This window comes from Alligator mississippiensis, chromosome 11 (assembly GCF_030867095.1).
Source record: "Alligator mississippiensis isolate rAllMis1 chromosome 11, rAllMis1, whole genome shotgun sequence".
NCBI classification, from domain to species: Eukaryota; Metazoa; Chordata; order Crocodylia; family Alligatoridae; genus Alligator; species Alligator mississippiensis.
Window position 1 is genome coordinate 14,697,572 of NC_081834.1, and position 71,400 is coordinate 14,768,971.

General features: G+C 51.2%; 1 long non-coding RNA gene across 1 annotated transcript; it reads left to right on the forward strand.

Moving 5' to 3' along the window:
• The first annotated feature begins 700 nt into the window (after window positions 1-700).
• On the forward strand, window positions 701-46,366 carry LOC109280712 (uncharacterized). The gene is made up of 4 exons (XR_002087130.2): window positions 701-820; window positions 11,288-11,357; window positions 17,963-18,292; window positions 45,597-46,366. It is a non-coding gene; the product is annotated as an uncharacterized LOC109280712 (long non-coding RNA).
• Window positions 46,367-71,400: the final 25,034 nt, after the last annotated feature.

A 71,400-nucleotide genomic window follows, 5' to 3' on the forward strand; every position in this document is an offset into this window, starting at 1 on the left:
GGGCGGAGGCTTAGACGCCGGGCGTCCGCGGGCAGCCGTCGGGCACCCGCTTTAAAGCCCCGCGGTCCGGGCGGGTCCGGGCGGGGCGGGGCGGGGCGGGTGGGGGCAGCGCTCCCCCCTCCCTTTTTTTTTTTTTTTTTTTTTTAGGTCTGGGAGCCAAAAAAAAAAAAAAGAGCGGGAAAGTGCTGTGATTTGAATGCGCGGGCGGGGATTGGCTCTGCCCGTGGTGATGTCACTTCCCAAAGGGGGTGATTAACATCAGAAAGGAGTCGAAGTTGGTCAGTAGGGAGGCACCGGGACCCGGCGCCCGAGCCCTCCGGCCTGCCCCGTCTGCGCGGCGGCCGCCCCCGACGGCGGCCCGGGCTGCGCTGCGCTGCGCTGCGGCCGGACCTCGACCCGCAGCCCCAGGCCGGCGCCAGCCCACAGAGCAGAGCAGAGCAGAGCCTGCCCCTACCTCTGCATCACACCACACGCACTCACGGGTCTCTCTCTCTCTCTCTTTTTGTTTGTTCTTTGCTTCCTCGGTGGCAGACAGACGAGCCCCGCGGCCCCGGCCGTCCACCGCCCACGGCCCGGGGCAGCCCTGGAGGGAGAGCCCGGGAGAAGGAGGGCTGTTTCTGTCTTTGGTTATCTAGCTGTATGAGTGTTCTCGAGCCGTCATAAAGCTAGATAACCGAAAGTAGAAATGACTTCCCCACCGGCGTCCTTCGGGGGAGCGACGGGCCCGGCGGAGACGCGGCCGCCCCTTCGGAGGAGACCGGCACCCAGCGCCGCTCGGCTGCGACCTGCGCCCGGCACCGCGGGCACCTTCCCGCTCCAGGTACCTCCCTGCTGCCTCCGGCTTTGCTCGCTCGCCTCCAGCTGCTCGCCCATGTGTTTGCGCGGTCTCTGCAGGGTGGGGACTGCCGGGGCCGGGGGGAGGGAAGGGGAAACTCCTCATCCATCTCATGGCTTGGTTTTTTCCTCCCTGCCAACTGCCTGGCGTGTTCCCCCGCGGGACGCGGAGTGGGGCTGCGCCCCCCGGCTCTGTGGCCGCCACCGCGCCCGGGGTCCGGCTAACAAAGCCCGAAGCGAGCGGGAGCTCCCAGGGGTCAGGTTCCCCAGCATTTGATCGCTTGTCACGAGCCCCGGCAGCCGCCCGTGCGTGTGGTCGGGGGTCTGCGCGCAGATCCGCGGGGAGGGGCCGGCTCCGAGGGCAGAGCCGCGCCGGGACCCGCGACGTGCGGCTCGCACCGGGCACTCTCCGCGCTCCCGGCGGCACAGGGCTCCGATCGCCCCGCCGCAGGCCCGAGCGATGAAACATAATCTGTATGACAGCGTCTAGCAAATAAAAAAGCAATTGGGAAATCTGCATTCCGTCCCCATGGCAACCCGAAGCGCTCTGCTTAGTCTCTCCTGGCACATTTTAGCAGCCGATTGGAGGCAAACGAGTCTCCCGGCCCTGGCTGCGGCGAGCCCCGAAGCTGGAGCAGCGGGTCCACCCGCCCTGCTCCCCGCGGGGCTGCACTTCATTAGCAGCGCGTGGCGCAGCAGGTGGGCTTGGAGCCTCCTGAGCCGGGCCGGGAGCGGAGTCAGCGCTGCATGTGCTGAGCCCCGGCCCGGCCCCTGCGGGCAGCCCCAGCCCCGCTGCCCTGCGGGACCTCCCTGCCTGCCCCCTCCCTGTGCTGCTCCTGCTGCGGCTCTTCCCTGCCCCTTCTGGGTCACCCTTGTCCTGACAGCACAAGTGTCCGGGCTGGGGGTGATCTCTCGTGTCCACCAGAGCATGCTCTGCCTGCCTGGGCACCGGCGGCTTTTGGAGCAGTTCAGCAGGGAGGAGGCTGAGTTTAAGTCTAGGCAGTGCCTTGGTTGGTCTAAGTCTGGCTTGGCTAGAAACCTGCCACTGAGTCTCAAACTTTTGTCCTGTAAATGAAGCAGGTCAATCTGGGCCGAGGAGCTCTTGGGTATTCCCCAGCCTCCTTCATCTTGCATCTTCTTTCCAGCTCCCTGGTGGGTAAAAAGTCATGCCATGCCAAAGGGGGTAGTCCCTGAGAGAAGGGCTTTGCTTGGATTGAGTTTTCCACTGACACTCTCATGAGGAAAAGGAGTGAGAGCCAGGAGTCCTTTTCTTGTGGTCTTTGCAAACTCCCATTCCACCTTGTATGCGTCCAAATCCACAAGTCCCACAAAGCAAGGGCAAAGCGCTCTTCAGCCTCGCAGCCAAGGGGTGAACAAACAACCACCCAAATAATAATAAATAAAGAGGCTCCAGATTAAAGTCTGACTGTATACATCAAGAAAGAAACTTCAGAGGAGCTCTTGTTATTATATATTCTAATGAGAAGTCTTTGGAGAAATTAAAAAGGGCAGAGGAAGAAGACGACGCCTGCACTAATTCCACAGGAGGCCTCCCAGGGAAAAGGCTGTGTGAGTTTGAACGCTGAAAAGCATGAAGGCCTGGAATTAGACTATCATTTAGAAAGCGTTACTAATCCGAAGTTACAGCAGTAATTCCATGATTTGCCGGGTCCCACACGCAGCGCCAGAATTAAAGATACGGATTTTCTAGAAATGGAACTCAACTGTGGCACAAAGTCTCGGCAAGATCAGAATGAATCATTCATTCCGAACGCAGCAAAAAACGTGTCATTAAGAATCCAACTTTGTTCTCTCCAAACCATCTGGAATATGTATTCTTGGTGTAATCCCAGAAAACTTGGAAGCGAGTGGAGGTGAGAAGGATGGAATGTAGCATTGTCCCTCCTTCCTATTTATTTTATTTTTATTTTGCCTCTGTGTTATAATGGATGGCACTCTCATATATTTCTTTGAAAAATAACATCGATCCAGATGGAAACTACTTAATCTGAGCTCTTTTAAAACTAGAATGAACAAAGCAAGGGAGAACTGAGCTGGGTGGTTAATGAATACATTTATTCATAAGTAATGATTTGATGGAAAATAATGCCAAAATTCACAACGAATATTATTCACAATGAATTATTCGACCAGCTGTGCTGGAGAATATATATTCTTTTGGGAATATTTCTGCACAGGCAGGGAGATTAGCTAGCTAAGCCCATAGGTCTCTTCCATTTCTAACTTCTGTAATTTGATGGAGATGAGAGTACAAAGAGATGACTTGAAAAATATAGAAGAAATCTAGTTGTTAAATATGACTTTATGAAATTAAACAGGGTGTAGAAACAATGTTTTCACATGCACCAGTTAGAAAGAATCTGACGCAAGTAAAGTATTTCCTAGGCTCATAAAGTTTTAATCTAATACTCTGAGCCAATGCACATTGGATTTGTGCACCCAGCTCAGCACAACGGCTTGAAACTTGAACCCCTTCACACATTCAGTAGGTGCATGCTCTTTGGCCTGATTTTTTGCATTCAAGAATGTGTTTGTTTGCCCTGTGTCAGCACGCACCCAGTGGGTTAGGTGCAGTGCAGTAAGTTTCACCTGCAAAATTGGAGGTGGAAATTTAGGGAAGGGGCTGGCCCATTCATGCCTCAGCTCTCAGGTTTTGTGTCTTGTGGGTCAGACTTAACAAACCCTACCAAGCTTTTGTTCTTTTTGGATCTGTCTGTTTTCCCCAAAGAAAATAACTTGGCAGAGAAGTTGGCCTTCTGCTTTTATGTGTTAAAAACCTGTCCTCAGGGCATGTAGTGTTCTGAATGGAGAAACGGCGCTCCAAGTCTTGTAGTGCTTCAGCCTTGCTACTTGCTGTGACTATTGTTGATTCATTCATCTGACCACCCCCTCCATCCAGGAGAGGCAATTCCATTTTGCTCAGCTCTCCTTTAAAATACCACAATTACATCAATATCATGAAAGTCTGTCCTTTGGCAGTAGCTAGGGCTTGGCAAGATGCAACCTGAGTGTGACGAGCCATGGGCCCACAAAAGGTTGAATCCTTTAGACCTAATTTGGCTCCAGTGGGATTGCTTCCATGCAACGCGGTGGGGCTGAAGCAAGGACACATCCTGATCTTCTAAGGTTCGTGACTGCCTGTAACCCGTACAAGTAAGAGGCAGCCCCGGTGATCGGATACCCTAGCGATGGATGTGGTAATGGAATCTAAGAAAGAATAGAACAGAACAAAATAATAGGCTGAACGTTTAGTGGATATTCTCTTTGCTTTCTCTTCTCTGTGGGATACTTAAGTTCCTTTCCACGCATGGTGGAGCTTCAATATTCAGCGTAGGCAATTTGGGAATGAGATTTTTCCATAAAGCTGCAGCTAAGCCATCTCTGTCTTTGTCTTTCAGGCAGTGCTCGAATGGGGCAGGTTAAGGTGGTTAGGTGCTAGCTGAAAGCGTGAGGCAAAGATGTCCTGAAAATGGTGTGTTTAGGGGAGCATGGAAGTAGACTGTCACTCACACCTCTGTCCCTGTGCAAAGCACCGCTGTGGGACTCTGTGGTCCCAACCCCCTTTCATTCTTGTTCACTTCCTAGCTGTTTAGTCTTCCAGTCAGTTCAGATCAAGGCTGAAAGGGGAGTGATTTGCACGTGACGGTAGGAGTAGCCAAAAAACCGCAGACACCTACGGTGCATCTGAGGCTGTTCATTCCCTGCATGTTTGAGAATCTATCTGTGCTCAGAGAAGCTGTCTGAGACCTAACATCCTGTTACACATCAATCACTTCCTACCACCGGGGTTTTCTCTGAGATCATTTGAAGCCTCGGTCCAAATGCTGATTGGATAGCTGTGCCTGTCATTTCTTCTAACTTCGTCTGTCTCTTCCTTGGGACCTTGAAGCCCGTCTGCTCTCCATACAACTACTGTCTTTATGTAGCTTCACCCATAAAATCACAGAAGGTGGAGGTAAAAGATGCCTTTTGGTTTCATCCAGCCGAAGTATTGGTGGTCAGTGTGGGGCTGTCCTCTTTTGTACATTTACTGGAATTTAATCCAATCTTCATATAAATGTTCAGGGAATGGGGCTCTGGTGTAAAGGGTGAATGCTCAATGTCTGGCCTCTGCACATGCAAACACAAGTGTGTGCTTATATGTCAGGATTTGTATGCCTGTCTCCCAAAGGGACAAATGATTCTGTGAGGCCTGTGCAGGTGCAGGCGTTGGAGCTGTTCAAGGGTGAGCAGAGTTATTCGTGTGCCAAAATGGCAGCTGAGTAGACACAGGACCCCAACGTCCTAATTTTATCACGCACAGCTTTGTAAAATGCCTATTTCTATTGCACAGGGTCTCCATGAGGTTTCTCAATGGACCTGCGAGTGTACCGTTGCTGTGTGTGTAAGATGGCTGTGTTTGCTGGCCTTGCTGACTCTCTGCATCACGTGACTCGGTGAAGTCACTCTTTTCAGGCTTGTTTGTGGCTTGTTTCTTGCCCCTGTCTCCTCTCCTCCACTTTGCTGAGCCCAGCTACCTTGTGATGGCTTGCTGCCCAAGGATGCAGGCAGCAGAACTGTCTTTTCCAACTGTTTAACAGAGCTTTGGTTCAAGTCAATTCCTCTCCAAACTCTCCCTATCCCCCTGTTTGAATACTAGGGGCCAGGTCTGGTGCCTGTGGAAATCTGCTTAGCAACCTTGACTTCATTGCGGCAGTATCAGTTTACAGTAGCTGAGGATCTGGCTCCAGGTCTCTTCAGCAGGAGTCCCCATTCCAGGTGTCATTGGCTATGTTTATTCACTGGATCAGGTTCAGTTTAGGGACATTTGTCTCAAAAGCGCAGGGGCGAAAAATCCATTGAACTCGGTCTCCGTCAGTCAGCCGTCTCTTGGAAACTCAGATTGCTGTTCCTATAGAGATTTTCTCTTTCCCTTCACCCTGGTCCTGGCTTAAGTATCACTTAAAGTGGGCCCTGCTCATTCATAGACAGGCTCCTTAAAGCAATTGAGACTGAAAGGGTTTGAAAAGAGGGGACAGTCCTTCAATGGCAGGACCTTGGGCCAGGCTAATTGGTTTTGGTTCAAGGGGATACTGGATTTGTGAAAAGCCCAGGGACGCCTTTCCCACGCCAGATCCCAGCTCTGCAGGGGAGAGGTGAGGGGCGCAGGGTGGGGAAGAAGGAGAACACGATGGCTTAGTAGGTGAACGCAAGTAATGACCCCAAAACTCACCTGGTTTGGGGTGTGTCGGAGTGCCTGGCTCTAGGCCTAAAAAGCTTCCTGACTCCCGGATGTACTGTCCACACAGGCCTTGAGCAAACACAGTTGAACGACTGTCACAGCTTTGTTGCTCTGCACATTTAAGATGCAGGGAGTGAGAACAGGGAAGAAGTAGAATTATCCTGTGCAGCTCAAGTGAGAGCAGATTTTAGTCCCAATAACTTGGTAATATTTTTTCTTTGTATGTTCATGTGTCTCTTATTTTTTTTATTATTAACACTGAATCATGGTCAAACTGTGTTACCTAGTCTTATGTCCTTTCCCTAAAAGTCACTTCATTACAGGGCTTAAAACCCAAACATGGAAGCAGAAATAACTTATAGGCACATCATTTCTTGGTGCATTTTCTGTTAGGTCACATTTTGGGGCAGCTTGATCTCAGTGAACACAGTTTCTTGGATGTGAAAAATAATGACATGAGTTTTTTAGGGTCTCTTCACACTCCCTCATTTCTGTTATAATTAACATAAGAAAAAATGTAGTCTGCTCCAAATACGGTAGAGAAGTCTGGTTATCACAGAGCTTAGATTCCACATGAAAATGGCTAAGGCAGATAATGCAATGTATTCTTACCCTGTATTCCAGGAGGAGCTGGCAATGACTTCCATATACCAGTTGCCTAATACTTTCTATTACACAAGATTCTTGTAGCCTTTTTTTGAGAAACTCTGACACCTCTATTGTTTGCTGCAGACCCTTGAAATTCAGCAGGGGGAGGCTCTTGGGCTTGGAGGACTGCCTTTTCTTTGTCCTGTGAGATTCCATTCAGGTTTAGCTGAGTTATAAACTGTTATAAATTATGTGCCCCCACCCCGTTCCCCCCTCAGGGAAATGTTGGCCTCCTCCCCAAATAATAACTGAATGTGAACATTTTAGAGAGTTATGCACATGCCCCTGCCCACATTGCAAAAGGAGCAGGCACAGCTCTGGCAGGTGGGCATGGAAGGGGGAAACGCTAGGGAAAGCTCCCACTATAAACCTCTCAGGGGCCCCAGCTCCTGGCTCTGGGGGTCCATCTCAAATTCGGAGGCAGCACAGGGGCTACCAGTTCTTGGCACGGGGAGATGTGAAGCAGGAGAGAGAGAGAGAGAGGGAGACTGTCTCACTAGACTCACTGGTCCAGTTCTCCCCCCTCACCCCACTCTGGGAGAACAGCTTTCTTCTGTTTCCAGGTAATGTTAGTCTTGTATTTCAAGAAGTCTGTGCTGAGGTTTCAGGCTTCCTGCTCACAATGCAGGAATGTTACAGCTGGACACAATGATTTTTTTTTTCACTCCAGGACTTTATCTGTATATTTAAAATGAACATTATTTAGGTTGCAAAGTCAAGTGTTTGGAAGTTCGGAGGTGCCAGATTTAAGATTGCCCATGCAACCCTAGTGCAACCCCCATGCATGCCTGTGCTGTGATAGTGTCTTTAATTACATGATCACATACTATTTTTAGCACAATATCTCTGCCTTTTTCCACATCCTTTCTAGGGCTGAATGGGCAGCTGTGATTTTTGGCATTTCAGTTCTTTCAACTGCTGGATTTTGCAAGCTAAAGGTTTTTTCTTTTTTTATTCTTATTTTTAAAATTAATTGTGATGTTTCTGTTTGCAATCAGATCTGCACTGTCAGGGAGTTGCACATATGGTAACGTCGGAGCTCTAGAGGGGAAAAAAGACTTACTAGATGATTGGCTGCATTCCTTTGGATAGATGGGGAGAGAAAACTGATCCTACACTTGATCTTAGCCAAATGGTCAAGAAGACATAGGCATGCTGAAGGGGAAATTTTCTTTGTTCCCTGAGAAATGGCCTTGATGTTTCCTTTGCCTTCAGTTCTGCCTAGGTTTGTTTCTTAGGGCATTTTGGCTGTATCTTGAAGAATCTTCAGCTTGTTTATTGGATTTATATAATCAGGGAGAAATAGATGCCTACAGGAACATATGTACACACGAACAACCCCCCCCCCCCAACGTAATCACTCCACACAGATGTACATTGCAAGCTCACAAATATTTGCTGCCATTGCATTCTCTCCTTGATTTGCATACTTGTTCTCTCCACTGTCGTTAATGGGAGCTGTTCCATGTGTCGAGAGGAGAAGGGAGGCCTTTGTATATTAAACAGGAGATCTAATCTTTTTTAACTGCTGGAAGAATTGTCCATATTTTACTTTGGAAGTGATTAGACGCAATGCAGATTTATCTTTGCTTGGAATGGCCTATTTCTTTGTTGGGAAGTTCCATACTTTGGATTCTGTTATCTGCGAACAGACAATAGATTATCCCCCCTTTTTGCAGCAAACTGGACTTGGGTCCAGCAGTGTATTTAGTTTTTATTTATTTAAAGGAAAGCGGATGGTATTTCTTTTGTTTTATTTTTCCAGTGAATAAGATAGCTCTGGCTCCTTCTTGCATGTGCTTTGCTGATCCAAAAGCTTTTTTTTTTTCTGGTCAACAGTGTATTTTCCATTGGTAAAAATGTCTGTGGTCTGTCAGACCCAAGGGTTTTTAAATCCTGACATCTGTATCTGATGGGTGTGTCTGTGTGGCCGCATTCATGGCTATATAAGTGTGTTTGTGTTTGCACTCTGTATGTGTAAGCATATGTTTTTGTGGGTGTCTTTCAAATATCTTCACCTTCCTCCCTACCTGTACAAAAGTCAGTTCATTAATTAGACTGAGTAAAAGGGCCCCGTCTCTATCTGTGATGCAGGCAATAAATGTCTATTCTCACCCTGCCTCCCGTTAATGAGATAGAGACAGGTAAGCATCACACATACCAACTTCCCTGCCTTCAGCAACATCAAGGAAACAGTGACAAGCTATTAATGGAAGGCAGTGGTCCTCGTGCTAATTAGTGCTTCCTTTTCAACTTTTACCTACCTGTGTGCTGAGATCTCCAGCCCAGTCTTTCCCCTTAGCTGATATCCCTTTGTTTTCAGTATGTTTCTCTTTCCACAGATAAATCCATTGGTGAATTAAGCAAAAGTATCTCTCAATTCCCCAGTAAGTTTTTTTTTTTTTTTTTTTTTTTTTTTCTCTCCAGGCAGAGACAGAATGCTTTATGTACCCTTTCACTCCTCTCTCCCACCTGCACTCAGTAATTTCTGTCCTGCTTCTACGTTCTTTGAGGCTGTTCATAGCAAAGGTCCTCTGCTGAGGAAGTGGGCTTGGTACCATAGCAGGGTCAGACAGCAGGGTGACGGGTCCTTTATTAGGACACAGCTAATCTCCACACTTGGTGTGTGATGCTGTTGGGTCAACAGTGCACATGTTGGTGGAATGGTTCTGGAGACATAAACCAACCCAGTCACATCCCTGTTAGCTCTTCCCATATCTGTATGGTTCTGACACATGTGTGGCTCCCAGCATCATGAGAGCTGAGGGCTTCACAGTCGGAGGTTCCCCTTGCAGGAAAGATGTTTGAGACTCGGGTGCTCCTTACTGTCATGTGGCCAGCATGGCTTTGCAAAGGGGAGAGTATGAGTCTCTTACGTTGAGTGTTGCAGCCTCCTGTAGGAATGATCCTTAAACTGCTGTGCCACTGGTGCTCTGTTACTCTGCTGGAAAGGGTGCATGGGAAGCAGGGGCTCAGCGTGTCATCACTAGCCAAGTGCACAGTGCTGACCTGAGGCGGCTACCCGGCCAGATCGCAGATCACACTTATGGGACGTATTTGGCCATGTATATTCTGGGCACACTTGGCGCCAGCTTGAGTTGGCTCCCATTGACTTGCAGAGCATGCAGTCTAAATGAACACAGCATTTACCAGAAGCTGATCAAGCCATGCTGGGCCCATGTCTGGGCTCGCAATAATATAAGCCCCTGCCCAAAACCCATCCATACAGTCTCTTCCCAGCTCTGTCGTCTTCCTCCCAGACCCACCTCCTTAATCTTCCCCTCTCATCTGTTTTAAAAAGGCCCTTGGTTTCTCACTGCTGTGTTGGGCCCCCACATACTGCCAGGCCTGAATCCCAAGGAACCTGCTTTAATCTGCCCCTGCCATTCGCAGTCACAGACTGTGCAGACCCTGCAGCCTTGTGGGGATGCTTGGGCGGAGGGTGGGGGTGGGTGGGGGGGCAGCAGGAAGAGTCAGCCAGGGCTTGCACATTAGCTAATTAATTTTCATGACTGAACTACGTCTGGTCTCTTTTCAGCACCCCTCACCCACCGGGATCATTCTCTCGCACTCATAGACAGACGCGCACACACGAGACACATTCTGTTTTGGCTTCAGACTCCTTCCAAAGCCTTGAAATGCAAACAGTTATTTTGTTTATTTTCCAATGGGGGTTTCCCTGCTTCATGATACACAGGGGCCCCTGTTTCACATTAGCCGAGCCTTATTAAAGGCAGTGCGTGAAGGCCAGTTACTCCCAGCCAAGCCATATGCTGCCTCCCATCTATAAATCCAACCTTTGAACAAAGCCTTCTGTACCTTGGCCCATATTTCTACCCAGCCTGCCCGCTTCTTTTCTCCCCCTCTCTCTTATGCTGAAGGTTTCTTAGTGCCAGGGAGATATGATAATTCTTGTGGAGAGAGCATGAAATGCCTCTGCTCTTTGTGTCTGTTTAATTCAATGAGAACCCCAGCCCCGGATGTCATGAATGGTGGCTTTGTGCTGGCCCTTCCTAAGCTCCAACTGCCAGCCCTGATCTCTGTCTCTGTTGTTTCCCACCATTGGATACTGATTAACAAACTAAATTATTTTTTCTCCCTAATGATGTTTTCCCACTTTGCCCACCAGGCTGGAAGAAGCCATGGGGAGGAAAGGGTTCATGCAAAGGATGAGATAGCCAGAGAGAAAATTAAAGAGACAGTGTTGCTCTCTGGGATCTGGCCACACAGATCCATTCTGCTTTATTTCCTTATTAGAGAAAACGATAGTGTCTTGCTGTATTTTACAGGGCTGCCTATGTTGCCGCTAGGGAATGGGGTTAAAAAACATTTGCATAAACAAAGCATTCCTGGATCTATAACATACAACTGTGTTTGTGTGTGCGTGCGCGTGTGTAATACAAACCGTGTGCACACAGGGGGGCGGTATCTTGTGGGTAGTCCCAAATTTTGACATATTTTACAGCTGTTGCTCAGGGAGCCATGTTCAATAATAATATGACATCCACCCATACATGTGGCAGCCTCTTGCTAATTGAGATGAATTTTCTATTCCTTAATCAGACCTGACTGGAAGTTCACAGACTGGGATATAGAGGGAAGACGCAGGACATCTCTGTGCAAGCAAGGAGAGGTGAGTCAATGGACAGAGTTGTCAAAGGCGTGACTTGAACTTATGCTCTGGAGTCTCGATCTGCAGCCTCAGTTCCAGGTCAACCCTTGCTCTCCCCATACCCCTAGCTCACTTTTCCAATCTGGGCCAGCAGATATTTGCTGTTGCTCTGTAAGTCCCCCAGCAATAATTCCTCTCTCTGTATATAGAGTAGGAGGTAGGAATCAAAGCCAGGTCAGGGTGCAGCCATCTGCTTTCTGAAGCAGTGGTATATCCTTGACTTGCTCATGAACTGGGAAGAAAAGCAGCTTATAGAATTAAAAAAAAAAAGAAATTAGAAAGAAAACCCATTGTTATTTGCACAGAAAGAAAATGAATTGGGGAAGGCAAAGCCTCCTTTAACACTGGTTTTAAAAACATAAGATAGGAAATGCTGTTTGTATTGAACTGTCCTATGGTCGAGAGGTCAGACTCCTGAACTTCTCGGCAGAGAAGCTGAAAGACCTGCTGAGTGCTAGCATTGTGATCTGAGAACTTGTCTGCTAAGAAGTGGGAAGAGATCATGGACTTGTTTTTGGCAAGCTGCTGGACAGGTGGTGGGTGGCAAGTCTTGCAGAGAGCAGAGCCCTGTCTCTGCTGTCAAGAGAAGGGCCTGTAATTTGCCACAGGTATATCTGGTGTAGCTCCATCCACGGAAGCAGCACTGTGAGCTGGACAGGACTTGGATCCAGAGAGCAGGGCTGAGAGACATTGGTAGCTTAAAAAAATAGCAAGCCCCAAACCTAGATTACTGCCTGTGGAGCTACACTAGCTACTAAGAATGACTGGCCTTACTTTTAACAGTTTAAGCAAAGCTGGAGAAAAGAAATAGACTGGAACAAGGGCGCCCTTTGTCTAGAGCCAACTGGAGCTCCCAGCAAATGGCGATCGGTCTGCCATCTAATAGCAACCCAGGAGAGTCACCCTCTGCATAACCCTTCCTTCCCACCGCAGTTCTAATCACCCTTATTACTTCTGCAAGGTAGAACAGGGCAGCAAAATGGCTGTGCGATGGGCTTTTTCATATACCAGGATTTATTAAGAACAATAGGGGAAATCAATCCATCTATGTAGAATACATCGCAGGCTGCGATGGGATAAAGCATTTATTCCGCTCTTGAAGGGTAGAGCTATAACTCACAGGAGGCAAAACCTTGAGTGCATTGGAGTCACTTCCCCTCATGTGTGCAAACAAATACTTCAGCCCCTGGCAACCCGCTAGGCATTTCATTTGTGTGCAGTATTTTCTCCCTCCTTTTTTGGAAGAGATTTCACTCAATGAAATGCTCTTTTGGACCAATTAAGGGGTTGTCAGTTGAAATACATCATGGAATTCAGCGGGGAGGGGAGCGTTTGTGTTTTTTATAAAGCGGCTTTTACAAAACCTATGAAAAATTGAAGTGCCTCCATGATCTGAAAAAATTCTATTGGAAAGAGTGTTCGTCAAAGTTTGCTGCAGCCTTTGCTACTTAACTCAAGAGCCAAAGGCTGAAATTTAGCTAGGTACAAAAATAACTTGTGGATGTTGAGCAGGGAAGAGAAATGCAAAGAGTAAAGGAACAGCCGGTGTAGGGAGAAATGCATCCACTGTTTAAACTCTTTCAGTTTTAAGAATATGCAGAGCCAGGGAAAATATCTATTACTTATCTAATGATGTCTTTCTCCATGGGAGGTTTGGAATGGGACCAAGTTAGCAGGGGGTAAGGGTGATCTTTCAAGGTATGTGGGAAGTCATAGGCATGTGTGTGTGTGCATGCATGCACGTGCACACACACACAAACATGATATACTCTCATTTCAATACACAAAGCAACACTTTTCCCTTAATCCATTTTCATTTGGTCTCATCATGTTTGTGGGTGGATGGATGGGAGGTGGATCTTGCTCATCAACCAGGCAGAAACTGGGGAGATTCAGGGAGGTTGAAAGAATGCCAGGAGCAGCTAGAAAAGGTGTTAGAGAGCTGATCAACACAGCCAAGAGATGTGCAGCAATTGGGCAGTGACGGCTGAAATTATTTTCTTCAGAAGAGATGGCTTTGTGGGTTACATGGCGTTGTGAATATGGGGTTAACCCTGTCATCAAAATCAAAGGGAGAGAGCGGGTGAGAGCAGGCAAGAGCAGGAATGTTTTATTAATGAAACCAGTCCCTCATAGGCATTCATCATGAGGCCAATCCTCCCCACCCTCGGCATCCTCCTTTGGCTACTGCCTGGGCTGGGGTCTCACTTGGTACCTGTTCATTTAGCAGGCAGCACCCACTCCTATGTGCTATCAATACATGCTGTGATAAGTGTCACCGTGTGAGCTGGCTAGACAGGGCAAGAGACAGTTTCATCCGAAGGACAGGAACATACTTAGTAGTCTAGATGGCCTGAGATGGGGGAACACAACTTCAGACACAGCAGAGCAGCGAATGTGGGGTCACACCTGTGACCTGAGAGGCTCATCAGATTTCTGGTAGAGACTTTATCTGTAGCTCTTCATCTCTATCTATTTGGGGCATTTAGCAGTAAGAGAGGCCCTGTTTTGTGTGGCAGGAGGCAAAATTTCAGTCCAGAAAGAGTCCTGCCCTGCAACAAAAGGCAGGTGGGAGATGCGATGCCCAGCTGCCCGTGCCCCCCTCCACCAGGGTCTTGGGCAGCTGGCAGCCTCCTGGGTGTCTGTGGTCAGGATTGACGACATGCTGGAGCTCCTTCTCAGCCAGCATCCGGCCCTTTCCCCCACATTGTCTGAGGCAGGTTGTGATTAATAAAGGACGGAGCTGCGGGAAGGGGGAAGGGCTGTGGAGACTTTGACAGTTGCTTTGTTAAATCAACAGTCACAAAAATATATGTCTTGTTTATAGACTAGGAAAGAGACTGAGCTCAGTCCCACAAGCAGCCTTTTAAGAGGTTGCTAGCATGGAGGGGTGTGTGTGTGCCTGTGCCTGTGTGCCTTCCACGGGTGGAAACGCCAAGCCCAGGAGAGGCTGGGCCGGGAGAAAGCCTGGATGGAAGAGGGGAAGGGGACCCATCGCAGCACTGCTCCTTCCCTGAGGGGGCCCCCTCGGGCTGATGTTTGATCTGAGGTTCAGTTGTTCTGCTCAGACACCTCAGGATGTCGAGGGCTGGGCTACAGCCTGACAAGGAATAGGATTAGATCTGCATTTACATATGAATGTGCGTTTGCATAAATCTTGGGTATATGCCACACATATGTGCGCACACACACGCTTGCCAGCTTACATACGCACACCTCAATTGATGAGAAATACCCGGGCGCTGATGCTGTCTCAGCTCGATGGCAAACTCGTCTGTGTGTGTGGCTTGAAATGTTGACTTCCTTGGGGAGCGGGGGGACAGCTCCTCTTCCCCCCTAACCTAGACATCAGGACAGTGCTAGGAATGCCACGGCTCTTCACCTCTGCACACAGCTTTTCATTCTGAAATATGGGGGCTCCCCCCAGCTCCAAGTTGTGCAGGCGCCAAAAATGTTTTAAAAAGAAGGTTCAAATAGGTCACAGTGCGGTGAAGATGCTGACCTCCGGTCTACAGTGTACCCTGTGGGTTGGCTGACCAGCTCTGACCCAGGCCTATAAAACCAGTGGGTGACATTATTTCACGGGCACAAGGCAGGGCAGGAGTTCTGCTTTGTAGACCAAGGTGTCTCAGTGGTTTTACCTGTGCATGCTAGGTGCCGCTCCTGCTCTAATGGTGAGCATGAATTTAAGACTGCACAGTGTTATATTCTGGTGGGAAAACTCCCCATGGGGAGGACTTAACCTGAGTAGAAAAGGGCCTTTTCAGGTTTAATGTACATCACTTTGTTAAAACGAAACTGGGAAAAGCCAGCTTTATTGCAAAATAAATTTGTCCATGCAAGGAGTTTCATCCACATAACTGTAGAAGTTTAGCTGAACCTCTGTAATTATACTGGTATAATTTCCCATACAGCAAAGCCCAGAGTGTAGCAGTTAGCCATCTGTGCCTTTTGTTTCTCTGCCCAACAAAGATGTGCATGCAGCACAGGACGCCCTACGCCTGAGCGTGGCTAGAACCCCCCTCCTGCCCCATTCAGCTATAATCTGGGCAATGAGGCTCTGATTTGGGCAAGGGGCTTTCAGCATGGCACTAGTCCTGCTGAAGTAAAATATGAATCAAACCTTCCCCTTACATTGCTTTCAAGTAAGCAACTGCCATCATCGCCCCAAAGGCAGTTTGGAATCATGAATGGAAGGGGAGGTGTTGATGAGAAATTGTCTCTCTGAGATGTGATTCATGCCAGCTCAAAAAAAGTCTAGGAACCTCTGATTTAACACCGGAAGGTTTTCAGGAAATGCAGGGGAGCTGAGCTAACAGTGCTGATGTCACCGTAACATTTCCATTTTCTGATTGACTTTACTTTGACACCATGCAACATAAGGATTGGGGGTTTGTTTTAAATATATTATTATTTTTTAAGGCACAGAGAGAGCGTGGGAGAAATTGCTTAACAATGGTTAAATCTATCTACACCAGGGTCTTGAAACGTCAAAGTCAGACTGCCACCCAAGGCTAACTGCCCACTGGGCTAGCATGGTTAAGGCACACCCGTTTCTGTAGTCAGAGGCACACAAGGGAGTGATGTGAGTGGCATTGCATCCTTTGACTCTCCGCCCAAACAACTGTGTACCCATCTACAGTTGGCTTTAGACGGCTCAGTGCAAGGTCTGCTTTGGACTCATGATAGAGTGGTAGCAAGGCACTTGTACCACTCTGCGACCACAGCCCACAGGCCTTAAGATGTACATCAGCAAAATTTGCAAATGTACAGGTGCATCCATTTATGTGTGCAAATTCCCAACCTAGTGAATGCAGAGCTGATAAATGCACATATAAATGGTCCGCTCGCTAGACTTGCCTTCACCCATTTTGCATATGCAAGCAAATGCCCTTGCAGATTTTGCGGAGAGCTGAAAATGTTCATCCATGTGCATATAGCACAGCTCTATCCATTTATACTAAATTGTGACTTCAGATGCAGTGAGAGTTTCAGAGAAGGTAAAATTCATTCTACAGAAAAGAGCTTGTTCACACTACCTATCCTACATGCTAAACATTTTTGTGAGGTTTAAATGCTCTCAGCACCAGGGTGCAGTTGTGTTAGATTGAGTGTCACCATAAGCTGAACCTTTTGAAGACTGCAGAAGTTGTGCCTGAGTAAGGACTGAGAACAAAGCCTTCAAGATTGGTCCTTTTATGAGTGTCACATTGATGTAACCAGCCACTAATACACTAAGCTTCTTCTTGAACTGGCTGGACAGCAGTCAGGTTTCCCTCTTTACTTTCTTTCTGGCCCTCCTGCTCCAAGCATCCCCTTTGATTCTCTACAGAACAGCTTGATAGGATTATGTCTTTGTGGGTCGTTGTATATGCAGCCTTGCAGTTCTCACACATGGACTTCAGTGGGATTTGTGACTGGAGAAGAACTGCAAGATTAGGTCTTCTATCTGTGTCCTGATCTGTAGGTCACAGGGACTGATCCCAAGACTCACTCCTGCGGTGAGGGGGCAGTTTGTGGTCTATCCTCGTTGTACGTGGCTATGGCTAAGGTTTGACAAGGAGCTGGCAGCGACCATACTTCCATCTTCAGGGGAGTAAGAATAAATGCTGGGAAGCTCTCGCTTATGTTCTTTCCTCCCTGGAGCCTATGGAGCTGTTCTCTCTAGGACATATCTGTGCTTTGCCCAGTCTGGTTTTAAATATCCCAAAGGCAGGGCCAGTCCAAGGGTTATTGGCACCCTAGGTGAACTGTGTTCCTTGGTGCCCCCACCACTTCCAATATAGAGGAAAATAAGAAGTCTAGAATGAACTTTTGCATGTACTTATTTGATAGACTAAATTTTTTTTTATTGATTGTTTCACACTTTGCATTAACCCTAAGTCTTAAATGCAACTGGTGAAATCTAGGGTGCTCTATATTTAAAAAAAAGGGTGGTTGGAAGGGAGAAGGAAGGTGTAAGAAATCAGTGTCAAGAGCTGTAAGATGATACAGGAGTAGAGGTTCATTTTTTAGGACAACGTTGCCAGCGGCATGCTCTTGTCATAAGTCCGCTCGAGAGTTGAAAAGGTAGGAGCCGCGATTCTAGTGATCTGTCCTCTGAGATCTTTTCAGAGGTCTTTCTCCCCTTACCGAACCAAAGGCCTTAACCAAAGTGGAGCTGTAGCCGGCCAGGGCTGTTATTTAGAATGATGTTCCTGTTATTTTGTTCTGCATATAATTTTGGCACCCCCCCCAAATTTTGGCAACCTAGGTGACCGCCTAGTTCACCTACTGGTTGGACTGGCCCTGCCCAAGGGAGAGGGCTTGGAAGGAGACCCATTCATTCTCTGAGCAAAACAAGGGAAACGCTTTGCACTTTGAGGAGAGCATGGGTAGGAAAGACGAGCCGAGGATGGGTGTATACCCCTCCCTGTAGACTGAGGGGCTTTAGCCATGGGGAGCAATGCAGTGATCAACCAGTTAACAGGAAGGATCTGTTTTCTTCTTTCTGTGTGTAACCATGGCATTATGCCCATGTACAGTACTCGTTGAGTAATGGCTGTGCCTTATTGTCTCCTGCATAGAGCTTGTGCGACATTCTGCAGCAAAGATAAGAAACTCCCCATTCGGCATGAGCAGCGCAGGAGAGGAAGGTGGAGGGGGCTCCTTCTTGGCTAACCTCCCCTTTCCAGTTCCCCCGGTCTCCTCCCCTCTCCCCGGGACCATCCGCCCTGCATGGAGTCCTCAACGAGTGCACGCGGAAGACAAAAAAGAGCGGCTGAGAAAGGCAGCCCCCGTGAACACAAAATCTGCCACGCCAGGCCACGTTTGCTGCCGTTTGTAGGCTGCTAGGTGCCAGGAAGCCATTTTGATGGAATCAAGTGCTGTTTGTAAGATGGCCGCATTGGCATGAGGTAGGTTGCAGAGCTGCCTAATCTTTACCATGCTACCTCCCGCACGCCCGTCTCCTCCTTATCTTGCTAATTACCAATGAAGGCAGAACAATAACTGGAGCTGGCATGCCCCAGTTCTTTCTCTGCCACCTCCTTCCTCAGGCGGAAAATCTGTGCACACACATGCACGCGCACACACACACACACACACACACACAGAGCTCCTCTGTGATATTAATTGAATTAACATCCTTTCTAATTTGCCGTGTGTGTGCGCGCGCACGGGCACATGTGCATGTGTGCGTTGGCTCCCTTCCTCCTTGTCATGATCACCCAACTGGTAGGGAAGACGCAAACGCTTTATTTCCATTCACCCACTTGGCTGCATGCAAAAAATCCTTAATGACATCTAGGAAGGGTGGGTGGTGGGGGGCAAGGACCCATCAGGGATCTGGCAGACAGAGCTTGCAATATGTGCTGAGATAAACCACCTCTGGTTTATTGGCTGATTAAAATATCCATTTCCCTTGGATCCATTTATTTCTTTATCTTTTGGGGAGGGGGAAGGGCCTGACGAGATTTTGCTCTTTTAGCGCTCATTGCTTCTCTCATTAAAAAGGCACATGCGATTTTTAATTTTTTTTCACCAAGGTGTTTCCATAAACCCAGAGTCCCCTCAGTGACAAAGAGAGAGTCCCTCTTTAGACTTGTATATAACAATGACAAAAGCCTTTAAAACCATTTTTTCCCCCAGTGATTTCAGACGGCTTTCCCCTAAAAGGAAGTTAAATACATATCATTAAATCTAAAGCACTAAGCTTTGCTCCTGGTAACTATGCCATGCTTTTTGTTTCTGAAAGTATTTGTCCATTTGCTAGAGAGCAATCAAAAGAAGGAAGAAACCCTCCTCCCCCTCTTTTCCCCCCCCCCCAGCTTCTCTCTTTGTTTAAACCCCCAAATATCTCTATTTATTGTTTTTAGCAAATAAACATGTTTTTATATGTTGCCTTACAAAATCCATATCTATCCCTCCCCACTCCCCATGCATGCTGTAGGGCACTCCTGGTCATGATGATGATCTCTCTATCCTCTATTTAAGCAATGCTTTAGTATTTTTCTGTAATACTTGGAAAATGCAGTGATAATATTCTGAGTTTGGCTGCTTGGGGCTTCAGGATATTGCAGTATTTTTTTTTATAAGGGGTAAACCGAAAGCTGTGATTTAAGTATGTAATGCAGAATACAAATGCCACGCACTGTGCATGTATTTCAGGGCATAAAGCCCCACACAGAGAGCCAGCATCCCACAAAAACTGGGTGTCGGAGAAAAAAAAAGAATTGTTTGTCTGAACAGGTCCTCTCAGATCCCAGCCAATATTGCTACTGTTCCACAATACATGTATGTAATGCATTGATATAAATATTTCATTTAGAAATTCTGATAAATGGAAAAAGATCTGAATTATATTTGACTTGTTATTATTAGAAAGTGCAGGGTCCTACCATTGAATTCTGTACTTGCGTGGCTCTTGACTACCCGTGGTTATGGGTATGTACTTTAGTGCCATATAAATCTCTGTCTGGCTGGCTGGCTATGTTCTTTTTCTCTGCCTCCCCATCTGCTTCTTGTGGTGCCTTGTCCTGAAACCCGCATAACAGTATTCGAAGGGGATAATGGGAATCTGCCTCTGATCTGTATCATAAACATGCCAACGTGGGCCATTATGTCAGGAACCAGCATTGACCAGATGGTGCCTAGTCACCTAGAATTGCTGTCTCTGGGCTCCCCTGCCCTGGCAACCAGCAAACTCCTTAGTATTGTGATCCAGTGGGATCTATCTGATCTCTCTTCAGTCTAGGTAAAGAACCTCCTGTACCAGGGGAAGCACTTTCCAAAGGGGTGAATCTACAGGGGCCACAATTCAATTATAGCTGCAAATAGGAGTGCCCAGGGTTTCTAGCTGCCCAGTGGTGGGTGCAGAGCTGCTTCGTGGATGGGCACGGGCGTGTGAGTGTGGATTGTGTGGGTACACATCTTGTGCTCATTTCCTAAGTCCATCTCATAAAGACTGAAACTGGAGGCACTTCAAGAGCCCACGCTTTTAAAGGTGGTTCTGATGAACCTTGGCTCGAAAGTGCAGCAGGAAAAGCATCTTCCTGTTTTCTACTCTCAGAGAGCCCTGCTTTCCTGTGGAGAGACCCCCTTATGTCAGTGATTCCTGAGTTACTGAAAGGAGCGGGCTCTTCCTATGAAACCTGCCAGGGAGACCCCCATGGGAGAGGCTCAGGGACGTCTCTTGCTCCTAGTTTTGCACTGCAAGTCCTAAGTCACAGAGGGCGTAAGCGAGGGGGGAACTCACATTGCAGAGTTCAGAATGGGATGACACTTGGCAATACTGAGTGACAGAAATATAAATGTTAAAAACTGTCTGAATCCCAGCAAGGAGCAAGCCTGGCAGGATTATACCTACGGAAGGACTGCCATGAATGGGACCCAGTAAAAACATGAGCAATGCTCTTGTGAGGGAGGTGAAGCCCTGTTTGAGGCTCGCTCTCTCCTCACCCCCACGCCCCTTCCCGGTCATGGGAGTTCCAGGATGCACAAGCCTGTGCCCCTGCATTCTGGGTTACCAAGGTCTTGGCTGCCTATTTAGCAGGGTTAAAATGAACTAACTAGGAAACATACTGCACTCCCCTGGGCAGGAGCCTATCTGGCTTGCAGCCAGGCCCAGCTTTCCAGTCTTCATTGTCTAATGTTTCTAATGCATGCCTAGAAATCCATTATTTAGGATTTAGGTTACAGTTTTACAGGGGAGGGTTTGGCTTGGAATCCCTTGGCATGGATTTCCTGGGGCTGAACCTAACCAGGTTGTGAGTGTGCATACATGGCGTGCTGAGGACGTATGGGTAAGGGTGTGTGTGGGAACAGATAGGTCTGGCAGATGTCAGGACGTCTCCATCTGGGCTAGCAGGTGTTACATGCGTTTGGTTTAGTTTTTGTTCAGCAGAGACTGGGCAGAACTTTCTCCTGGGCTCCATTATGGTGGGTGCCCTAACAAACAGTACAACTCTTCCAGTACCAAAGCTGCACAGATGACATGGGCAACTGAAGCCCTAGTACCAGCAGGCAGGTGTCCAGACCACAGCATCCCATATTGGCAATCTCTACTTGCGGCCAATTCAGTGGGAGCTTTCCCTTTGTGGGTCAGAATAGTCCCAGCTCTGAGCTCTGGCGGGGTGGGGGGCTTTTCGGGGCCATCTTGGCTTGGCACATTATCTTGCACAGAGGGAAGGTGTTATTTATCTCTTATAGCAGCCACATTGCTCATTATATTCTCCAGTCTTTGGGTGGGAAACAGCAGTGCCCTAACAGTGCCTGGTAGTGCTTAGTCTTGTCAACGCTTGAGATTTTTAGCATGGATCTTGTGTACATTTTTAAAGACTCAGCACCTGCAGTCAGGATCTGGCTTCCCTTAGAAAGGAATTGACTTACTTTGGAAAGGTCCATTTCTAGCCATCATAGCTATCATAGAAAGCTTAAAAACATAACACAAGCACAGCCTAAAGCATCAGAAACCACAGGGCAAAACAGGTCCAGATGTTACTGTCTTAGGAATCTCAGGATTTTTAAGCCAGTCTCATCATTTGGGGGAGGGGAGGGAAGAGATCTGACTTGTGATTTATTTGAAAGTTTGAGGTTAATGCTCCTGAATGCTGCATAACTGTTTGGAACAGGAAAGCTGCAGAAACAACGTACAGAGGTAGGACATCGGTTACACCCTTCCAAAATTGGCTGTGACAGTGGAGTTAACAAAGGGTGCCCCTCACTGAGGCTCCCACAGCTGACCTGCAGCCCCCTGGCTATACCACTCCTGAGCTTCTGCTTCTGACACAGCCCTGTCACAAACCTCTCCCCTGGTGCCTCAAATCAGCCCCAGCAACTCAGGAGCCTGGGCTGCACAGGTTACAGTTAAATTAGTTGCCAAATTGCAGAGGCTGGAGGTGGGTTAGCAGATTTGCTCCCCCTCTTCCTCTGGTGTGCATTTGCTTTCTTGTTCAGCAGAGCGGTTCTTGCATGGGGCCTGGGGGCTGTAGTTTGTCAGAGACAAGGGGGAAGAGGAGTGTGCAAGCAGGAGTGCACATGCGGATGTGGATATGTGCACATGGTTGAGGCCTGCACGTTCCTCCTCTCGAACCAGTTCAGCCTAATACTCTTTGTTGCATCCTGGGTAAGGGAAGTAAGAGGCCTCTCAAGGCCCTGGGTCTCATGACCAGATGACATCTTGTTGCATCTCCTTGAGACAGGTGAGGCAGGGGCATAACCACTAAACAAAGCTTGAGCTGTCCTCCAGTAAGGAATTGCCTTTGCTTAATACTGATGTGTGTTAGGTTCATGCTTGACTTGAGCTCTTTCACCCGCAGAGCTCGTGTACCCACCAGGGCTCTTCATTTGTCCCCCGGCTGCTTCCCCATGAAAGGCTGTGTACATCTCACCAATTGCCCAGGTCAATAGACTGCAGGCCAATGTCTTTAAATACTGTGCTATGTAGTCAAGTGAGCTTGGAGTGTGTTAAAATGAGGGGCTAATTACACAGGCTGGAGTCAGGCAGAAGGCAGCCTAGAGGTGCACCTTATAGACTAACTGAATTAGAGATGCATATGCTTCTGCAGGCCACAGCTCACCTCAGAGTCAGGCCAGGTGTAAGGCTCACCCCATCTGCCAGCTCTGCCGGTGCTCTTCAGTCCTGACCTGCAGACCCCCCCCATGGCTTTTCCAGTCTTGAGCTGCTGCCTCCCACAGAGCTCTGCCATGAACCTCTGTCACGACGTCTCCTAGCAGCCCCAGCAATTCAGGTCCCCACGCTATGCTTGCTCACAGCAGTGTCTCAGTGTAGACAGACTAGACACAAGGCTTAGATGCATGTGTTTGTTTCATTTATGACTGAATTACCTGGCCGCCATGATGCTGGTAGGTGGCTGGTGTGTCATATGGGTGGAGAGTATCTTTCTGAGATGCCCTTTACCAATGTGTTTGCACAGAGGGGGCCTGAAACAAATGTTCCCCTATGTCGCTGTGGGTTGTACCTGGATTTGGGGTTCACAGGCCTGAGAGAAGCTAGCCTCAAGGGCTACAGTGGATGGATTTTCAGCTGCCAGGAGTCCCTGAGAGCCCTTTGAGGAAGGGCTGGCTTCTTCCTACTAGGCTCCAGTGAGCAATATAAGTGAACATCTGGGAGGATGAAGGAAGTGGTAGTGGTGCCCATCTGTGTGTGACCCCATTGGCATGGCCTCTGTACACTTCCTGAGTGCTTTAAAATAGAATGAATGGTTTTTTCCCTTTCTAGCCTAGAACTGTGTGTGTGTGTGTGTGTGTGTGTGTAAAGGAGAGTAGGTTTACTAGCCTTGGAGTCCTGTGCCAGGCATGGGGAGCCGGTCCCACATGTCCATGTGATCCTCCCATCCTAGCATGGTGAATAAGAGAAGCCTGGCTTGGGCTGGGCAGGGCAATTGGCATATGTCAGTGGTTTGGCAACTCCTGCCTGACAAGACAGTCCTTTGGGACCACAGGCAACCCAGTGTCAGTCAAAGCAGCTGATTTCTGGCCTTGAAGAGGGCTCCCCATTGGGTTTGTAAGTGTCCCTGGAGAAGTCTGTGCTGGATCTAGTCTTAGCATGTTATGGATGTGACAGTGAAAGCTGCTTTGCAGTCTTCCTCCCCCAATTTGGAAATCCTGTCTGCTGTACCTATGCAGCTTTGTGCTAGGCTGACCCAAGGGCTTTGGGGAAACTTGGCCCCACTTCTTATTTGGCACAAACCCCAGACTTTCCCCTTCTCCCTGCTTGTTTCTTACTGCATCCTGCTGCCAGGTCACACCCTTTGCTTGTCCTCTTCTCACATGACTGGCTGTCCCCCTTTACACAAGGAGCCCCCTCTGCAAGCTAAACCACAGAGCCACTCCCCTCCTTCAGCCTCAAGCCTCTGCAGGACCTGTCTGTACTCTGCTACCTGCAAGGAATTAGACAGCATGGAGAGAGCTGATATTTCTAAGAAACACCATCCCTCCCCCCAGACCTGATATTCCTTGTTTTAGCCTGTGAGCTTCTTAAGGGCAGCATGTCCCTTTACTCAGTGAAGCCTGGAACATTTCAGGGTCTACTGTCGGGTTTCAGGATCATCTTTGTATGTATAACTGCGGGTGTCATTTAGCTCTTTCTTCTCCACTCGCCCAGGAACCTCCCTGCTGCAGAAGCCCAGCGCAGCAGCTTGGGCTGGGCTCTGCCCATGGCTGCCCCAGCTTGAAAGGATGCTCTAAGTCGAGGGCTGTGCAGGACCCCAGCTACTCGGGGCTTTCTGTAAATCCTGATTAATTTTAGGATTTGCTTTATGAAATAACAACTCTTTTATTTGTCCCCATGGCTGTGTGAGGGAGGGAAGCAGGATTAGGTAGAAAAACATTGGGATCTCTATTTTGTGGCAGTGAAAACAGATGCAAAACCCCAGTTTATTCTTGGATCTGCACTTCTGGCTAGAGGCACTCCGGTCTAAACCCAGTCTCTGGGCCACAGCAAGGCGCACATTGGACTAGGAAGTGGATTAGCTGCTTAACTCATTTTTCTCAGCCAGGCTGTCTCTCAAGTACTGCATGATCTTGCCTATGGCCAAAAGTAACACAAGGTGCCTATTAGAGAAGCTAGATCAGCTGAAGACAGTAGATTGGAAGGATATTTGCCCAGCTCCAGATGGCACTGTCTCTTCAGTTGCAAACTTGATCTGGGGTATTATGAACTACCAATAGGCCTGGGGTTGTCAAGAGACCTCAGCCACAAGTAGTTGTAAGGGAGCTATGAATAATCTGTGCCCAAAGAAAAACCAGGGAAAGATTCTGGGCCCTAGAATGGGCTGGTGTTTTCAAGGCCATCTTTGCCAGGAAAAGGACTAGGGATTTTGTTAAAACAATGACAAAGGAGATTCTCCCTTCTGAGCCTTGGATTCTCAAAGGAGATAGCCATGGATCTGGTGTGACATCAGAGTCATCTCTGGGTGTGAATGACTTATTGATCTAGGCCCAAGGTAAAACAAACTAGATCAATAGTTTTAGCTCTGAAAGTGGTGAGGCTTGTCTCCATTCTCCTCTCCTGGGGGGAGGGGGGAGTTCAAAGGTCTCAGGTCTCCTGAACAGCCTCCCCATATCTGTCAACACTGGTGTAGTAGAACTGAGTTAGAGAGGTCCTAGTTTTGGCAGGAAAGAGATCTCTCAGGACACCAGACCAATACCAGAACAGACCAGTACCTTGAACCTGAGGCTGCACTCAGGGGGAGCCAGGGTAGAGGGCAGAGCACAGGACTGACATGCAGCCTGTGTGGCTAAGTGGGCAGGTGGCTGCATTTGTAGCAGGTGGGGCTTTAAAAAGGATGTGAACAGCTTCATTCCCAGACCAAGCGGGATGTGAGTGCCAAGCCTACACGCAGTGTGCGGACAAGGTTGAAGGCTAGGTGTAATCTCATAGCCACCATGGATAGAAATAAACTTTTTTGTGTTGATGTCTATTTGGGCTGCCAGTAGAGCTGATGGGTCCAAAAGGGCTCTGGGCAAACTTAGCAATTTGGCTGAGAGGCTAAATTGTGGGGAACCATTTAGAGGAGGCAGGTTCTTCAAGGGGGTTCTCCCTGCCAGCCCCACCTTCGCCTCACGGGGTCAGTTTTATTCAGTGTTTTTTTCACAAGCTGCTGGCTTTTGGCTGGGGATCAACAAGAGCCACTTACACATAGTGATCCCTGGTAATGTCTCTGACAGCCAAGGACTCCCAAATCGACAAAAACACCAAAGCGCACAATGATAAAGATACAGACATTGTTTTTGTCATATGAAAGAAGACTTTTGGCTCAGGAAGGAGAGAACTGGGAGGTGGTGGGGCTTGTGGCTCCTGTAAAGAGGTGTGTGGAGCGGGCGTTGTCTGAGTGCTGCTTGCCTTCAAGCCTACGTGGCTTCAGGAGCCCTCACAGGGGCTTCACATGGATGTAGACTCACATTTGGGAGAGGAGGGAGCCTTGTAGGACTGTGACGGGGGAAAGATTTGGAGGGGTCTTCAGGAGATCTCGGGCATCAGTCTGAGTGAAAGGACCTGCGCTGCTTCTGGGAATTGAACAGCTTGTAGATGTGGGACTGGATCCGCGCTGTCATATCTTACAGAGAGGCCCTGGGGGCGTGAGAATGGGCCTGCTCCTTTTATCTCTGGATAGAAGCAAGCTATTCAGGGGACAAGTGCCGTCTCTGTATGAGCCCTGGCCTGAAGCAGGACTGGGAGGGCTCCAGGATAGTAGCAGGTGGTGCTGGAGCCAGTCTATTGCCGTGTCTTGAGCAGCTTTGCTTAGCATGGGGAGCCACGGCCCCAGACAGTAGTTTCTGAGGACTCAAAGCCTGGGGGTGGCGGGGTTAGCCTCCAATGATGAACATTCACATTGTCACCCTCGCAGCCAGGAGATGGCGGCTGCCCGACAGCCTGGCTGGTGCACGCTGCATGTTGCCTGCACCTGAGGATCTGGCCTGTAGCTTTTACAGTTTTCGTCCTTCACCGCTGGTGACACACGCTGTCATGAATTGAAAGGCAAATCCAACATGGCTTCCTGGCCCTGTCGCATGTGATCAGGGACCAAAGTGAAGCCCAGCAGCATTCAGTGAGGAAAGCAGCTGCCTCGATTACTAGAGAGCGAGATGCAGGTGACCTGCCTGGCAGAGGCAGGGCTCTGTTTGCACGGTGCGGCTGCACCAGAGGCGAGGCGCTAAAGGCCTTGCAGGCTTGTGACAAAATGATGCACTGGCAGTGTTGCTTCTGAAGTGACACTTCCTTTGGCTCTGGATCTAATGGGGTTGTCCTAGATTTGTAATCAGATTAATGGCACCGGTCTCATGGCATGAAGTAGACAGCAAGCAGCTGCTCTTGGAAGGACTTTTGCATTCCTCGAGAGCCTCTAGCTCCTCTGTGAAGCTGGGAAAGCTCTTCCACTTCCAGGGGAATTAGCCCTTGATCTGCTCTTGGAGAACAAATGCTACAGGAACTAGAAACAACCCTGATTATTTCTCCCTGTTTCAGTGTCTCTTTCCATCCAGGCTGTCCATGTCGTAGCTCAGCACTGATCTGCACAAGGAGCTCCATGGCCGAACTGAGCTAGATGAGACAGATGTTAGATTTATTTCTGGGTTTTGATGCCCTATTTGCACGTTTATTGGGCAAAAAATCTGGCTTTGCGAGGGATATAAATACAGGTTGCACAGACACACACGCCTCCTCCACCCTCGTGCGCGCGCGTTTATGGCTGTCGCTAGAATTTTGCAGCATTCTCATCCCTGCCTCCCTTGGGGAGGATTTTTTTCCTGACTAAATCTGATGACAGTTACTTAAAACACATACAGTAAATTGGAAATGCTTCTGTGACGGCTTTGCAGCCAAGATTGATCCTCAGAACACAGGGCTTGCCTGATTTCAACCTTGTTACAGGAAAGCTGGGCATAATTCACTGTGTTTACATGTGTGTGTTATGCCAGTGTCTTCCACGGGAAACAATGGGACTAGAAGGGTGGAAGGCTGTGGAAGCCCTCTGGTGAATGAAGCCTAAGAGGTGTCTATAGGCGCACAAATACTTACATTATGTGTACACTGCAGCAGCTTGTATGACATCCAGGCATGGATCTGGGCTCCATTCTGCTAGACACTGTCTAATAGATAGCAGAGCCTGGTCCTTGCCCATGAGAATTTACAAGCTAAGTATGTGATGAATGGCTGTGTTCTAATATACATTTAAGGGCACATTTTCAAAATAGCCTCGACTCATCCTCTGTAATGTAACCTGCGCTGGTGCATCTAAACAGCAATTTTATGGTCTGACCAGGTAGCAAGACATCTCTCTCCCCAATTTGCATGAATAAATGCAAGTCATGCACACATGCAAAATCATATGCTTGGTTATGGAGGCCATTTAAAAATTTGTGCTATAGTCCACATTTCTTTGGAGTGATTTGAGGGTCTAGATAGCATAGATATTGAGATTTCTGCAGGGAGGTAGATTTATATTTTAATTTTTAAGAGGATACAAACGCTTTGAACCTGCCAGACCTGAATTCAGGAGTCTCCGCGGTGCCTGAAACAGCTGATGTCCTCACAGTTGCTTAAAATGGTGCAAGTAGGTTAGAAGTGTCATGGCTGGTTGCCAGGGAAACGGAGAACCTTAAACACCCCTTTTTGTTGGCCATTAAAGCAGACTTTTAACTACTTTGCCTTGGAATAAGGTTCCCCTTTAAAAAATGTAGAGATGCATCCAGTAATTATGAAAGATCTTGAAATAAATTTTAAAGAGTAATTAATGGTTCTTCTTCAGAGCTTTTCAGGAGTCTGTGAATTGTGAATCTTCCTGTGTCTGGGAGGAAAGGACATACCTATGACATGCAGGACATAGATATGTTAAACAATTACCAAGTCATGAAGGCTCCCTGGAGCCAATGGAAGATGCACCCATGTGGCTGAGGGCAGAGCTGTGCTCCATCTATCCTCTAGCTTGTGTGTGCCCTCATAGGCATAGGCAGGATAGAAATGCACCTTATAGACTAACAACACTAGAGATGCATAAGCTTTTGTGAGCCTGAGCTCATTTCATCCAAAGCTTTATCACATAGGCTGTGGCATTTTCAAGTGTGGTTTCCCTAGTCAGGCAACTAATTTAAATATGGTTTTCAGCCACCTACCTCTCCTGAAGGGTCCAGGGAGGTTGACATCTTATGAGGTGGGGCTAAGGACTGGGCCCAGGATTGAGCAAGATCTGTTTCCAGCTACACGTTTAAAGCCTAAAGTAATTCAACTGACTTCAGTCCCATGGTCCAAACGGACAGCCATGGAAATGTGAGCTGAAGGAAGTGCTGTGGAACTGCAGCTGTAACAGCTTCCTTTTGCTCTGAAAGTCTTTTCTCTGGCATCCCTGTGTCGAGCCATGCCAAGCTGCTGTCTGCACAGTTTTGTTTCACATGGTGTCTGCGTTGCATTAATGACAAATATAACTCTGTTCTTGCACGTTTGTGTGGCAGTGTGTGCCTATAGGTTTATGTCTAGGTATTAGAGCAGGGGAAACGTGGCAATAAAACCATTCAGGGATATCTGCGCAAGTAAAAACCACAGATCTGATCGCTTGGCATAAGCTCCTTGTTACACCTGTGTGTGTGTATGTTACTTATACACACACACACCTTTCTGACCAGTGTTTGTCCGAGTGACTTGATTTTGTGTTTGCTAGGATATCCATGGAAAGCAAAAGTTGCCCCAAATTCTTGTGCTCCTGAACATTTGGCTAAGATTTGCCTTCAACTGGCTTTGCTGCCAGCTTGCAATCATGCATTCCAGTCACCTGATCCAGGTTCACAGACAAAAACCAGGAGACATATTGCTCAAATAAGGAATTCGGCCCTTCCTGGAGAAGCCACAAAGAGCTCTCAACTTGTTAAACCAATTGACAGGAAAAGGTTACTTGGTTCAGGCTTCGAGGTGCTTGCTCAGCGAGGTGATGTTGTGTTGCTTTTGCTCATCCATTGTGGAGTTTTAAATACCTCAGGAAGCCTCAACTGATCTGATATAACCCGAAACGGGATCTAGGAGGTAGATGAAAAGGAGCAGACCTCGTATTTGTACAGGCCTTGCAAAGGGTTCCCCAAGGGAGTAAAGTGCAGCCCTAAATAAAAGGGCTTGGCTGTTTGACTCTGCAGAACTAGCGGGCACAGCCCCGATGTATGTGTCTGTCCTCTTCCCTCCCTGGAAGGCTCTCTGTCTGCTTCCCTCTGGGTGTCCTGTGCATGTGCATTTGCATACATGGGGTATTTTGTCCTTCTGCTTTCCTTTAGCTCTGAAGAGCTGTGGGCATTTCCAAGCAGGTTGTATGCAGAGGTTGACTGTCCAGCCAAATGCACAAAAGCCACCTTGCTGAGACCCATGTGTGCTACATCCCCAGACTTGGCATCTATAGAGAGCAATGGGTCATTTTTCTAACATCCCTTCCTGTCACTTAATTTGCTGGAAAAAGGAACAAACCCAGCTCCCTTGCGCAGCCTGGCAGAGCCTCCTCAGCCTTCCCAGCTCTCCCCTTCCTTCCTGTTCTCACTTTCTGCTAGCCAGCAGCAGTGCTGAAAAACATCCCATGAGGAGAGCCCAGGGTTGCTATGACATGGGTCCAGGTCCCTAGCTGTTCCCTTCTTAGCCTATAACATCTCACCAGCCCTCTTTTTCCCCTCTTCAAGAGACTCCAGCCTCCAAAGTCCTTCCTAAACCAGTAACAACCATCCCCAGCCCCAACAGCCTAATGCTGTTTTCTCCTGGTGTCTATAAACACCCTGGCTTAGCTCCCCAAGCCTGAAATCTCCTCCGGAGCCTCCCCACTCCTCAGGCCCTTTCCTGAGCCTGTCTTTCTTGAGGCTGAGGGTTGCGGGGGCTGCAGGGAGGGGAGGGGAGGGGACTGGGCAGCTGCAGGGGTTGTGTTAGTAAACACTTTCTTGGGTTCACATTTTAATTCCTCCTCCCTCCCCATCCTCTCCTTTTTCTATATGCTCACACAATGAGACCATTGTCAAGGGGTGATTTGAATGAGGGGTCTCCGGGCATGTTCCCAGCATTGTCAAACGGGGTGGGAAAAAAAAACACAACCCTCGCCCAGCCAGGAGGACCAGACCAGACTGAGACAGATGCCTAAATTAGTGACAAAGCCTTTTGAATGTCCCCCCCTAGACAAGGCTTGCCTTGTGTGTGTGCGTGTGTATATGTGTGTGTGCGTATGTGCGGCTGGATGGCAGCTTGCATGTCTCCCCATGTTAATTAGTTTTGCATGCATGTCTGATAAGGTGCCAATGAATATGTTTGTCGTCCTTCCATTGGCGAAAGCTGTTTTAACGGTGGGGGAGGATGAAGGGAACTTTGGAGGTGGAGTGTAGGACGTGTGCTGAATGGAGCCCAGCAGACTTGGATAATTGAGCAGTGAGGGGCCATAAAAAGAAAGGGTTAAGGTTAAAGTGACTCCAGAGTTTCCAGAGAGGAGGGTGCAGGTTGTGTCTTCAGCGTTGGACTATGTGGAAATGTGATCTGATATTTTAGTTGAAAATTCAGGACAGGTTAAAAAAAAAAAAGAAAAAGCATTTAATTTGCTTTCTTTGTATTTCTCTTCTGTTTGCCTCCTTGTTTGCTGGTCTTTCTTCCCCCCACACGTCCTCCTCCCAGTCCCTATAAAAGATAGTTATTTCTAGTAGCACTGCACAGATCTTTGTACACACACACACACAACAGGCACGCAAAACATTAATGACAAAAACCCAGCCTACTACTCAGAAAAGACATGTGAAAAATCCAGTGAAAATAATGAGAATATCTTAAAGGAGATGAAGTCTGCAGATGCAGAAGGGAAGAGTAGGGAGAACAGACAAACAGTTGAAAAAGCAGGACAAGAGGTGTAGAAAGAGAAGAGATTTGGTGTGGTGTAAAGGCTTTATCAGGATGTGTTTGGGATAGACTCATTAATCACCAGGGGCAGCAAAAGGCCTTCTACCACCTTGGCACCATAGTGTATAATATAGCACAAATTAATTCTATTTAGCATTAGAGAATGTATGTGTATGCATATGTGCACACATCTCCAAATACACTTATACACACACATAGATGTAAATATACATGTTCGGGGGGGGGGAATCCAATACTATAGGTGAAAGGATGTAAAATTTAAGCTTATAAGTTAATTTTTGCATTCCCTTGCTTCTAGAGAGACAGCACCCTCAGCAGTATGTACAGCAGCTGTACAGATTTGGGAGGCAAAATGTAAACAGGTAATAAGTAAATTTATGAGAAACCTTCTGAAAGGCTTTTCCTCTATACATCTGCTGCTGTATTACCACTGCATTGTGAAAGAAAGCGGGTATAAGTGGCTGATTGTACATCCCGTTTGGAGCAGAAGGTGTTTCTAGGTTGTCCCGCTGCAGTGTAACGTGGACTCTAGAACTGAAATCCTGGCCTCCTTGAAGTCCAAGGGAATTTTGCCTTTGGCTTCAGTGGAGCCCAGATTTCACCCCTGATTTGCAAGTGTGCTCTCCCCATTCCTATTCTCACTGAATCCTGCTTCCAATACAGGGAGTCCATCATCCGTGAAGGAGCAGCATGACAGCAGGTGCAAAGCTGAGAGCACAAGGAGGGGAATGGCACAGCAGGGCAGAGCCCAAGAAGCAGTGTAGGGAGGGTGGGGAATGGTGGAACAAAAGTGCTGCAACCCCTTGGTGGTGAGCAGGAAGGACTTAGTGAGGTAAGGATGGAAATCAGCCTGTGGGACTCACATGGCTGTCACAGCTAGAGGAAAAAAAGGACTCCTGTAGGCAAAGAAAAATGGCTGAGAAGAGCAGGTTCCCTTGATCCAGGCAAGAGAGCCAAGGTTTTCCATGACTCCAATGGGCTTTGGACTGGGCCCTTCATGAGACCCTGGGCATTTGTAAGGGGGTGGGTAGGATAGGACCAGGCTGGCCTAAACCCCTGTTGCCAGCTCCAGTGTGGGAGCAGGTTTGCAGAGATCTCTCTCTGCGGAGGACACATTCAAGTGCAAGGGGGCTGTGTCTAATATTTGCCAGAACCTGGTTGCCATGACATGCACCTGCCCCCATCCCTCTCAGCATCTCACGGGATTAGCTGCCAAGAACGGCGCGGAAGAGCAAGCCCCCTGGTTCCATGACACACCTTTCTCCAGCTTCTTCCCATGGGAAGTTTGGGAGGGCTTCCTGAGACCTCTTTATCAGCTCTACACATGTGCAGGCTCCTCTCTTCCCAGGTTTAACCCTTGCAGCCCCTGGGGCTTGAGCGTTTGTCAAATTGTTTGGTATTAACCATTGAAGGGCAGCTTTTACCATTCTTGTGGAGTTATGCTCACTAGGATGCCTTGGGAAGTCACTTTGGATGGTGGCCTTCTCTGGATGCAGCTTCTTTAAATGAATGCTTTCTTGTGCTAGCCAGTAACTGGATTTGACCCCTCCTAGTTAAAAAAGGGCCTGGGAGCTTGGGCTGGAGGTCATGGTTCACACAAACCAATGAGAATCTATTAGCACAGCCAAACTGGGGGATTTCCTAGGTGTTGCTTTCATCTGTACTGCAAAGGTCTGAAGGATAGGGAGCTGAGATAGTCCCAGCCATGCAGGTGAGACTGCATGGAAGGGAGTATTTTGTGTGCATTGGGAAGAGCCTTTGTGAGTGGTTCTGGGCCTGTAGCACTGGTCATCTGTGCAGGGCATCTCCAAGTGTGTGCTCACTTGGCCTTTCTGAAAAAAACCCTCTCTGTTGTTTGTATAATAGCTTCATTGGACAACTAGTAAAGCGCGTGGATAATTGATGGGCAGAAAAGGGGATGCCTCTTGCTTTCAAAGCACTGATCCTTCTGTCCGAGAACAAAAAGGCAATACTGTGTTGCTTACCAGTAGATGACTGATCGCAGGCTATGAGTAATAAGTAATCTGCATGCCAACAAACCATTTGAACCGCTGTGAATATCTGCATGGCCAGGCCCAAAGGCTTAAAAATCCTGAGCCAGGCCCCACATATTATGAGATTTCCTTTATCTGTAAAATGAGCATTGTGTTCTTTATATTTGCATTTGATTTCCGGGTCTTTAGTGGGGGGCCAAACACTCTCATGTGTTACAATGCAAGCTGCCTAAACCACATCTCCCTAAACCGCATCTCCCTAAACCACAGGATTCCAGGAGCTGAGTCTGTAAAAAATATACTAACTGTTGCAGGGTTCATGATAAGATGATGATGAAAGAGCTGGCAGCATCAGAATATTGAGCAAATTTGTGTCAGTTCAGACTTGATAGAGGATAACTTGAAAACTGATCGGATAAATAATTTCAGCTTATCATTTACTTAGTGCTAGCTGGGAATCTTTATTCGTCCATAAAGCCAAGAGTGAGAGGTCTGTCCTTTGGACCACAGTCCCATTCTGGGATTTGCTGGACCTTGCACCTGTAGTACCTGCCAAGGCCAATGGGCCACACATAGGCACCTTCTGTCCACTTCTTACACAGATGCATCTTTTTTGATGGTGTCTGGAGGCCTTGCCTCTTAGTGTATTTGGGTACCTGGAGGACCGGTACTAATTCCAAGCTCCGGTGGTGGGTGGCAGTCTCAAAGTGCGCAGGAAAAAGTGACACCACTTAATTCAGAAAGCCAGACTGTGACCAGGGTAAGAGATCAGCATGGGTCTGACTCCAAGTACGGGATGCAAGGCCTGTCCTGCCCTGAGGAAAGGCCATACTCTGAATTTACTCATTGTCCATTCAATTCTAATTGCAAATAAGACCTTGGATGGGCAAAGGAAATCAGCTGTCTGCCTGTGCGCTGCTTCAGAACACATGCCTGCCTAGAGATGGGTCCAGGGGGGCATGCACGCCCCCAGCCCTTCCTTCTATTTTGACACCTCACTGGCTTGGCCTGCCTCTATGTAATCCCCTCCTCAAGCCCCATGCCCCATCACAGTGTAGCACAAATCACTTTGTCACAATTCTTTACCAGGTTCATCTCCTGGAGACCCTTTCTGGTAGGATAAATGCTTCCATGCAAGCAAAGCCTCTTAATGAATCCGGGACAGCAAAGTGGGTAACACTGCTCCCTGCCCAAGGCCGCTTGGCAGGGCTGGAGTCACGTAGTCAGACGAGTGCCAGCGAGGGCAGGGCAGGAGGAACTAAGCTGGAGACCACTAATCCATGTGCACGAAGCATAGCACAGATCTCTGACACTTCCTCCCGGGCCAGCCCCTTCTTCTTCCCTGTCTCCTCCACCTCATTCTCATTCTCTTCCCTGAGCAGCCTGCTCACATACTCTAGATTCCCATCTCTTTACCTCCTCTGCTTTCCCATCTTCTGTCCCTATGTTCCTGTCCTTCTTCCCTCGTTACCCTGTAGGTGTCCCCTTCTCACATGCCCTTTCATGTCTTCGGAGCTGGATATTAAAGTGGGAATGAGGGGCTGTATATTTTGGTGGTGGTGGAGGTCACCGCTATATGGGGATTGTTTAAAAGAGATTTGCCCACATCCCAGCCCATGTGACCAGCCTCAGCTGCAGCTCTCTCTTTCTTAATCTGGAGATAAGCGTGATTATCCGAGGAAGGGCTGTTCTGAGCTTTGTAACTGTGACAGGGGAGCTTTCAAGTCGCACTTTGCTGGCAGAGCAGCGCTTAAAGCTGGGGAATCAGATTCCAAGCGTGGCTTTGCATCTCTTTGCTGCTGGGAGCAAGGTGCAGGGATGGCAGTGGGGATGGGAGCTTTATTAGGACTTTGCTTATGGTGCGGAAAAGGAGGGGAAGAAAAAAAAGGAAGGGAAAAACAGCTGGATTCACTAGCCCATTTCACAGCCAACACAGAGGAACTGCATTGATCAAAAGCAGGGCTAGCTTGAGCTGCAGCTCAAGTACCTGACTCCTGTTGACTTCGCTGTAGTATCAACAGAGCTGAATTGGGCCCCTTGTGTTCCTGTAGCCTCGAGGATGATTTGCTTTGGAGTAACTGAGCCACTCAGTGACCCAAATTCCTGTGTCTCCCTCAAAAACAAACCGAGAGCCCTAAAACCCAAGGAAGTCAAGCCCAGGCTTGGGGAACTAGCAAGGAGATCTGGAGCATCCCCCATCTGGGTCACAAGTGGGAATCTAGCCCAAGTCATGTTCTCACTGTGAGACTGTGGTTTGGCATGTGTGAATGAGTCCCACAATCTCAACCTGTCTCCTGCAACGACTCCTCTCATGCTGACTGAGCCCTCATGAAAGACCCAGCAGAGGGGCCTTGGTCATACCATACTGGTACAGGGCAGTGTGTCTGGGAATCTCCCACTGCCTGTGCTGCCCTTCTGTGGTGAGAGGCTTTCAGCCTCCCAGTCTGGGAAGGTGCCATCCTTCCCTGGCAGCAAACAACCACCTTCGAAAATCATAAAGCCAGGAGAAGCCTGGGGACTGCAGAGCCAGAGAAGCGGAGGTGCTAGCCAACCTCAGTGGGCTGGGGAGAGAAAAATCACTTTGTTGGCTGGGATGAGCTGCAGGTACCAATGCCTTTCCTGAGCAGGAATACCTGGCCCATGGGTCAGCAGGTGAGACTAGATGGGGAAATGCAGCTGCTAGGGTGAAGCCCTCTCCAGATCAATGTGATCTGCCTCCAGATGTACGCATGGGGCTTTGTCTTGCACTGATTGGGCTCGTGGTTCAGCCTGCAGGTCCTTACTCCCCAGTTCTAAGCACTGCAATTCCAGTGCTGGCGGGAGCCGGTTTTCCTCCGGATTCTGCACAGAAATCAACGGATGCAGGATCAGACCCTCTGTCAAGAGCTGCTCAGCTGATGATGGCAGAGTCCAGCATGAAGGGGGAGGCCTGGTTCTACGTGACCCCCATGTGTTGTATGTACTGAATTTTCTGCTTTCATGGAGTCTTTTGAAGGGGATGAGAGGAAGTACCAGAAATTAGACACAGAGGCTCCACCTAAAAACTGTGTCCCCTACCCTAGCTGTCCCAGGCTCTGTGCAGGTAGGTGGGTGTGCAGCCATGCTACAGAGATAGACTGCTGGGCAATCTTAATGTTCCTGTCCCTTGTACCAAGGAAGCTGGCAACAATACGGGGCAGGCAGGCTCATGCACTATGCTCCTGCTGGGAACTTCTGCATTCAACTCCTGAATAACAAGCCTGACGGTAAAACCCTGGCCCAGTGCAGCTGCCCATAGCTTTGCTTTCACCTTCATTGGAGGGCAGGAGATCACTCTGTGTGCGTGCTAGCTGGCAGGGCAAAACAGTGTGTAGCTGATTGGGGGCCCAGGGGGAAGATGCCAAAGCATCCTCCCTTAACAAAATTGTACTGCCCTTTGCTGCAATCAGAACCATTAAAAAGCCAAAATAATCGTTCTCGAGGGAAATGTTTATAGTCTGTGAAAGGCAATTTCAGCCCTAGCCAGGATGGTCCTGACCAGAGAGTGCCGTGCACTGGCTCTGCAGGATCCAGAGACTGACAAGCAAGCAGTGTCCATCTCCTAATTCCCTCCATACCTCGCTCTAGTTTGAGCCCCACTGGCACATATAGGTGCTTTCAGCAAGGAGTCAGTTCCCCACATGGCTTATGGGACATGAGTTTCTCTTCCTGACAATGCAGCAAAAGGCCTGGTGGAGTTTTTTCACAAGTCAATGCCTCTGACTTCTGAGTTGGAATGTGAACCAAAGTGTGTGTGGAGAGGGGAGAGTATCATAAATGCTTTTGCAGAAGGCAGCTCCATGCAGGCAGACTTGGGCTTTTCCTCATAACAGAATCATGAAGAAAGCCTCTCCAGCCCATCTCCTTCTCCAGCTGGTAAGCCAGCCGCATCCCTCTGGCAGCCTGATGCCCCTGGGAACATCCCTTGACTGATCTGTGGTTTTACGCCAGTTTAATTGGAGAGCTCAGTCATTGGGACAGGGCTGTTTGTGCCTTTGTTTGGTGTAGGGCTGAGATGCAGCCAGAATGAAGGGGCAGTTCTGTTTTGCTGGAGCATTTGGCATTGACTTCAACTCCAAGTTCTGCCCCAAACAACCCTGACAGCACTGGGCCTTGCTAGTGAGCTGGGCACGGGCTTCTCCTGCCTGGCCAGGTTAGCGCAGTGAAGGGGACTTGCCTGTGTCAGATGGGAGGCTGTGTGTCGGGGCGGCCAGTTGATCTGAGGGCTCATGCTCTAGACCTGTCTTCTGTAGTCTAGTGCAGGAGTAAGCAGTGCTGCCTGGCTTTTGGGTGTGATGTGGGGGTACGATGGATGGTAGAGCTAGGTGTTAGGAGGATGGACTAGATGGAGGGACTTTTGTCCGCATGCTGCATTGGTACAGGCTGGATGTCAGTTATGGAACAAGCCAGTCCCTTCTGAGGTCACAGAACTCAAACAGGGTTGATGTGGCCCTGGTTTGCTGTGATTTGCTTGTGGTGCAGGGGGTGATCTGTGACACATGCATTGTCTTTCACTGCACAGGTCTCTCATCCTTGCTATACATCCTTAAATCCACCTACTGTACAGCTGAGCACTTCAGGCAAGGGTTTTGCCTGATGACATACAGGGAAGTCTCAAGTTGCTTCTACCAATGAAGTCCCCTAAGGGCAGGTTTTTGATATTGTGTGCCCAAGACTGCAAGTGTATATTTGTATATGCAATTGCGCACCTGACTTTTGCCTGTAACTGCCATGGTTGGGCACACATGAGTGGTTGTTTGCATACACATGTACTTAGTTGGTGCACACAGTGCTGGGGACTGAGCACACAAACTGGGTAAGGAATTGCAAGTATCTAATGCAAAGCAGTGTCGTGCCACCTAGCCTTACCTGAATGAAAGAGCCACCCTTGGTGTTTTGGGGGTGCTAGCTTTTTTTGTTGTATTGCCTGCCTGTCTCCCCATCAACAGCCAGGCCACACTATGACAATTTGTGTGTGTAAAAATACAATAAAGTGAACACAGGATTATAATCTGTGTGACCCCAGATCAGTCAAGAGAATGCAGATCAAGTTGTATGTATATTTGCAAGGGGCTGTCATCTCAGAGGTCTCTTAAAACTCATTTCTGCATCTAGGGAAAATATTAGAGTTTAAGCTTGGAAGGAAAAGATGGGTCTCCTCCTTTAAGCTGCTTCTGTCAATGTTTAGCACATAGAGCAAGTGGTTGCTTGGCCAGTTAAAGTACAGAGGAAACCCAAGAGTCCTAGTGATTAAAAACAGGGACCAGAACCCCTGGGATCTAATGTCTCCTCTGATCCTGGTTCACTGAGCTAAATGTAGGTCTAGTACAAGTAATGCAACTCCATCAAAGTGAATAGCCCCACTTTCTGACCCTGTTGTACTCACTCTGTGCCTCAGTTTCTCCAAGTCTACCATAATACTGATCTTTGTACAGTACCTTCAACTTCTTAGATTACTTTAGATTATTGCATCAGTGCAAAGATATTTTTGGCAGCATATGAGCTAGGAGATTTGGATGGGATCAGTTGGAGGATCTACAGAATCTTTGTAGTACACAATTGATAATAGTGTAATAAAAAGAGGGTATGAATGGGTGCCTGACCTACCCAGGAAGAGCCTGCTGGTTGTTTTGCTGGTTTGTGAAACAACAAAGTGAATCCATTATGGAAAATGCTTCTTGTTGGCTTCCTGGGCCTTTAAGTGAAGAGGAAAACAATGTGGAAGGGGTTAAAGGAAGGATTCATTTTCAGGGGATGGGATGGGAGTTTCCTGACAGGCCTCACAGAAGAGGGAGCTAGAAGGGCTGTGGCACTGCTGAGTTCGGAGAGTTCTGTAAGCATGTGTGGAGGCACTGAAAAGGGGGTATAGCTAAGGGATGCAACCAGGGACAGTGTGTGTCACTGGGACTTGGATGCATCGAATGCAGCCAGGGTGGTTAGCCTTGTTAGTCTGAAGTCAGGCAGGAGGCAGGGAAGGGTGCCACTACAGAGACTGATTGGTTCAGAGGCACGTGCTTTCATTGGCAAACACCTAGCATCTGACCAACAGCAAATAGCCTGTTGCTTATGGAAGCTTATGCCTCACTGAGCCAGTTGGTCTGTAAAGATGCAATCCTGCTCTGCCTTCTGCCAATGAAACAGCTGGATGTCTCATGAGGGAGATGGGCGAAATGAAGTTAGTTAAAACACTTGTGATTGAGGACAAAGATGGGAAACAGGAACTATCCAAAAGTGAAGAAATGGTTGTGCTATGAAGGGCCCACAGGCCAGTGAGCAATGAGCACTTAGTGCCTGGTCTGTGAAGGGAACTCAGGAAAAAGACAGAGCATGTGAGGCTCAAGCCACTGGGTAGAGACAGGATGGGAGAGATGGAGGCAGAGGAGCAAGATGAATGATTTGTATTGCTGGTGAATGAAAAAGAAATTGGCAGAGAACCTCCTGGAGCGGGTGAAGGGAGATTTTCAGAGCTGGAAAAGTGATGCTTAAACAGCTGAATGGTTGGCTCCAGAGGCCAGTAGAGTCCAGAGGTCAGGAATGGATGCCAGATTCCCAGGAGAAGAAAACCCAGAGGAGGTAGGATCATACCAGGAAATAAGATTCTCTGTAGGTTGACAGGGGTCCCCTGAAGATCCCAAGGGAGAAGGCAGAGAGGGGAAGAGCCCATGACAGAAGTATTCAAACCTCCTTGTGAAATAACAGGGGGGACAAATCCAGAGGCAGAGGGCTGAACAGATTCCAGTAGGAAGGGATGATTCACTCACTGCATAGCTGCATCCAGCTCTGGGATGGAAATAGCAATCATTCTCCACCAGCAGCATAACACAGTGACTTTGCAGGTGGGTCATGATAAATTACTTTTCCAGATCAATTTAAGTAGGCAAAATGCAATCTCCTTCACTGGAATTTGGCCCAGGCATTTCGCTACCACAGATGACTGGAGACTTCCTTTTCCCTATTTAAAAGGCTGCACAAGCCTCAGCCCAGAGTCAGAGGCCCTTGGGCAGTGCTGACTCAACTGGACCACCTGCTCCATGAGCACTAGCAATGCTTGCAGCACCTGAGTGATGGGTGAGAGGTCTCCCATCCATGTGTCAACTAGTTCTGGTTCTGGTGACAGCCACAGTGGAACTACTATACAGCAAAGCCGTGATGGTGGACTGGGGCAAGGCTAGTGCACCATTCATACCTACAGGGCTTTGCGACAATTTAGAAGCCTTGTTGTGGTTTTTGTAACCAGGTTCCCATCACCAGGTACACATGTCTACCTCTCACAACTGATTAAAAAGAAGAAACCTGATAGAAGTGCACCTGCTTATATGACCCTCATCAGCACAGAGTCCAAGATTCAGAGGATCCCTCATGAAGTAGAAAATGCCTTTGTCCCCATTTCACAGCAGAGGCTCTGAGTTCATCTTGGTACAAGTCTGAGTCTCCTGAATCCCAGCTCAATGTCTTAACCACTTCCCGAGGCCATCCATATTTTCAAATCTAACCTGGCAGGGCCAGGTTAGGAGAACGTATTGACCTTAGCCTGGCTGTTATTAAGTCCATAACACTCAACTAAAGCTTGGACAAAGCATTGCAATGGCTGCAAAGCATCATGCAAGACAAATCCATGCGCCTGCACAGTGAGAGGGAGGGTGCATAGGTTGGTGATAACGGGTGCCCAGCATTTGATGGGTTAACAGGGTCTCCAGCTAGTTTCTCCAAGCCAGCTCCCCTCCTCCTCTTTGCTTCTGTATGCAGCAGACAGGGCCTCAGCCTAGGTTCCTGCACTGAGCTGTTGCCAGGGGAGCAGTTAGGCAAGTCTGAGCTATGCAGGGAAAAGGCCTGGCCTGTCAAAGTGTCTGAGATGAACCATAGCCCAGTCCCCCTGCAGCTGGGCTCAGGCATGCCTCAGCCCTTGTTTGGAGCCTGGGAATGGCGAAGCCCAGTGAGGTTCAAGGGCAAACTTGCTATTCATTAGTCAGGGGTCCTTGACGTTCCCACTCTCTGTCTCCCTTCTTCTTCTTCTTTCTTTCTCTCCCTCTTTTGACACATTCCTGGGTGCTTTTGGTGCAAACTCCCCTCCTCCTCCTTGCCCTTGCAAAACCCTCTGCATAAACTTCCCCAGGAGACAAGGCAGGAAGGGGGACAATGACTGCATGAAGGCTATTCAGACAGGAGGCCCTATTAGCCTGGCTATGGCCCATGGGGTGTCCTTCCTCCCCAGCATCTCCAACCTCTCAGTCCTGGGTCCCTTCCTATTGCTCAGTGCATGTGTCAGGGACAGCGTAGGCACTCGCTGCGTTGGGATCTCAGATTGCCCATGTTCTTAGTATCTTGATATTTGCAGGAAATTGTAATTTGAGATAAGAAAATGTCAGCTGCATTTCCCTACCTCCAATAGCCCAAAGCACGGAAAAGAAGGTTCCCGCTTAAAATCTAAATGATTGCCTGGCTGCATTAGTACAGGATGAGTGAAAGACCTAGGCAGTGTCCTGATTTATATATAACACACACACAAACTCATATCCATCCGCACAGACACACATGTGCACACATGCACACACACACACCTCTAGTGCAGAAGATAAAACATGCTGTGTAGGCATAACACTCTCGGCCTCCCTTCCTACTCTACTGAATGGAATATTTCATAGCTCTTAGAATCTGAAGCTTCCTTGTAATTATCCAAGGCAAACAGCACGTGTTATTAGTTTAAAATGATTTTTCCCTCCCCAGGCCCCTGGAGCAGAATGGAGGTGTAATTGTGCTAAGGAGTTAGCAGGGGAGAACACAGCTTTTGGTCACATTCAAGTTGGAGGTCTTGAGCCAGGGAGGGAGTATGAAAGGCTCTTATTTGCATAAGCAGCATGTGTCTGTACAGAAAGAAAGATATCAGGGGCTTGCAAAATTCAATCGAGACTGGAAGGAAAATAAGGGGAAGGAGGGGAAGCTGAAAAAAAAAATTGACAGTGAAAAGGGTTTTGCTAAGTAACACCCTGGAGAGATTAAATTGTCCAGAAAGTTTCTCCCTATGAGTCTATGAAATGGTCGATGGGGTGAGGCGAGGAGGAGGGGCAGATCCCCTCCTTCCAAAGGGCATGAATAGGAAATTGGCAGAGGGAAGGAATCTGCTTAGGCAGAAAAGCCCCTCATGTATTTGTTATTGTGGTTCATTTTCTGATCCTCTCCCCCCTCAAGTGCTACCTGTGCTGCTGCCAGAGCCGCCTGAGCAAGGGGAGAAGGATGGGAGAGATTTTTTAAAGACCCACAAAAGCTTAGCAGAACACTAAGCTGATTTTCTAGAAAAAATGAAAATTGTGAGATAAAGTCCCTGGCCCATCCCTATGGCTCAGGCCAAGGCAGAGGGTGGACAATTTGTTGCAATTATTTACTTTTTAGTTTATGTAAAAGACAAAACCCACAGTTATTTTTCATCCTCACTAAGGGCCCAATCTAAAGTCCTTGGAAGAGCACGGACAGTCTGCCCAGCTTGGGATCAGTCCCCACTGGGCTGCTGTGTTTCCCAACACTGACTGATCAGAGTCTCAGGCCAATGTAGGAATGATATTGTAGTGTTTCCTATTCATGGGTTTTTATATAAAGAGAGACAGAGGTCTATGGCTGTGCACTAGGCAGGGCCAGTATTTGCAACAGAGTTTGGCTTTTCTGAAGCCCTTTGGAAGAGGTAGATCATGTTCAAACCTGTCCAGTCCTCCCCACACCCTTCCCCTCCCCTGGCTCAAGTTTTCATCATATGCACAAAGGTGCAAACTTCCCCAAGGGGGCTGAGAGCTGAGGTGCTTTCAGAGCAAACGCGTCTTATTCCACTGTCTCTCTGCTTGCACAGGAGATGTGCCCTCCTCAGGCAGTAGCAAGCCCAGGCGGACTACAGGATGGAGGGGAGGGAGGCCACAGATCATCAGCAGTGCTACTTCTCCCACACTTTCAAACCTAGAGAGGTTATCTTGGAAAGCCACTAAAGTATGTGCTGCTTCTTCCTTCTCCCTTTGAAAGTGACCTCTCTAGGTAGCTATTGAGTTATTCAGAAATCTTCATCTGCCTCTGGGTTCACAGTGAGGATGAAAATCCAAGAGGTGGGAGAGTGAGCAAAGCAGAAATAGCTGCTTAATAAGACCTACAAGAAACGAAATGAGCAAGAGTGTGAGCCAAATGGAGATCAGCAGGGGGCCATCACCATGGGCAGACGGGGCCATACTGCCATGGCAGGAGCAGGAAAAGAGATCTAGTTGAATTGGGCAGGTAGGGCCCAGTCCTTAGCCGTGGAAGCCTGCAGAGAGTCCCACTGATTCTGGCAGATTTTGGATCAGGATGGGATGCTTGCACTAAGAGAGAGTCAGGCCAAATGCAGTTGGAGGTAACAGGTGCTGTCCAGTGACTTCACTGGCCCCGCATCTCCTGGCATTTCACTTCTGCTCACATATATTCCATGACCACTCTTCTCCAGAGTGGAACCAGGCCAATACAGAAAGCCTCCCACTGACAGAGAGGCCATCAAGTTTTAAAATGAATTTGCTTGAAGCATAATTTAATCCTTTCCTCTTCACTTTATAGGCCTGATCCAGAGCAAGGAGCCTTTCCATTGACTCTAGGGGCTTTGGCTCACATTTCTAAAGACTATTCTAGCAAAGACATTTAGGATAGAAATGCTCCTGGAGATTTTTTAAGTATTAGAGAACCTCACTGAAAATCAGACTGTAGTCACAAATGCTGATATTCACATGATTCAAGCCCTTACACTCAATGATCCAATCATGGGACAGAGACATAAACATGTGACATACAACCAATCAAACACTGACTACTCTGTAGGGACTTCTCAGAAAGCTACAGAGCAAGAATTATTCATTAAAATTATTTTACTAATAATGTTGAGTAGAAGATAGGGGTTCTTAGGACAATGTGATGTGTTTAGGGGGAAGTGAAATTATCCAAATGCTGCTTCATTATGAATGATGAATTATCTACCTGGGAGCTGGAGCAAGCCCACCATGTGCACAGCCAGTGGATGTGAATTAACCAGAGAAATGCACAGGGGAAGGCAAAGGCAAAGGACTGGATCTGTGTCCATTCCAGTACAGAAGTGCTGGGGACTGGGAAAAATGTAGAGAAAGAAAAAGGCAAAAACTAAGGGGAAGAAGTGTGAAAAAGCACAAGAAAGAAAGGGGAAGAGAGATGAGATTACTCTGCCTTCGAGCAGCTTTGGCTCGGCCTAAATAGCTCAATATCACTTTCTACAGACAGGCCTGCCACAGACAAGGGCTTTGAGACCAGGGAAAGTTAACATGGAGATTAAAACATCAGAGGGCTGTTTCTTTAGTGGCTCTGACATGCCGAGTAATCCCATGCCCCAAAGCCTTCGAAGGAAGGACATAGAGTAACGCCTCCCACTGGCTGGCCATATGCAGGACCTCTGATCTCTGAGCTGCTCAGCTCCTCTCGGGAAGAGGTTGGGAGATTTACCAGGAAGGCACGGAAGAAAGAGCCATCCGGAAGGAAGGGAACCAAGTATTTCAGTGGCATAGGGGCCTTGTCAGTCACAGAGAAGGATTATATCCTGCCACAGGCAAGGAGCAGCAGCACTGGGCTGAAACTCTGGGGATGCTGGGCATGATTGGAGGATGGGGCTCCTATTTGGTAAGCGTGGGACGGGTGGGGGTTGTTCCTGCGACAAGGAAATGCTTCAGTGAAATACGCCCTGTGAGCGGGCACTGGCTTTATCCATGGCACCAGCACGTTCGTGGGTCGCTGCAGTGATTCTGGGCATGATTCTTTCATTGGAGCGGGCAGTAACAGCTGGGCCTTTGTGTCTTTTTTTTGTAGATTCCTGTCATTGGAGAAGGTAAAGAACATGGGACACATTGATTTCACCAGAGCCAAAACTGCGCTTTGCATCTGTCAGTTTACCAGCAACTCACTCTCTTGCTAAGAGCTCAAAGAAGAGGCTGCTTTCCACAACGGGCCTTGAGGGCTTCTGGATTGCCTGTACAACCCTTGTGGGTTTCAGAGGGTGAGGGCTGGGGGGCAGCGAGCACCTTGGTTTTGTGTGCGTTGCAGAAGGTCTTTCCTGGGATCCTTTTGTGCCTACTTTTCCTGCTGCTTGCACAGAAACCCCTGGTTGTATCCCACCCCTCACCTCTCTCCTACTACAGGGGAGTATTATTATTATTGAGACAACATCCTTGGACCCTATGTGCATCTGATTTATTTTGCTCTGTTGGCTGATAGCCAGTTTGCTAATTAATGCAGGAGCCAATGCTACCTTCTGCCTAGGTTTTTAAACTCTCTCCGGTCACAAGAGTCCTCCTCTTGGCAGAATAAGCTGCAGATGAAATGTATGAAGCAGCAAACATCGCAGGCACACCGTATTTTGAGGAAAAGACTGCATGCCCCCTAGGTTACTTTGTTTTGAAAATAGATGTATTCACCACAAGCTGGTTGTTTCAATGTAGGCAGACACCCCAGCTCCTGTACAGCAGTCTTGGTATCAAAAAGGCCTTTATGCCTGTAAGAGAAACGTAGCAGCTGGAATTCCCTCCCTTCAAGTGTTTCAAGCAAAACTGTTAAAATAAAGGCTTCCCTTCCCAACATGAGCTGTGTGTTTGGTCCCTTCTAGGAACAGGGTGAGTATGGGCAGAAGGGCTTGGGTTCTTGTAAATAAAATAAGGCATAAAAATGAATTCAGGATGGGAGCAGCAGATTATGAGGCCTCCAGTCCCTGGTTTGTACAAGGTAGAGGGAAATGAGGCAAGGCCTCTCCCTTCTCCCAGCCAGCCCTGACTTATGGCGGCTGAATGATCTTTCCCAGGCCGAGCCCACTCGGCAGGGCTGCTGAACCCGGCAGGGACAGGCTGGGCCAGACACCAAAATGAATACTCTCCGAGATGATTTGGAGCCCTTGGGCCTGCAGGGCCGGCTCGCCCCATTGTGCCCTGATTCCATGCCTGCTCCCTCCACAATGCCGGAGGTGACTGATTTCCCAGCCGAAACCCGCAAGCCAGACAATGGGGCAACCCGCATTGTCTCCGCGGCGCGGGCAGGGCGGTGGCTCCCAGCACGGCCAAGTTCAAGGCTGGGCGGGGGCCGGGTTGTGAAGAAATGCTAATGCGGGCTGTGCCGGCGACACGGCGGCCCGGCAGCCACGCCAGGGCCCCGCACGCAGCTGGGAGGGGATGCGGCCGGGCCGGGTTGCGGGACACGCGGAGGAGGGAGGCCGGGTCCGGGGCAGCGCAGCCTCCACAGGACAAGCGGGCCGGAGACCCGGGCCCCAGCGCTCCCCATCCGCGGGGGGGAACCAATGTGTCCCGGATCCAGGGGCGGGGCGGGCCGCATCAGCCCCGGGAGAGCCCGGCCGGGATCAGGGGACCGGGGTGCGGGGCCGCCCGGGAGAGCCGCGGGCGCTGAGCAGGCGGCCCCGGAGCCTCCCTGCCGGGGCAGGGGTTACCCTCCCGGGCCGCTGCGGGCTGCCCCGTCCCTTCTCCCGGGGAAAGGAGAGGCCGGGCGCGGAGCGGCCGCACGGGCCCGCACAAAGGGGCGATTCAAATTTGTTTCGAGTTTAGCGGATTTGCATGAAAAACGTGTGAGAAAAGCCGGCTCCGATGACCTCATCCCCAGCTGCCATTAACGTTCAATTAGGGGCTGAATAGGGGGGCGCAGGCGGGACGTGCAGAGAATCCAGCCTGGGGCTCGGACTGTGAGAACCGGGAGGCAGCGCGGCCCGGCCCGGCCCGGCCCGGTGCCCCCAGCCCCCCCGCAGGCAGGCGGCTCGGGGCCCGCTGCTGTGCCGGCACTCAGGCTTGCGCGTCGCCCAGACGCCGGAGCCCGCGGCCTGCGGGGAGCGCTGCCACCCGGCCCTGCCCGCCCTGCCCCGGGCCAGCGCCCGAGGCTGCAGGGGGGAGGGCGGGCAAGCCGGGGGGGGGGGCAGTGCCCGCAGCCCCCGACGTCCCCGCCCCACCTCACCCCGGCTCTGGCGCCCGACGGGGGGGGGGGGGGAGCGGGCTCTGCCCTGCCCGCCCCCCCGTCCCGGCCCCGCAGCACCAGCCCCCGCGGCGGGGGGGCCCGATCCCCGCGCCGGGCCCCAGACACGGTGCGAGGCGGCGCGGGCGGGCCGGGGCCCCGCAGCCCGTCTCCGTCCCGCCTTTTGTTCGCCTCTGACAAGCGCGCTTTATTCCCCGGCCCGGGCTGGGCCCCGGCCCCGGCCCGTGCCACAAGCACTCCCGCCCGCTCCCCGCGCCGGGCGGCGGCGGCTCTCCCGCGGCCCCGCCACCCCCTGCCGCGCCGCCGCCCAGCCCCGCAGCGCCCGCAGCCGCCGCCGGACCGCGCCCGCCCCAGGTAAGAGAGCGTCTCTCTCCTCCCTCCGCTTCCCCGGGGCGTCCGGGCAGCGGCGGCCGCTGTCACCGCGCCGCGCCCCGCGCAGCCCGCACGCACCGCCCCGCTGCCGGCCCCAAGCCCCGACGGCGTCGCGGATGCCGGGAGACGGGGAGCCTGGGTTGTGTGGAGCGGGAGCGCGGGGACCTGCCGCGCCTGGGGATGGACGCACGGACACATGGACAGACAGCCCACAGCTCGCGGGGTGGGCAGGCAGCTGACTGACTGACTGATCGATTGATTGTGTGCGCAGAACGTCGGGTGGATGATAGGTTGAGTATACGGAGAGATAGATAGATAGATAGATAGATAGATAGATAGATAGATAGATAGATAGATAGATAGATAGATAGATAGATAGATAGATAGATAGATAGATAGATAGATAGATAGGCGCTGTGGGATAGGCGGGATGAGGACAGATAGGTTGTGTGGGGACGGAGAGAGAGATGAACAGGGATGGGTAGGTAGACTGATGATATGAGACAGAGGTAGGTAGCTCGATTGTGTAGGGATGGAGGGGTAGATATAAAAATTGACTGCATGTGCCGCGATAGACAGGTGGGTGATCTGTAGGGACTGACGGAGTGCACAGGCACAGAGGTAAAGACGAACTGACTTCTTGCATAGGGCGGACAGCGAGCGGGGGAAGCTCGGCGCAGTGGCGGAGGCGGGCGGGCTCCCGCCGCCCTCCCTTCCCGGCTCTCGGCCTCAGGCGGGATCAGCACAAAACCTCCGCCGCGGCCTGCGCCCCCGGGCCGGCTCTGTCCCGCTGGCCTACACAGGTCGGGGCTGGGGCTTGGGCCCGGGGTGGCGGTAGCGTGGCGGCGGGGCTTGGCCCAGCGAAGCAGCGGAGCGTGGGCGCGGGGAGAGGGCGGGCAGCGCTCGAGCAGCTACCCAGAACAGAGCCCCGAGCTCCGGGGCAGCGGCAGGAGCAGCGCAGCGGGGCTCCCGGCCCTTCCCGCCGGGAAATAGAGCCGTGGCGCTAACCCGCGTGAGCGGCCGCGCTCGGGCGGCTTCAATCCGGGGCAGCCCCGGGTTTGACGCGTATCATGCTAGGCCGGGGCCGTCGGGCTCCAGTGGCAAGTAACCGGAATCGGCCCCGATGGCCCCGGGCACGGCGCTGATTCGGATACGTCCCCCGATGGCCCTGGCCCTGGCCCTCTGCACTCAGGGGCCCATCCCGGGGCAGCGACCCGCAGGCTGCTCCTTTCCGCGCTGCCGGGCACTGACCCCAGCTTGGTCCGCACCCGGGGCATCGCCCCCGCCCTTGCGGATCAAGCAGACCCAGGCTGTTCCCAGCTGGGCTGCCGGAGAGCCGGGCCGGGCTGGGCCGGGGCCCTGGGCTCACGTCGGGGCCGCGCTGGGGGGAGGCGAGGCTTTGGGTCGGGAGGGGGGCCCTGCGCGGAGCCGCCCGGGCACAAAGCAGCCCCGGCCCCGCCACCATTCACAGCCGCCTCTTTCCCCAGCCCCGGCGGGAGGGGGAGGGGGAGGCGGCTCCTTTCTGAGCCACGTCGGGAAATATATTACCTCGCCCGCTACGCGCTCCCATTGACGGAGATAAAGATGCAAATGAGGCGATTTGCATGCGATTAGCATACAGGCAGATCGCGGGAGGAGGGGGCCGGTGTGCGCAGTGCAGCGTGGGGGAGGGCGCAGGAGCCGGGAGCGGAGCCCGCAGTGCCGCCCGCTGCCCGCGCCCCCGGGAGCCGAGCCCCGCAGGCCCCCGCGACTGCAAGGGCGGCGCGTGCCCGGGCTGCAAGCGGCGCCCCCCCACCCCACCCAGGCCTGGCACTCGGCCCCGGGCCGTCCTGCGCCCCCAGGCTGGTGTCCCTGCGGGAAGGCAGAGCCGAATTAAGGCGGCTCCTTCTTGCTCCCCCCGAGCCCGGGGGCGACCTGCCCGGCCCCAAGGGCCTCAAGGGCGGCGGAAGGCAGCATGCCCCTAGTCTCCAAGCCCCTGGGCCTGGCCAGGGCCTCGCCGGGCACCGGGGCTGCTGCTGCGGGGTACTGGCCGCTGCCCGCCCGCGGCGTCTCCGCCTGTCTCCCCCGCTCCGGCCTCCCCCGTGTGTATCCACACACGCACCCGCGGGCGTCTAGGCGGGGCCGGGCCGCGGCCCAGCGGGATCAGGCCGCCCGGAGACCTCGTGGAGCCTCTGTCCCAGGTTGCTTCCGAGAGCAGCCGAGGCTGCGGTGGTTTCGTTGGGGACCGTCCTGGTCCTGGAGCAGGCGGCTGGGCGGGGTGTGACCGCCCGAGGTCCCTGCGAGCCCGGAGGTGTGCGGGGCGGGGGCGGGGGCGCGGGCAGGGCGCATCGCTGCGGAGCCCGGCTGCTCTCGGCCACCACAGACAGCCGAGTGCGGCGTGCCTGCCTGGAGATGTGGTTCACTTCATATATATATATATATGAATATAATGTTATATTATACCGTATATTTACCTTAATAATACACACTGTTATTTATAATATATAATTCGATATAATGTATTTACATGTAAACGTATGTACTATATTACAGATTATATATCCTATAAATAATATTTCATAATATATATTACAACCAGAGAGAGTATCTATGGCCCCTAATGTCCATATATGGGCCAGGCGGAATCGCAGCCTTTGCAAGGTGGGAGGGCCCTATTATATTTTATATATACATGCATACATACATACATATATATACACGCACACACATATACATACATATGTTTATTTTGCCGTTATATTTTATACATACATACATTCATATATGTGTGTGTGTAAGTGTGTGTGTGTGTGTATGTATGTACATATGTGTGTGTATAATAACATTACAGAGATTTAATTATATAACGTGTTAAACACACACAGCATATTACATACACGAGGAGGAGTGGACATGGCTCTGAATAATCTAGGTATAATCACACGGCAATACACAACCCACCGTGACATTTATAGTCAGTATATTGTGGTGAATTAAACATATATCATATCAATATTATTATATCATAGTATTGTTTTTAAATAAGAATAATTATATATAATATATTATATATAATAATTATCATATAATATTATATGTATATTTATACACGCACTAAATTATATGCTAAACATGTATTATATAAAGAGGATCTTTTTAGTCTACGTGTCTGGTATATACTTAATATAGATTCGCCCACAGACACGCAAGCACAGCGCGTCTACACGTATTTCCAGGGCCCGGATTCACGGACCAGCCTCACTCTTACCCGGCTCCTCAATCACTGGGGCTTTTGCTTTGAAAAAGAACCGGAGCCTTTAATTCCTCGAGCCTTTCGCTTGACTGTAGAAAAGGGGATTTTTTTAAAATGTACTTCTATTTTTTCAAAGCCCAACGGAGGGACGTTGGAGCTGAAGGGCAGGCGCAGGGGGTTGTCAACAAGGGGTCGGCACCGGCGGGGGTTTGGGGCTTGGGGCGGCTGTGAAATGCTCTGGGGCTCCCGGCGCTGTGACACGGCTCCACTCCGGATCATGACGAGGGGCTCTGGAGGCGCGTGCTCTGGTTTTGTGTATGTGTGTCTAGCTCCTCGCTCTTCATATTACATCGATATGTATATTACATATCTATCTATCTATCTAGAGATAGATAGATAGATAGATAGATAGATAGATAGATAGAATGTCTCATTCGCCACGATCTGCTGTCTCGAGATGCCAGTCCGTGCTGTGTGACACTGGGTGCTCACATCTGCAATCCCGCGCCTGGCCAGGGATGCTCAGCCAGGGTGCCGCGCCGCGCCCGTGCTGCTATGTGGGCAAACACGATTCCCGAGTTAAACCCGGAGGTTTCAAATGAGAACCCGCGGTGCTAAAAAAAACCCCTGCCCGCTCTGGGCTTGCTGAGTTCGTTGCAAGAGAAGAACTAACTGCTCGAGGAGCTTTCCGTAGTCACAAATGGAGCGAAAACGAAGAGAACTTTTCCAAAGGGTGCCTGGAGCCTAAGGCGGGGCAGCTCGGGTGTTTGGGGGGCCTCGAGTCTGACACCATGTAGAATCGCTGGCCTAGATTGTTATGGGCCGTATCCGCTCTCTCTCAATAGACAGACAGACAGACAGACAGACAGCTATCGATATCTCTCTGCAAAGAGAGAGAGAGCCAACGTTGCTCTCTCTCCTACATAGAAGACCCTTCTCTCAGCCCGTGTAGAACCACGGATCTAGATTCTCATGGGCCAGATCCGATTTCTTCCACGTACATCGGCGGTTGAGCCCTTGCGAAGGACTGGAGCTCTCATAGATAGATATGAGAGAGGGACGATATGGCCCATGACAGTCGAGATCAGTGGTTCTAAACCTTCTTAGAGATGGGTCTTATATATATATATATATATGAGAGAGAGAGGGACGTTGCATCGCTCTCTGTGTAGAGATATATCGATAGCTGTCTGTGTTTGTTTGTCTGTGAGAGACACGGAGAGAAGATATGGCCCATATCTAGATCTTACAGGCCTATAACTATGGCCCTTATCTAGATCAGTGGTTCTGCAGTTCGTAGACGCAAGGCATACCGGAGAGAGCGCGGGGGTCTATCGAGAGAGATCTAGAGATGGGCAGATCGATAGGCAGGCGGATCATGCAGCGATACTCTGCAATACACACCTATCCCCCTCCGTGAGTAGCGCGCAGGTCACACCTGTTTGACGCACATAACCTACACGAGGTATTAGGGGCCGGGAGAGGCTGCCCGGCCCTGGGCCCGCGTTGCACAGCGCACGGGGCAACTTGCACACAGGACCCGCAGCCGTGCCCCGCTGGCCTGGGACGCGGGACACCCGCCCGGCTGGGCTCACGCATCTCCGGCCCCCCGCGGCCCTCGGATCCTTCTTCTGTTTGGCGCGTCGGAGCCGCTGGGCTGGGGCATGATCCGCTCCCAAAGCCGCTGCTCAGAGCCGGCGCCGTGCTCCGCACCCCGGGGCTTCCCCAGCCGGGGCCGGGGCGGGCAGCGATCGGGTCCCAGCTGCCTGGAGCCAGCGGCGGAGCGAGCTCTGCCCGTCCGCCCGGCTCCTCCAGCTCGTCCCGGGCCCGGGAAGCGAGCGCCTCCTCCGCGGGACACGTGCTCCAGCGCCCCCAGCCCGGGCCGTGGAGCCCTCGGCGGCCCTGCCCTGAGCGCACCGCCGGTACAGGCCCGCTCAGTCCCCGGGCCGAGGCAGCGGCTTCCCCTCCTGTCCAGGGTCCTGAAACGAGCCCCCGCCTCTCCCGGGCCGCACGTCCGAGGCCGCCGGGCAGAGCCGGCGCACCCTGGAAAAGCCCTTCCCGCCCCTCTGCGCCGCGCCCGGCTGCTCCCCACGCCGCGGACGCCAGCGCACGCGTGGCCGCAGGGGTCGCCGGGGTCCCATCACCCCCGGTCCGCAGCCTGCGCCCTGAGCCGGGCCCGGAGGGTGCGTCTAGGGGGCAGCTACAGGGGGAGCTACCGCGGACCTGGGCAGAAGAAAGGAGGGGGGAGCAAGGCACTGATCAGCGAGAGCGCCAAGGGGGTCCAGAGGGCACAGGGGCAGAGCTATGCCTGTGCCATGACCAGACAGCAAGCGGCAGTTCCTCCGGAGCCGGGTGCGGGGGTCAGGGACTGGGCGATACACTAAGGAGGTGGAGGGGAAGCTGCTCCCTGCCCTCCTCAGTTTAAATTCGCAGCAGTCGCTCTCTGTGCAGGCCACTGAACTGGGTCTCAGGGCCAGCCTTGGGCATCCGGGATTGTCTTTACTCTTGCTTGCCCTCCTCGTGGTTCAAATGCCCGGTCGGACCCGAGGGACCTGGCAGCTCAGCCCGTTCAGTCACCCGCGAACCAACAGCTTCTTCAATGCGCCACATTTACCAGGATCAGGCAAGTGGCTTCAAACCCCAGCGCCAGGGCTCCCGACGTGCAGGGCTTTTACTAACCAGGGAAACTAATTGCAATTCTGCCCACTTTATTACAACGTTCTTGATGTGTAGGTTTGACAGTTGCGGCTTTAAGAGCTTTTAACACTCATTCCTCGACTAGCATGAGCAGGCTCTCAGCTATCTTTCAGCTGGTGCCAGAAACCCTTCAGATCCCTACACAGACTTCACAGGGGCCCCACGCCCCCTCGGAAATCACAAAAAAAGGCACCAAATATTCCCTCCAAAATTAGTCGAGAGAAGAGGACGTCAGCAGTCATCTTTCTGTCAAACGGAGTCCGTAGGAGGAATTTGAAAAGAGGGCCACTGGCCTGTCGATACAATAGCGTGTGCTGGTAACCACCTATAATCTGGCCCTTCTGTATGTAATCAGGTACCTAGGGTCCTGGTAAACGAGATGACTCACGTGTGGAATCAAGTCCTGAATGGAAATGGGACTTAAATAAGAAGTCAGGCAAAAATAGAAGGAAAGAAGTGAGGAATTGCTTGTAAAGAACATGTCTGTAGGTTTCAAAATAAAGAAAAATCCCCCCTTCCACTGTCTCAAAAAAAACCCCCAAACCAAACAAAACAAAACAGGGCTCGAAGGGTTCACCCTAGTCATCTAGGCCAACTGCCTGCTTGAGGCAGGCTCATCCCAGTCAAACCATCCCAGGCAAGGGTTTGCCCAACCTGCACTAAACATTCCCAGTGAGAGTCCTCAAGCTGTTTTATGCCCCTGTTCACCCACGCTCACAGCTGAAGGCTTCTTCTTAAGATCCAGCCTAAATCCCCCTTGTGTCACTGCTACAGACCTTGCTCCTTTCCTCTCTATCACACTCCTCTAGCCCCTCTCCCCCCAGGACCATGTGCAGGGAAATCCTAACCTCACCGGTGTCCACTGTGCACATGTTTCTCTGCCCTTGCTGGTCACTTTGGGCTGCACTCACTCCCAATTCATTGTCTCAGCAATAAAATCTCTGTGGCCCTGCTGCCTGGCCAAAGGGCTTGGTGACACCCACCATTTTAATAATGCCAGTGGAGAATAGAGGCTAAACACATGGCTCTGCAGTGGCTGGGGATGATTTCCTTGACCCGCAGCTGGATGTAAGATTATATCCCAGGGTCCAATACACAAAAGCAGTGCCACTTCCACGGGCAGCCATTTGAAGACTAGAAAAGAGGCTATCTCCTAGTGTGGGGACACGGACTGCAGGAGTCCCTCCACATTCTGATATCAGGGGTGAAAATGGGAGCATTACACTGTAGTCATGTCCCTAACAAAGCAGTCAAAAAAGGTGTGCTGAGCCCTTGTGTTCACCACCAGCCCCAGAGCTACTGCCTGGCACAGCTGAAAGGGCTGTTTACACATCGCCTCTCAATCTTGTCTCTGCTGGGGGAACAGATCAGCCCCTTCTTTTGCAAAGGCAGTCTCCAGGCCAGGGTAAAACCCTTTTGCAAAGGTTGGGTCAGAGCAAAACCCCCATATTTTGTGCAGGGCCATGATGGGTTTGAAAAACCTTGGGGTAAGAGAGTGGGAGCAAAGGAGGCTGGAAGGGAAAGAGACTCAAGGTGATGCAGGGCCTTGAAATGAGCACAGAGGAGCTACTGTAAACAGGCCGCTGTGGCTGGCGGCCTGTGATTGCAGGTGGAGAATCACGTGAACTGAGTTGATGACTTGTTTTAATTCGTGTATTCTTCCCTGATTTTCTGCTTGTCAGAGGCAGAAGACTGGGTTGGGGGGAGGGGGGAACTGCTCTGCAGAGCCCCAGACAACATTTTCTTGTTCCAGGCAAGGCTCTAGACCAAGGAAAACAAAATGTGCATCTCTCAGTGCCTAACTGCTTCCCGGGAAAGGTGTGACTTCACCTGGGCAAAGGGATCCTGCCCCAAAGAAGGGGTGGTGGAGGGGTAGGAGGTGGTTGAGGAGGGCTGTGTGTGGGGTTTGGTTCTGTGAAATGGCTGGGGTCGTGTGGGGGAAAGATACATTCCCTCCCCTGAGAACAACATGGATCAGATCACAAGCAAGAGGGAGCTAAGCCTTGCAATATTTGTCAAACAGGCATCTATTTTAAAAAAGATCTGTGGGGAGGAAATATTCTAGAGAGGAAGCTTTGTGAAGGAATATGTACGTGTGAATTCGTAGCACTCATTAGGCCACTTCTAATTTCAGCTCTGACTTACAGCTGAAAATAAACCAAGAACAAGACAATGAGTATGTGTGTGTGCACACTGGGCCTGCACAGGCTGCGTGTGCTCCTAGGGGCTGAGGCTGTGATGCTGTGAGGATCTGCTGTGGCACGAGTGGAGGCATTGCCTCTGCTGTGTGAGCTCTTTGTGCCCAGGCATCGTGTACATCTGTGGGTTGGTGCCATGGGTGCTGTTGCAGGGGTGTGCATGGCACATCTTGTGTTTGGTGGCTGTTGCAATGTGTGTGTCGGGGTGGCTAAACCTTTCCAACATGTGCAGTCCCCCTGTATTGTGAGTGGTAGCTGTAGGTGTGCTGACTGACTGTGTGTGTTGTGGGTGGGTTGCTTGTGTGCTGATGCTGTGAGCTATATGTGTAATTTGGTTCTTTGTTGCCCATGTGTTGATGCCATGTTGTACGTGTGTTGGTACTGTGCTGCGTATGTGTGTTCTACCTGTGTGCATGTGCATGTATGTTGTACTGTCTCTGTGTACAGCCTGTTTGTGTGTGTGTGCAATTCTATGCAAAGTGGCAGCATCGCACAGTTCCAGGGCATCACTGCTAACTTTGGAAGAGTTCAAGAAGTTGGCCGCCTTGCTCTCTGTAGCCAAGCCCAGCCCAAACAGCCGTGTCTGACACAGAATATTTCACTACAAGATGTAGGGGGGGGACCCACTCTGGGGCTCTAATCTCCCAGGCATCGTTATAACTGCCCTTATTGAGAAGTAGGGAGGCAGGACTGCAATTAGCCATAGAGCTGCTCGCCTTGCAAACAGAGGGGCTAGGATTATTGCAAATTCATTTCTATTTTCCAGGCCAGTGCTTGTATTCTCTGTTAGCATAAGAATAGAGCCAGGCCCTGTGAACTCCTCCGACCTACTGACCCTTCTCCCCAGAAATGAATAGCAGCACTTTCCGTCCCCCCCCAGCCTCTCCAGCAGACTTGAGCCATGCCTAAATTCCTAATCAGGGTAATTTAATATATCTTAAGCCCCTGGCTGCTTTATTTTCGCTCCTTTTTTAGTTTGTTTTAGGCATTCACTGGCTCTCACCCCATCATTAGAGCTCCTTATTTGACGGATGTAAGGAGCTGCTATGAGACTACAAGTCTCTTTTTATCTTCTAAATAAGCTGTGCTTCCCTGTAATTAGAATGGTATTCCCAGCTATTGAGTCCTTTCAGGGCTGCTTAACAAAAAACTTGCAGGAGATGAATAATCCCAAACTATAAACTCCACGTCCAAAGCAAATAGCTTGGAGTTTCAAGGCAGCCCTGGCAATGCCGGGCTCAGAGGCTGCAAACCAGACTGAGGGGCAGGCATTCACTCTGCAGTGGGCCTGTCTACAATACACAAAGCAAGGGAGAGTCATACATCACACACACAGATGCACACATTGTACACACACTCATATGTCCACACATAGACGCATATCTGATGCACACACCCCCCCCCCCAGAAATTCTCCTGCCTGCCTCATGTATTCAACACACTCTCTCACACATACACAGGCTCTCGGACACATACGCACATATATTACACACACACACACACACACACTCATTTATATTATACACACTCACATATACACACAGAGACAATTTCCACACATACATGAGACACACACATTCACTTCCTCCTCTGTGTACACACGTTGTGGACACAGGCTCTTGCTCTCTCTCTCTCACACACACAGACATCACATCTTTCAACTTCCAAGGATTTAATCGTACTTGGAAAATAGCTATTTAATCCACTCAGCCAGTGAGAGTTCCTTGTACAGAGATTAAAAATTAAAAGGAGACTCTCAAGCAATATTTAAATAAGTATTTTATTCTCCGTTGTTTGTAAAACTCTAATGGAAGATGGAAAATCCCATTTCTTTACTTGCAAGTTGTGTCCTGTTCTACATGTTTAAGACACAGGTTTTTCCTGCTGTTTGTAAATTCTGAGGACTCTCTTTTGTGGGGGAAAAAATCAGGTTGGGTGGGAGTGAGCTTGTCCTAATGTAACAAATTGGTGTAGATATGCACCGCATGGATGTTCCCCTGTTTTGGGGAATGGGACCCAGGATCACACTTCCACCAAAAGCCAGCAGGGGGAGCACAAGACATTGTCATTTTGTAGGTTTTGCAAAACCCTTTGGAATATTTAGAAATTAATTTACTGGGTGATAGAAAGGTGGATTAGTAACTAAATTAAGGTAGATGGGATTCATCGCCAAGGACTCTCTCAATTAGACTATAATAGCTTTAAGAGGGATCAAAATTTGGGGTCTAATCACTGGGTAATGAGTGACCCTTTAAAAATAAATAACCCAGCGCTTCCCCCATCTTGCAAACCACCCGCGCCTGCAAGGCTTTATGTAACACTGAGGGAGAGGATGTGGCTGAGGCATTTCCACAGCAAGCAAGAGACTGACTGTATTGCAGTGGCTCTTGCTGGGCTGTTTGCTGCTGGGGGCAGAGGTGAGTGAGGCTGTGTCCATTGCCCTGGCACCCTGAGAAGCATAGTCCACCTGACAGGCTAGGCAGGTGACCCTCCCCTCTGCTCTGCTGCTGAAAGCAGGGCTGCATGGGGACTGTTTCTCCCCACTCAGTCCATGGCTCAGCAGGGCCTTGGCACCCTGGTTGGCTTATGTGTGTGACAGTGCTCAGTGGGAGAATGCATAGCATCCAGCTTGCCTGCTGCAGCTCATACCAAGCTCAGTCCCCCCGCTGCCTTCCCTGGCCCCTTTGTGCTTTCAATTCCCCGCTGAGCTGCAATACCAGGCCACCTCGCTCACCTCCTCCCAGCCCTTCTGCAAAACCAAGTGTTCCATGACATCCACAAACCCCAGGCCTCAATATTACTGATATGAGAAAAGAGCAAGACTCCTCTCCTAAGCTTTGTGCATCACTATTGTTCCTGTTATTACAGTAAGATTTGCAGGCCCCAGCCAGGACCAGAGCCCTGTTGCTGAGGGGGGCCCTGTACACACAGGTCTTTCCCTGTAGGGCTCTCTTTTTCTTCGGTACATAGGCAGGAACAAGCCATAAAAACAAGGTGGTGCCAGTAGCACTGTCCATATGTGGGCAGTCACCTGGGAAGGCCTTAAGAACACAGGAGATGCAGATCCCTCATTTGTAGGTGGGGATCACCCAAAGAGTTTGCTCTGCCCATGGACAAGACAGTGAGTCTGCCACATCCTGCAGATGCACCAGCCCACACCACAAACCTTGGACCACACCATGAACCACACCACTGACGGTCACCTATGGACTAGGCACTAAACCCCACTCCTCCAGGAAAAGTGGCAGCACTAACAGACTCACTGTAATCACTAACATGAGGTTGTCAGGCTTTATCAAGGGGGTCCCATTTCATGGGACATTGCCTTTTATGATTCATTTTTATTTTGTTTCTCTCCACTTTTATTCATCTTAGAAAGCATAGACCTCAAGTTCCTAGCTCCAAATCAAGCAACTCTGCAACATCTCAAGTGCCAAAAAAAACACACAATTTCTGTACCACCCAAAGCCAATGAAGAAGCTACTCAGTGCAGGCTGCTCGAGAGGCTCTGATAACCCCTGTGTAAAACAAAGGAAAGGACATAATAATCAGACAGCTCCTGAAAGATGCCTTTGAGCTGCATTGTCTCCTCCATACCCATCTCTGGTATGCAAATTCCAGAGGCATCTCTGAGCAGAGACATAGGGCAAGGAGCCATGCCAAAAAAATGGAGCAAGGGCTGGGGTATAGTGGAAATCAGGAGCCCATGACAGAAAGAGTCTGTCCCTCCACTCCTGCAGCATGCTCTGTGAAGGGACAATACTGCCATCGGCTTTCAGGCTGTGGCAGGGCCCTGGAGTCTGGGAGGCGGTTAGTCATAATTAATAGTGAATACATCACAGGGCTGTACAGGGGTAGGCAGGTGCCAACTAATAAGCTCCAGTCCCGAAGAGCCTGCAATCTAACAGCAAAAATGATGGCAGATGGGGGGAGAGGAGGAGGGAGAGGAGGAGGGTGCCTCCTCCTTCTCTACAGCCTAGGCACTACACCCTTTTCCTCATGATTAGGATGGTTGCCAGCAGGAAGAGGGGATTGAGAAATAAAGACGATGGGCATGGAGGGAGGAGGGTAGCACTGCACTAGCTGAATTCCTTCAAGGAAAGGAAAGGAAAGGAAGACTTCATGTGTCCTGGAAATCCTAAAACACAGGATATATTGGCCTGCAGCTAAAAATGGAAATATTCCAGCGAGACAGTACGAATATTTCTTAACAGCCAGAGCAATTAGGCTTTGGAACAGGGTCCCAAGGGACCAAGTCAAGACACTGCCACTAGAAGGCTGTTGAAGGAGAGATCAGATAAAGCACTAGAGGGATGAATGTAAGGAAATGTCCTGCATGATGTCGGGTGTCAGACTAGACGGCCCAGGAGGCCTTTTCAATGGGGCCTTATGCACTGGGGTTAATCATAGGCATTTTGCACTTTACAGAAAAACCTGTATAGTTTTTCTCTTTTCACCTTAAATAAAACACACTGGGAAGATGAGAAACAGACACAACATTTTGCAGTTCAGCTGTGCAGCAGTGTTATGGAGCTGACAGGAACCAGCCAGAGCAGAGGCTCTCTAACAGATGCCTGGCCTCCTGCACACATAGCTCAGTCTCTTGGTGCCCTGGGGAGGGGGCATTCCTGGTCTTGTTGTGTGTCCAGATCTCCTGAGTGCCAGTTTAAAGGGTCTCAGAATTGAGGCCTGGAGAAGCAGATGCAACTCTGTATGGCAGCTCTCCAGTGGCAACCCAGCAGTACCTTGAATGCAGGGGTAGGAGTTGGCCAGGAGTGTGTGCAGGCAGAGAAGCAATGGGAAGGGGGAATAATACAAAGAGAATTAGGATGCCTTTCTAGAAATCTGGTATGTTGGCTCCTCTGGATACCTGCAGGCGGGTCAGGTTGCCTCTGCCATAGGGGCAGAGTCACTGGGCTCAGAAAAGACTGGTGAGAATGATGGAGGCCCCAAAAATTCTGATAAGGAGAGAGGTTGAAGAGTGGGGCTGCACTCTTAGCAAGGAAGTAAGAGGGCTTCCAAAGAAAGCATCTCAAATCACAGGCAAAAGCAGGGTGTGGGAGGGGGTTTCAGAAAGCAATGGCAATTTTGAAATAAAACCATTTTGTGTGTAATGAGTGGAAAACTACACAGCAGTGGGGAACATGAGTAGTGGCCCTGATAGCTGTGCCCATTGTTTACAATTGTAGAGTAGCAATGTGGTCCAGTAAATGATCAGCAAACCCTCGATGCTTAGGAACCTCTTTTCTCACAGTGTGTGTGTGTGGGGGGGGGGGGGGAGGGGGTGCAGCAAGTAAATGACCAGGTATAATTCCAAGGAAATCCCTTTTCACACAAGACCAAGAATTCACTTTCATGGGAGAACTTGTGAGTGAGATGGAGACCTTGATCTGATTCAGAAAAGGATGTACGTTTAGCCAGGTATTGAAAGTAACCAGAGCTACATTGAATCATGGTATAAGGCATCAGGTCCTAAGCTGATCTCTCCTACAGACCAGTCTGAGAGCTAATGCAGGGACTGGTGGGAACCAACAGGTTATCACTGACCTGCAAAGTATGAGATTCTTGCATTATGCTCTGAAGCACCAGTGCTGTCCAGGGCCTCAGATCTGACTTACTCCAGTACTTCCTGCCTGGCACCAAGCTGGCATGGTGGATTGGTCAGAAATCATGGTGTCCCGAAGCCAACTGCACAATTTCTGGGGCCCTGAACTGAGCCCCCAGGGAGGTACCTGCATCCTGCATGGAGAGAACTGGGACCCCAGCGACTTCACTGGGGCCAGGAGTTGGCTCTGGGAGTGCAGTTTACCTGCCAATAATAGTACTACTCTCCCATGCAGAATCCTCAAGTCTATCTCTTATCCCAGGAATGAGCATGGGGACAGAATTGGGCCCTTGGCTGACAAAAGGGGGCACAGCAGGAAAATGATTTAACAGAGGGTTGTCAGACAGAGCAGCACTCTTAACTCACCTCACCTTTTCCTGCCCTGTCACATCTGGAGCCCACCTCTCCCCTCTCTGTCGTGACAGTCCCATCACTCAGGCGTGTTTGACAAACCCACGGCATGACAGCTCTGCTATTTTGCCATTCCTACCCACTCAGATGTCGTTCTAATGAACTGACATCAAGGGCCCAATCCCACAAACCACCACATGCTCAGCAACCATTGCAATCCCTGGTCATGGTCCTGTAGCACTGTCCTTCCCACCCCAGGCATGTTTGCATGTGCGTGAATTCGGACACGACTGCAAACCACTGCTGTGCCAGTTGAACAGCGAGCAGCAACATGGGCCTGTTCTTCAGAAACAGTCCACAATAGGCCACTGTCCCCCTTAGGACCTGTAACCGCTGCCTCTACGGCCTCATGCCGGGTTTGTCCAGGCTTTGCACCTCTGGGCTCTCTTGCCTTCGTGGTGACCTTCCCCAGGTGCTTTCTTGACATGAATATAACATCCTCACACCAACACTGGTGCTGCAGCCCATTGCTCTGGAGTGAGCCACACAGTCTTAGGTGCCCCACCTCTGCAGGTATGCATCAGGATGGGGTCTGGCTTAGCATTGCACGGAGGCAGGAGCAGGGCCAGGCTCTCCCAAGCTCCTCCTCTGTCTCTTTCCCTCCCCCAGAGAACAAGCAGCAGGCCATTATCCCCTGCCAGCTGCTCCTTCAGTGGCATGGGCATGGCATTGTCCAGGGGCTTTAAAAAAAAGAAAACTAATAAAATAAAATAAAATGGGATCTCTGAGCTGTTGGGGGCCAGCTTCTGCTGCTCCGACTCACATGGTGAATCCCCCCAAGGCAGTGATATTTAGCGCAGACTGAGGGGTCAAGGGGAGCCCGATGGCCCCGATCGGGGCCGGGTTTGTTACCAGTGAAGTCCCGCCAAAGAGGAAGCAGGCGGGGCGGCGCGGCGCCGGGACGAGCTTCCCGCTCGGGGTCGGGTTGAAGCGTACAAGAGGAGAAGGGGCCAGCCCCGGGATCGTGCTCCGGGCGGGCAGGAGCGGGCCCGGGAGCGCTGGAGCGGGATGGCCCGAGACCCCCGCCCCCGCGCGGAACGTCTGCACGCGGGTTAATCTCCGTTTCTCCGCTCGCCCCACGTCTGCGCCCCGGGCACGCAAGCAGACCGCAGCTTGGCTCGGGCTTAGCGCCGGCGGCACTCGCGGCTCCCTGTCCCGCCTCAGCCGGTCCCGGCTCCGGGGCCCGCCCCGCTCCCGTCGGTTTTGAATGTTTTTCTGTGCTTCCCTTCGAGCCTCCCGCCCTGCTGCCCCGGGACCGGCTGAGACTGAAAACCGCAATGAGAGAAGAGCCCTGCCCCGAGCCCCGGGCTCGGTGGTCGGGAACCCGCGGGGGCGACTGAGGCCCAGGGGCTCCGTGCGCTTCTCCGCTCCTCCCCGCAACGCCGGCGCGGGTGCAGGGGCGCTGCGGGAGCGCCGGGACCGCCGCTTCCCCGTGGGCTGCGCGGAGCGCACGGGATGACCCCGAGCATCGGCCCAAGCCGGTGCCTGCAAGGATCTGCCCCGCCCCGCCCCGCCCCGCCCCGGCCCTGCCAGTCGGTGGTCAGGCTTCCCTGCAGGCCGCTCCGTGCGGCAGCCCGCCCCGCCGCCGCTCCGCCGGGGTGCACCACAGCAAGCAGATCCCCCCGCTCCGTGGGCTGCAAACTAGGAGGGAGCTTGCAAGACCCCCACCCCCGCAAGGCCACGTCTCGCAGCCGAGAAACCCCGGCACCACGCAACTGCTCCCCGCCCGCTTTGCGCCGCCAGCTGTAACCGCGGGGCGGAGCGGCAGGGCCCCTGGGCAGGGCGCCGGTCATTCATCACCAGCCCTGCAACGCGGCGGCAAAGGGCTGCCCCGTGTGCGGGTCTGGTCCCGAGGCGGCAGCCTGGCTCGGGGGAGAGAATCTGTCCGTGGCTGAAGGAGCCCGGGGCAGGAGCCAGTGGCCGGTGCAGTCCCTGCCCGCCCCCCTGCCTAGTCCCCGGGCTACCCCCGCGCAGAGCAGAGTCTCCGCGACTGCTTCGCTAGTCCTGACAGAGGCAGATCCTGGCCTCCGATGCGTTTGCCCAGGCTGGGGGGGGGGACGGGACACGGGCCATGCTCGGTTGCAGGGCTTGACCCCCCAGCGAGACTCCTCCAGCCCACGCTCCGCTGGTCGCGGTGCGTGACCAGCCATCGCCCTGCCCTCTGCCGCCGGAGAAACCAGCCCGGCACCTTCCTCCAGAGCCCGGGCACTGCCATCAAATCCCCAGGCAGTCCGATCCGAGCCAGGCCCAGGGCCTGCCCCTTCTACCGACGCCCCCAGCCCTTCAACCGCGGACCGATGCGGTGACCCGCCCCCGCGCGGCTGCTCGAGGGGCTCATCGGAGCCGTGTCGCTGCCCCTGCCGCAGCGGAGCCCGGGCGGGGGTGGAGAGGGTCTGTCCGCGCCCGCCGCCGCCCCGGGGGAATTAGCCACGGGCCGGGCCTGCTCCCGCGTTTGCTGAAGGCCGGGCTGAGCTGCGGGGGAGCAGTGTGCACCCCAGGGCTTGACGGGAGCTTTCAGGCGGATCAGAGCAGGGAGCAACCCGGAGCGGGCCCAGGGGGCTGGGTCTTTCCGAGCTGCCCCTGCTCAGCCGCCCTCTCCCCAACTTGAGCCGGGGCTGGGGGACACGATCGGGACGCGCTAGTCCCCTGCTGCGGAGCACTGCAGAGACGCTCGTGAAGTCCGAGCGGCTGCTCCTTCCCCGCCGGCCGCCCGGGTCCCGCGGCCCCGATCCCGCGCTCAGCCGGGAGTCGCGCGGCTTCCCGGGGCCCTGCCTGCGCCGCTCTCGGCAGGACCGGGCCCTCGCCCCCTGTCCCCGGTCAGCTGCGGGGCAGGCCTGCGCCTCTCGGATCCGGAGCCCGTCCCCGATCCTTCTTGGCCCGCCCTGTGCTGGGGTAAACAAGGCTCCCTTTGAAAATCCGGCTGCCCGCGTTTCGCTCGCCCCAGCTCCGCCCTGGGGCTAGCCCGGCCTCTCGCCCCGGCCCCGGTTGCTTGCAAGCGTCCCGGGGGCTATTTTCGTTCCGGCTCGTTTTCGCTAGAGGCGCAGGGAACCCGGGCCGGGTGCGCAGGTCGATTTTCACAGCTGCGCGGTGCAGCAACTCCAGGTCGGCCGGGACCAGGCGCTTCTGGGACCCGAGCTAGGTCGCGCTGCGATGAGCCTACATCGCTATAGGGCGGAAGCGTCTGGGCCTCGCCACGGCGGCGCAGCCCCCGCGGAAGATCCGCGGAACTGTGCGCAGCCCCGGCCGCCAGGCGCCTCCGCCCCAGGGCAGCTGCGGGGCCCCAGCGCCCCCCTGGCGCGGGCAGCTCCTCCGTCTCCCTCCCGTCTCCCTGGCACAGACGAGCCCACCTCGCCCCCTGCCCCGGAGGAGCAGCTTTGAAAATAGCCCGGGCGAGGGAACGCAGCAGCGATCCCGAGGAATCCCGCAGCGGCCCGGGGGACAGGATTCGCATTCCCCACGCCCGTTTACACGGGTCGTTCGCCCCAGGGCACCCGCTTCGTTCAGGAGGGGCGGGCTTAGCCGGGCCGGGCCGCGCCGGGGGAGGCAGCATCGTTGTGGGGAGCCGGGTTGCAGCGGGGACGCCCCTTCGGGGGAGCGGGGTCGTTGTCCAGGCGGCCCCGCGGGGACGCGCCGTTTGCTCGGAGCTCGGAGGCGGACCCGGACTCGGCTCCAGGCGGCTGCTGAGCCGTGGGGCGGCCCTGAACCCCCACGGAGCCGGCCCGAGCTGTCCCGAGCCTCCGGACGAATAGCTGCCCCTGGATCCGGATCCCCGAGCAACACCGCGGGGATTGTGGCTGCCGGGAGCACCGCTCTGCCAGGCCGCCGGGGCCGAGCCGCGCCCGCCGGGAGTCCGGGTGGCCCGGTGGTGCGGGCCGGAGCCGCCCTGCCCGGGGCCGCGGGCAACCGGGAGACACCACCGGGTCCCGGCGCGGCCGAGGTCGTTACACGAGACCTTTCCGACGGGCGGAACCGACGGGAGCGGCCCCGCGGAGCCGGGCGCTGCGGGGGCACGGGCGAGAGCCGAGCGGAGCCGCTGACATGGGCCCGGCCGGCCCGGCTCCGCGTCCCGCACCCGCAGGGACCGGGGTCGCCGGGCGGGGCGGGGCGGGCCGCGGGACGGGCAAAGCGGCGGGGGCGCCCGGACAACAGATGCGCCCGGATTCACCGCTGCACGCGGGCGTGTGAAGAGCCGGCGGGAGGCGGGCTCACTCCGCATCGGGCCTGGGCACAAGCGTGTGCTCGTCGGTGTGCAGAAAAGTCCACCGGCACATGTTTATACACACACATATAAACACATACATACGTACATATACACATATGAATAATATATGCACACACACGCACATATATATGCATGCACACGTACACACTCGCACATATAGATACATGTATACACACGCATATACATATACACATATAAATATACACACAAAATAAATATATACTTCCACAAAATATATGCATACCTATATATGCACACACATACACACACACACACATAAATATATACACACATGCATCTATGCACACACATGCACACAAATATATATACATGCACGCACATAAATATATACACACAACTATATAACCACAGGTATATTCCTTCAGTCTTTTTAGCATAGTGTAAGCATATTTTTTTCCATTTTATTTCAGACCCCGTAACTGAAAATGAAAACAAGTTCCCAAATGAGTTGGAAAATCAGACTGAACAATGTATCATGAAAGATGGTGGTTATGTTGAGGTCTAGAAATTTGAGCTGTATTGTGTTAAATCTTAATGAATTCTGCTTTCAATCGCCGTTTACAGTTTGCTTCTATCATGTGTACATCCAAAGTTATTACAGTTGAAAGCTGCACAAGGACTTTATAAACACCCTTATAAACACTCTGATTTATTATTACATTATATATTAGTTTATATACACACATATAAATATGCAGACGCATATACATACACATGAATATAAACACATACACATATATATACACACAAATAGATGCTTACACAAACATATGCACACATACAAATAATCACGCATATGCACACACATATAAACACATACACACACGCACATACATATAAATACACATGCATGTGTACACGTGTCAGCTGTGTGTGTGCGATGCCCCGGGCGGACAGCGGGTCCGGCTGTCCGTGTCCCCATCCTGCAGCCCCCACAAGCTGCTACCCAGGCCCACCTCGCTGTCCATCCCCCGGTGCTGAAAGGGGAGCCCTGGAGCCCCAGTGCTGCTGGCCCCGGAGGGCAGGTCAGTTCCCGCAGGCAGGCGGGCGGGGTGCCGGGTGCCGTCCGTGGCCCTGGGCCTGGCGAAGGGGGGGGGGGGGGACAGGGGGGACGCTGGGCAGGGTCCAGGGCACCGCCTGGCCCCCAAGCTCGCCTCATGCCCCTCACTCAGGGCCCCTGTGGGAAGGGCGGAGCTGAGCTCCAGGCTGTGCTGCTGGGCACCAGCGTGGGACTGGCGGGCTCTGACCTGGGCAGAGGACTGGGAGCCTGCCTGGACTCTGGGCTGAACTCCCTGTTCCCCTCCTACCATGCTTCCTCAGGCTGCTGTGACCCCCCCTTCCCCTCAAGGCCTCAGGACACTGAGCAGTGGGCTGGGTACACAAGGCTTCTGCCTTGGTCCTTCCTTGTCTAAGGGCACAAATCCTCGTGCTGACTTGGGCTAGTGCCTGGGTTTGTAGAACAGGACAGGCTCTGGGTCTGTTGCAGAGCCTGGCACCATGTACCAACCTCCCGGAGTAGCTGTGGGGCTTGGTGTGGATACTAGAGTGCAGGTGCCCAGAAGCCCCTGCTTTTCACTCAGTGGGGTCTAGGAAGGGGGTAAAGTTTGTGGCATCATCTAAAAAACATCCAGAGCAGGGATTCACTGCCTGACCAGTGAGTACTATGGGAGCTCACCCTACCTAATGCCTCTGGGCAGCCAGGGAGAAATGGAGATCGCTAACTAGGGCCTGTCCCATTTTGCTGTGGATTGCTGGGGAGGGCAGGGGAGGGTGCAGCATCCCATCTTGTCTGTACTAGCATTCACAGGTATCGCAAGGCGGTCACTGACAAGACAGTAAGTGAGGATGAAAACCTGGGATCCGATTGTGGGATGATGAAAAAGCCTATGCCATTGCACTAGGAGCCATTCATTCACATGCTATAACCCCGGGTGAGACAGAAAAGGCTAGTGAGCCCTCAGGAATGGACTGAGGAAGTGCCTGCACACTCAGCATCAACCTTCTGTTGCACATGCTATTTCACTGGCTTGAGCAGAGTTGCCCTGGTTTAAATGTAGGAAAAATGAGGTTCTGCCCTCTCACCTCGGCTAACTTGAAGATAAAAGAAAATCAGTTTTCAACCATAGCCAGGGAGCCAGTTTGTAACCAGTGCATGGGAAGGCACTACCAATGGAAGCAGCACTCGCAGTCAGTTGCAGGTCCCCTAGTTTGACCACCTAAAGATTTGGCTGGGACTCCTAGCAGGAATGGCACTCGTGGAGAATCAGACCAGACTCTAGGCTCTTAAATGGTCCCATTTTTGTTCCTTCACTGAGGTTTTAGATGTCCTAATAATGATGTCACGTCTGGAAGCTTGGCCCTATGTTTCCAACCTGCTCTTGGAACAATTCCTTCCTACCCTCCTGTCTACAGTTATTCCCTTGTGGGCACATGCAGGCACCCCACATCTTAGATCCTCATTTCTTATCTGTTAGAGAAGGCACCAAAGCCCTGAGATAAGGCACTGGATTGGGAGGCAGGAGACCTGGCACTAATGCTACCTTGCCAGGCAAACCTGGCCAAGCAACTTCTCTCTTCCAAAGATCTTGGTCTTCCAAATGGGCATTTACCTCACCCCTCTGCCCAGTCTATTTCCACACTGTCATCTCTTCAGCATGGAACCCTGCTCCTCAGATGTGAATATAATAGAAGGTAAAAAGTCCATTATTCTCCTCCCTTTGCCTTTTGTAGTCTTGGCACATCTCTCAGGGCATGCACTACATTTCAGCTGGAAAAATGAAAAACCAGCCCATCCCAAAGTGGGAAAGTTGGGGGTACTGCTCTGGGATCATTCACCTAAGCAAAAATAAGGTTCCACCCCAAGGCAGCTTTCCATGCAAAGCATTGGCCTGCTATGTGGTTAGCATTGTCACTTCCCAACTCATGAGCACAGAGTGGCTCTGCCTCACTACAGCTTGCATTTCCATTGCTTTGATGAAGATGCAGGTGTAAATTGCCATAAAGATACAAAAAAGCACCAGCAGCAGAGGGGCTAGCATCATTGAGGCTTCTCATCAACAAAGCCCCTTGAATGGAGAGCATTCAGAGAGACCAATAGCAGCAGGAAACTATAATTACGGTTAAATATTGTTAGCATCATTATCTTTTATCCACGATCAGATTAAAACAATTACGGCATTTTCAGGAATTGTCCTGGCATTTTCCTGACCAGCCTTATCTGTCAGACAGGAAATGCAGCTTTCTCCCTGCTTATTTGGAGAATGGCCAGCTGTGGAGCGCCTGCCCCCACATCGGGCGGTGTCACCCTCACGCTTGGCAGTGACAGCATCAGAGCAAACAGGGGACCGGATCTGCATCCAGAATGGACCATTTCTACTTGCCTCTGCATAACCAGCCTCCGCCTCCATGGAGAAACAAATGCTGCGTGTGAATCAGGGAGATTAGAGATGGGAACACCTTATTAGGTCCTATTTTCTAGGGCTAAAGCAGGATTGTTCCCTTCCGTGTATTCTCTAGGGCTCTGTCTGCCACATTCCCACCCATTTTCTACCCAGTTATGCAAAAAGGCAAGAAAAACAGCCTCTTTTCAGGAGCATGGGGAATTCATTGCAGGGAGCTCAGCCCATCAGGCTGTGGCTGTAGGCCTCTCTTCTGCTCAGCTGTAGCACTGAGGGGAGTGCAGAGGGTGGGGAGATGATGGGGAGGTAGCCAGCCATCTCCAGTCACCTTTTAAAATAACAGTAACTGAATGCCAGAGTGAGTGGGCTTGGCAAACACTGCTTCGTGCCTGAGAGCCTGGGTGAGCAATTTACCAGAGGAACTCATTTCAGGAGATCTAGTCTAAGTTAATTAAAGATGGCTGGCTGGGGTCATTGCCTTGGCAACAATTAAGGACAGGAAGGACGCCTCATTAGTAATAGTTTTAACAAAAAACATTATTTTTCATATCAAGACAATTCCTGGCACATTAGGGGGGAAATACTTTTCTTCCTTTCCACCCTCTCCCCATGCTTTTTACTCAGTGGTGAGTCCGCAAGTTGGAAATCCTGTAGGTCATGGAATCACTGAGAGCAAGTGGGAAAAGGGAAATGAAAGGAAAAAGGACCCTCAGCTCCATCCATATCAGTCCTGGTTTGTCCCTGGGTACTGCAGGGCAGAGAGGGATGGTGCCTCTTGGCCACTGTGCCAGGGGGATGGTATTTCCTTTCTAGGGTGTGACCACGCAGAAGCAAGACACTCAGGTGGGAGAGATGTGTGACTAAAGGGTTCCAGTAGAAGCTAATGGAGATGGGGGGCTGTATCTGGGGGTGCAGACACAGACAGGTAAAGCAACTCCATCCCAAGATGCCTGCTGGTCCAGGGAAAGCCTGCTGCTTGCACTGTAGTGAGGATGGTGAGAACTCAAAGGCCAGTTGCCACCAAACAACTGAGGCAGTCCCAATCTCAAAAAGTTTACAATTCCCCTCATCTCCATCTGAGAGAAACAGAGCAGGTGGGAGAAGAGATGGAACTAGGAGCCAGAGCTATCAGTAGGATTCCCTTTCCCCCTTGAAAGAACAGAGCAGGTCACACTAAAGAAGCCCAAGCTACCCCAATTCCTCCCTGTGTGAGCGGTTGCTGTTGTGAGCTTGTAAATGGCAGGGAAGCTGGGCAGGGGATAATGTCTCTCTAGATGTTGTCTGTATGCCCCAACCATAGGCAGAGCAGAGTACCCGCCACAGCGGTCTGAAGAGGGCTTTGCCCCTAGTATTTTTGCCTCTTCCATCTGAGCACCAGTGTTGGAGGGCCGGCCAGCCTGCCAAGGGTGACTGTACTGATATCATAGGAACCCCCAGTGCAACAATAATGTAAATGGTGGCTCTCTACTTCCTGGGGCTTCAAATAAACACCTC